Raw genomic sequence first — 72,089 nt, 5'->3', positions numbered from 1 at the left:
CACAACCAATATATATGAAAGCAAATAAAGAAAAAAACACGAGAATATACGTGGTTCGGCAAAGCCTACATCCACGATAGTAATCGGCACAAGAATTTCACTATAAAAATGAAAGTACACAATACACTTGATATAATGATCTCACTTCAATCAAAACATGCCCAGAAGGACCTATTTAACAACCCCTCGGAGGCTTCCCTCCAAATACCCAACTGTTCCAACATTCCAATTTAAAATTTGAATTCTTTCTTATAGCCCAGAGTGCACTCGTCGATGAGAGAGAGAAGTCCACTTGTCAACTAGAGTAGGGCACTCGTCGATGAGTCTTTGAATTTCTAATTTTCTTGCTCTCAGAATCTCAAAACTTCTACATGTTTAGGGCTCTCAATATCTACTCGTCGACGAGTGAGGCACACTCGTCGACGAGTCCCTACTACATAGTACCAATGAATTCATTCATATGCTTTTCTTCCTTTATTTATGAGCCCCACCAAGTATAAGAGCCACACACAAATACACCAAAAATCTTTAAGAATAGGTTGAAACACATAAAGGGTGTGTTACCATCCATTACTTCCCAACGGGAAGAGCCAATAAAGCTTAAGGCCTCCCTACGAGAGTTATTGACAATTTTTATTTGCTTGCAAAAAATGCCAAGGAGTCCATTAGTGCCTCGAAAGAAGATCTTAAGGAAATAGGCAACTTCCAAAATGCAATGAACCAATTTTAGAACAATTTACAAAAAATAAGTGCAAAATTGAATGTGGTGGCACAAATGTCTTGTAGGCCAATAATGATACCTTTGAGGGGACTCGAATCAAGTTATCAAAACCAAAAAGTTATGGGGGCACCAGAGACGCAAAGGAATTTGATAATTTCATCTTTGACTTGGAACACTACTTTAAGTGCTCATGGATTGAATCGGAAGAGGACTGAGTGAACATTGCAATAATATATCATCCTGAGGATGCTAAGTTATGGTGGAGAACCAAATATGAAAACATGCAGCACAATCAGTGTACTATTAATAACTGGGAGGGATTAAAACAGGTGTTGAAGGCACAATTTTATTCGGAGAACGCAAAGTACATGGCATGGTGCAAAGTGAATGATTTTCAACAAACATGATTAAAAAAGAGCTATGTACAAGAGTTCTAGGCCCTAATGCTTGACATTAAAGACATATCTGAATCTGATTGGCTATTCAATTTCCTCCGAAGTCTGAAGACCAGGCCAAGGAACGAGTTGCGAAGACAAGGGGTCTGTGACCTCCCCTCTACCCTCGTAATAGTCGAATGACTAGAGAATTTTTTAGATAGTTCTATAAATAGGAAGTACCCAATAACTGCTAATAATAAACAAAAGCCCCACAAGGTGTACAAACCTACAAATGGGGGAAGTGATAGAGGAACCAATGGTTCTTGAAGAGATAGAAGGTCTTCAACAAATAGGGATTTGAAAGGCGGACACATAAGGGGTAGAGAGTATCGACCACCAATTTCATGCTTTCTTTGTATGGGACCTCATCATGTAGGAAAGTTCCCTCAACGAAAGGCCTTCAATGCCCTAAAAGCCCTTTGAAAGGGTATAGAAACCTTGAGAATAGAAACAAGAGAGAAATAGGAGGTAGTGGGAACCCTTAGGTTTTTGGGAGCATTGGAAAGTTAAGCACTGACGAACAAGTCGCAGGAAAAGGGTCTAATGTATGTAGATCTACTATTGAAAGGGAAGATAGCCAAGACCATGATTGACACTGGTACCACGCATAACTTAATTGCTGATACAGAAGCCCAATAGTTAAAAATGTAGGTTAACAGCGACATCGAAAAATTGAAGGCAGTAAATTCAGAAGTAGTGAAGTCGCCCCTGGAGTTGCCTGCTAGATGGGGCCCTTGTGACGACCTGCTTAATTTCTATATATATATATATATATATATATTTCCTTTTATAATAAAACCAATATAATATATATCCAGCAGATCATAATCCATATGAACCCGTGGGTACCAAGGATACAACATAAATATAGTACGGAAGCTTAAGCAGCTGGAAACATAAAAATCATAATATTATAATCATAAGATCATTCATCGCATCACCAGAGTTATTACATCCACTATATTTAGGTATATACATCCCAAAAGAAAGACCTAGGGACATTTCCCACAAAATCCATCTGTCCCTACCAAAACTTACCCTTCAGAGAGGGTAGATCAACAGTACTAAATCAGCAGAACTTTACCCGCTCTCCTATCAGGGGCTCCTGAAATGTTTATAAAATTTTGGGGTGAGACACCTCTCAGTAAGGGAAATAAACTAATACAAGTGTGGCAACATGAGTGTTTTCGTGTTCTATATAGAATCATGCATAAACATATCACTACAACTGTCTATATCATATCTCGAAACATATATTATCATATCATGGAAAAACATACAAGATTTTCATACACATAATTCATCTTATATAATATAATACCAAAAACAACCATGGTAGGTTAGCTGACTGCTATCATGTATTACCCCCACATGACTGGGTTGTGTGGCCCAAAGGCGGGACCTGACAATGGTTGGCCGACCACTGCCAAGTCAAAAGTACAGTTTTTAAGTCTAATGGGTATGCTAGACCTAGTCCGTACACCAGGGGTGCTCACACTTCTTAAAACGACATTGACCATCCAACCTCACACCACTTCGTATAGCAGCATTAACACAAATATCATGATGAATCAAGAACACATAGCATCGGTATCGTGCAAGTGCTAGCCTAAGCCAATCCAACTAGGTTCTGATAACATATAACATATAATGAAATTGTGATACATGGATATTTCATACCATTAATTACCAAATCAATATCATCATATCATTTTGCATATATACGTATATCATGAAAATCATCAGCCCGTATGCCGGTATTTCATATTTTACCATAGCTCAGCCCGTAGGCCGGCAAACATATCCATAGCTCGGCCTGTAAGCCGAAAAACATATCCATAGCTCGGCCTATATGTCAAAAAATCATACACATAGCTCGGCCCATATGCTGGCAAATCATATCCATAGCTCAGCCCATACGCCAGCAAATCATATCCATAGCTCGGCCCGTACACTAGCCCGTACACTGCCTCTATCCTTTGGAACAATTGATGTGAATTTGCCCTTATCGCCAGTCATGTGTCGTGAGCACCCACTATCCAAGTACCATCTGTCCTTGGAGGAGGACGATCTTAGGCATACCTCATCCTTATGTGCCATCAAACACAAATTAGCGACCTCCGTGTCACTATGATCTGAATCTGAGTCGCTGCTACTAAATTTGTCCCATGAAGACCCAGCCTTCATGGCTTTCTTCTTTTTCTTAGCCTCCTTTTTCAGTAGTGGGCAGTCGGGTTTGATGTGCCCCACCTTGTTGCAGTTATAGCACGTAGGAGCATTTGATTTTTCTTTTCTTTTGCTTGACTCTCCCTTCTCATTAGTAGAGTCTCTATATTTTTTAAATGACTTCTTGTTCTTCCTGAAAAATCTGCTAAACTTTTTGGTTAACGTAGCCATTTCATCATTAGTGTCAGACTCACTGCACTCACTAGATGTGTTATTAGATGCTTTCAGTGCTGTCACTTTCTTAGCCCTATTATGCTCATTAAGTCTTTCATTTATGGACAATTCATAAGTAATCAAGGAACCTATCAATTCATCTAAGGTCATGGCCTTAAGGTCTCTACCCTCAGCAATGGTCGTAGCCTTGGCTTCCCAAACAGAAGGTAAGCCTCTAAAGATCTTCCTAATCATCTCATATGTGGGATAGGTCTTTCCTAATGCATGCAATGAGTTTATAATGTGTGTGAATCTAGTGTACATGCTCTGAATGGACTCACCTACATTCATTCTAAAGGCCTCATACTCACTGGTCAACATGTCTATCCTACTGTCATTCACATCTCTAGTACCCTCATATGTGACCTCTAACTTATCCTACATTTCTTTTGCAGTAGAACATACCATAATCCTGTTAAATTCATTTACATCAAGACTACAATATAAAATATTCATGGCAGTGGCATTAAGACTTACAGCTTTCATATCATCATCATCATACTCATCCTCAGTCTTAGGAATCCTAGTTGCACCCTCAGTTTTCATAGGGACATAGTTTCCCTTAGAGACAATCCTCCACACCTTCCAATCAGTATTTTGAAGGTAAATGCGCATCCACTATTTCCAGAAGGTGTAATTAACACCACTGAAAATAGGAGGTCGTGTAGAAGATGGTCCCTCAGGGAAAGGGGTCACGAAACTATGAGTCATATGTGATCTTTTTTTGCAAAATAGCAACTAGTCTATGCGACATGGCTCTGATACCAATTGTTAGCTTTACCGTGATCCCAAAAGGTGGGGGTGAATTGGTATTTTTAAAATTTGATCCCTAGGTCAATATCCTAACACCAGTATATCACAACCCTATGTCAATCTAGTGCAAGTAAAGTAAATGTATACCAGAAAGAAAATAAAGTAATTTAATCAATCACACAAGCACTAGAAAGCAGTAAAGAGAGGGTGACACTCAAATATGTTATCGAGGCTCGACCAATTGCCTACGTCCCTGCCTTGGCTAACAAGCACAAGGGTTACCATTATAACTTGCTCACTTAAATGAGTGAAGCGCACCAATACAAACCAGGTCAATTAGCACAAGGCTGACCTCAACCTATACACCAATTCTTACCGAACTGGATTACCGCCCCCTCAGGCCACGCCTGGAAACACTCATATTTTTACAATCAAATGGTACAATGAAATAGTGCTTTCTTGCAAAGCAGATTTGTACCCAAATAATAAGCTCAATCAAATATGCATCAATAGCATGATATAGTGTAAGCTCAATGATGCAAGATATATTCTTCCAATACTCAACACAGTATAGTCAATATGAAGCTCAAGAGTTTTTAATGCAATACAATCAGTATGATGCTCAAGTATAATCAATACAAGCAATGACTTGGAATCAAAACAGAATATTTTAATCAACACATAAATGTTCCAAGTATACTAGATAGATAATCAAACTAGTTTCAAAATGATTTTCTTCAATGAGATAAGAACAGAGCTAGTTTGAAAGGATTGTTTGCTTGTTTGAAAAATTCTTTACACACCAAAACAAAGCTCTTGGACACTTGCAATGAAATGCAAATATCCAAAGCTTTCTTGGTTTAATCCCACACAAGATTTATAATGAGCAAATCTGCGGGACAAACCTAAGTTATGCTCCCAAAAAATTAAATATCAAGTAAGCACAACAAAGGGAGGAATAGCTCTAAGCAACAAGCAAACAAACACGAATGAAACTCTCACAATCTCTGATTTTATCAAGAGGGTGCAAGTTTGAGAGTATTAGGGCAAAAAGTGAATTTTTGAGAGAGAGAGAGAGAGAGAGAGAGAGAGAATTTTTGCTAATCACTTTTCTAATTCTTATCTAATCATGCAAATGAAGGCCTATTTATAAGCCAGTAGAAAATTATAACCGTTCGAGACACAATGGGAATAATTAAGAAAGTCTCAAAAGATTAAAATTCACTTTGCCCGTATTAACCCAGTTTTACCGCGGTTAAATTGATTTTAACCGTTTGAGGTTTGGGTGGCTGAACCTTGGTTCGGTCGCCCGAACAGACACAGTCATAAAATATTTCAAATGAGATTCGATTGCCCGTATAAAGGTTCGGTAGCTCAAATCAAAGTCAGTAGCAAATCTACGTGACTTCGGGTGCCCAGTCCTAGGTTCGAGTGCCCAAACACATGTGTTCAGTCGCTCGGGGCTGATTTGAACTGAAATTCTCGGTCGCCCAAGTTAGTGAGTAGTTCCTTTCGAGGCAATCGGGTGCTTGAGGATAAGCATGTTTATAGTTCGATCACCCGAGGTCTGGTAAACTTTTTGAACTTCACGATTCAGGCACCCGAGAAGATTTGTACTCCAAGAGTTCAGTCGCACGACCCCTCTTGGCTTTCTTAGATATGTTCAGTTTTCAACGCAATTATTTCACACTCATATATTTTATGCTATGTGTGCGTGAGTGTTAGAGCCTAGGGTCTTGCTATGGTCTATTTGAGCTTATACTATATTCTATATGCATGATGTGCAGGTGATGAGCATACATCTACAGCCTTAGTTACTATTACAGACCCATCTAAATTATTACAGACCGATATGAATTACAATTACAATTACAAGTTACAAATCTTCGTGGTCTTCTTGTTTCCACAAGTGTCCTTCCTTGGGATATTAATTTGAACCTGCACAAGCACTTGTCAAACATCAAATATTAGTATTTGTCGTTATCAAAACCAGGCGCGACCTAAAAGGTCAACATTCCTTATAAAAATCCATATCTTTATCACATTCTCAGAAAACAATATTTCATTATAATTTCTACTCATGCCACATGAATTGGGTTTTTCGTATATTTAACATACCATCATTTTCAGCAGTTTTTCCCAAATATAAACCATATATAAATATTATTTATTTTCATGAAATCAGATGTTGTAATAACATATATACATGTTCATAAAATAACTAGCTTAGTTTATCCCTTTACCTGATTCTTGAGAAGCTCCTAAAATAAACAGTCCCACACACGCAGGGTTCCCCGTTCAACACCTTGAAAATGATATTTCCCAAAACTAAACTTCAGTATTTCTACGCCTACTACGCTTTCTACAACTATCAAGAAGTCAAATATTGAGTAGAAAGCCTTACCCTGAATTTGAGATGAATTCTGAACTCGACCCACCGACGATCCACTCCAACAGATATGCAAAGAACTTTTCCAGTAGTGTCGTGGTGGTTCCGGATCATTATCCAGCGAAGAACGGACCCAAAAATCTAGAGAGAAGTGAGGGGAATCAAAGAGAGTGAGAGAGAGATTCTGCGGCCAAATTAAGCTGAAAAACCGCGTTTAACACTATTTATACACTGGCCTTTGTTGACGAGCCACGTCACCTTGTCGACGAGGTCATGAAAACAACTAGTCGACTAACTCTCCCCTCGTCGACAAAATTTAGAATCACCCAAAATCCCTCTCGGTATTTTCTCGTCGACGAATAACACCTTTGTCGACGAGCCCAATTTCGCGTTCGTCAACGAAGACCTACTTTTGCCCCCTTTTAAATTTTCTTTTCTCCCTTCCTTTTATTATTTAAATATTATAATTCCTCTGGGTCACTACATTCTCCCTTCCTTATAAAATTTCGTCCTCAAAATTTACTATCCATATAATTTATCATTTCTTAAAGGCAAAACAGCCTACTTATTTTATTACTTACCCTCACTTATGGCGGAGGAATACCGTGGTTACATTCCGAGTCCTGGGAGATTACATATACAAAAGAAAATTCTCCCAAAATTAAAATACTACTTACTAACTAAACTTTACATGTACCTGCAAAAGGAATATTACCTATTTACTTACATTTTACTTGTCAAACCTCTTAGAATAAATGCGGATACTTTTGTTCCATCTGCTCCTCGGACTCCCAAGAAACCTCTTCTACTGCATGATTCCTCCACAAAACTTTTACTAAAGGAATCTTCTTGTTATGTAACTCCTACACTTTCCTATCCAGAATCTGTACTGGCACCTCCTCATACACTAGTGAATCACTAAGTTCTAATTCACCATAACTGATAATATGAGAAGGGTTTGGGACATATTTCCTCAACATAGATACGTGGAATACGTCGTGAATTCTGGACAACAAAGGTTCCAAAGTTAGCCTGTAGGCCACCGGCCCCACTTTCTCTAAAATATCAAATGGACCGATAAACGTAGGGCTAAGTTTACTCTTCTTTCCAAATCGCATAATCCCTTTCAACGAAACTATCTTCAAAAAGACATGATTACCAACATCAAATTCCAAATTCCTGCGATGATTATCAGCATAACTCTTATGTCGGCTCTGAACTGCACTGATTCTCTCTCTGATGAGTTGAACCTTATCACGCGCTTGTTGAATAAGCTCTGGTCCCACTACTCGCCACTCACCCACTTCATCCCAAAATAAAGGAGAACGGTATCTCCTATTGTATAAAGTTTCAAACGGTGTCATGCCAATGCAAACCTGATAACTGTTATTATACACAAATTCCACCAGCGGCATGAACTGAGTCCTACCCCCAAAATCTAATACGCATGCTCGGAGCATATCTTCCAATATCTGTATCATCCTCTCAATCTGTCCGTTGAGACCCTAGTGCTTCCTATAAATTCCTCCAGAAACGTGACGTAAAACGCAGGTCTCGATCTGACACAATGGATACTGGCAGCCCATGTGAACGAACTATCTCTTGAATGTAAATCTCTGCTAACCTATTAAGGGAGTAACTGATCTTGATAGGCAAAAAGTGGGCGGTCTTAGTCAAACAATCAACAATCACCCAGATGGCATTCTAGTCGTGCAACGCCATCAGCAGTCCTGACACAAAATCCATAGATATATGATCCCACCTCCACTATCGGATAAATAATGGTTGCAACTGTCATGTCAACCTCTGGTGCTCAACTTTTACCTACTGGCACATCAAACAATGGGCTATATATTCAATAATCTCTTTCTTCATATCACTCCACCAGTACAACTCTCGCAGATCCCTATACATTTTCGTACTTCCCGAATGAACGTTGTACAAAGATCTGTGAGCCTCCTTTAAAATAGTCTTCCTAATCTCAGTATCGGCAGGAATACATAATCTAGAACGGAACCACAAAGCTCCATCATCTGCAATACTGAATTCCTCCCCCTATCCTCTCTGCACTCTATCCATCACCTCTGCTAATTCGGGGTCTTCTTTTCTGAGCAATTTTAATACTTTCCTGCAGAGTAGACTACCCTACTAAACTAGCGATACATACCTGAGGATCACTCTCAACTAATTCAATGTCGAGTCTCTCCAAATCCATCATGATCGGATACTGGATCCCCAAAGTCATCAACACTGATTCCCTAGATTTCCTGCTCAATGCATCAGCTACCACGTTTGCTTTCCTTGGGTGATAACTGATGGTACAATCAAAATACTTAATTAGATCCAACCACCTTCTCTGCCTCATATTCAATTCCTTTGATGTGAAACAGTACTTCAAACTCTTGTAGTCAAAAAAGATCTCACACCGCTCGTCATACAGGTAATGCTTCCAAATTTTCAATGCATCTACTACTTCAGCCAATTTAAGATCATGGATAGGGTAGTTTTTTTTCATACTTTTTCAATTGCCTAGAAGCATATGCCACCACCCTACTATGCTGCATCAACACACAGCCAAGTCCTTTCAAGGGCGCATCACTGTAAATGGCATAACCCTCACCCCCCCCCCCCGATGGAATGATCAATACTGGTGCTGTTACTAACTTCTGCTTCAATTCCTGGAAACTTTACTCACAACTTTCATCCCACTCAAATCTGACATTCTTCCTCGTCAGTCATGTTAGAGGCCCTGATAGTGCTAAGAATCCTTCAATGAAACGACAGTAATACCCAGCTAACCCCAAGAAACTCCTAATCTCTTGGACATTCCTCAATCTAGCCCAATTCACTATCGCCTCGATCTTACTAGGATCCACGGAAATACCATCTCCAGATGTAACATGCCCCAAGAACACAACCTTCTCAAGCCAGAAGTCACATTTACTGAACTTAGCGTACAACTTTTTTTCCCGTAATGTCGCAAAACCTGCCTCAAGTGCGTCCCATGCTCCTCATAGCTCCTCAAATAGACCATTATATCATCAATAAAAACAACAACAAACTGATCTAAATATGGATCAAAAATCCTATTCATCAAATCCATAAATATAGAAGGAGCATTCGTCACACCAAATGGCATAACCAGGAACTTGTAATGTCTGTACCTGGTCCTGAAGGCCGTCTTCGAGACGTCTTCTGCTTCACTTTTACCCGATGATAGCCGGATCTGAGGTCAATCTTCAAATACACTCGTGTACCCTGGAATTAATCAAACAAATCATATATATGGGGTAGAGGATATTTGTTCTTGATTGTCACTTTATTAATCTCCCTATAATTTATACACATCCTCATCGACCCATCTTTCTTCTTTACATATAGAATTGGAGCTCCCTATGGCGATACACTAGGTCGTATGAAATCCTTATCAAGAAAATAGTGTAGCTGATTTTTCAATTCTGTCAATTCTGTTGGCATCATTCGGTAAGGTACTTTAGAAATCAGCGTTGTACCTTAAAGTAGATCAATAAGAAAATCTACCTCGCGATCAAGTGGCAAGCCTGGTAATTCTTCTGGAAAAACATCTAACAAGTTTTGATTCATTCTCTGAAACCTCCTTTACAACCGCCACAAACCCCTGGCAACCACTCATTGATAGTCTCCTTGCCTGAATAGCTGAAACTAGCTGAGGCGAGGATTGTACTCGTGACCCTACGAACCTGAATTCTGTTCTTCCTGGAGGTCTGAATATCACTTCTCATGAATGGCAATCTCTGCTGCCAAAATTAGTTGGTAGCCAATTCATGTCGAAGATCACATCGAATCCATGCATATCAAGCACTATCAATTTGGCAGACAGAATTTCCTCTTGAATATTAATTGAACAATCCCGGAGTACCCTACTACACCTCACTACTAACCCAATCGGTGTGGATACCAACAACTCAGTGTCTAACAACTGTGTATGCCCCACAAAGTCTAGTGCACTCCAAAGACACAAATGAGTGTGTGGTTCCTGAATCAAACAATGCAATAACTTTAAAAGAAAGCATACTAACCATACATGTCACCACGTCACCCGCCGTCTCAGCATCACCCGGCGTCAAAGCGAACACTCTGGTTGGAGCCATATTTCTCTACTAGCTCCCATGTGGTGCTTGATAACCTCCCCAGTATGGTCTGGAAGATGGAGCTGCATCTGGTGGTATAGGGCAATCTTGCACCATATGTCTCAGTCTACCGTAGCGAAAGCAAACCACACCACATGCTCGACACTCTCCCCAGTGCCTTCTCCCACAAGTTTGACAAACAGAGGACCCTCCACTGTCTGATCCTCGCGACCTCCAGTCTCCTGCCTCTGTCCTCTGCCATGGTTTCCTCTCCTCTAGTGATTTTGTCTAGGACCCTGTTGGTAGCCCGTAGATGCAGATCTCTTCCTCTATCCCTACTCCTCTGCATCCATACGCTCACCAACCTCTGCCAAGGTTGCTCTATCAACTAATTCAGCAAAATCCTGAATCCGAAACACCACCACCTGCTTGAAGATACCTCGCCTCAAACCTCTCTCAAACTGCCTCGCCTTCTTTGCCTCATCAGGAACAATATACGGATCAAAGCAAGAGAGCTCGATAAAACGCGTCGCATACTACTAGACTAATAATTGCCCTTGTTTCAGACTCAGGAACTCTTCCACTTTAGCTTCCCTGACAATAGCTGGGAAATATCTATCGAAGAACAACTCTTTAAACCGATCCCAAGTCATGGCTATCGACATAGTCCTCTGCTGCTCTAGAAGCCTCACAACAGCCCACCATCTCTCAACCTCTCCTATCAGTCTACAGGTGGCAAAGAGGACTCTTTGTTCCTCAGTACACTGCAACATATCCAAGACTTTCTCGGTCTCCTGCATCCAGTTCTCAATGACTGCAGGATCAACTCCTCCTGAAAAGGCTAGAGGATTCATCTTCGTAAAATTCTCGATAGTGCACCCATGGCCAACCGACGGACCACCCTGCTCCCTCGAGCTCCTAGAGATCTCAACCATAACTTGCTGAGTCATGCTACGTAATACTGTGTCAGAGTCAGTCCCGCCTGCACCTAATGGCCCTGCTCCATCATTGCCACTTGCATGAGCACTACCTCCTCCTGGATCCATCCTGAAAAACAACAAATGCAACTCAATAATCCTATCCTTATAATTCACCCGCTTAACCTAGCCTCTTATCTCAACATTCTCAACTCATTCCTAACCCCAGTCCTACATTCTAGGAACATAACCTAACAATAGTTTACTATGGTTTTCCTGAAATCGTCACCTCATGAAAAACATAGAAACCACTACGGAAGTTCGGCCTCTAGCCTGCAGAACAAAACCTTAAATCATTTTCCTATACTCTGGTATCGTTTCCGTTGCACTCTAAAGTCTAAAGAACCTAACAACCTAGGCTCTAATACCAAACTGTGACGACTTGCTTAATTTCCATATATATATATATATATATATATATATATATTTCCTTTTATGATAAAACCAATATAATATATATCCAGCAAATCATAATCCACTTGGACCCGTGGGTACCAAGGATACAACAGAAATATAGCACGGAAGCCTAAGCAGTAGGAAACATAAAAATCATAATATCATAATCACAAGATCATCCATCACATTGCCAGAGTTTTTACATCCACTATATTTAGGTATATAAATCCCAAAAGAAAGACCTAGGGACATTTCCCACAAAATCCATCTATCCATACCAAAACTTACCCTTCATAGAGGGCAGATCAACATTACTAAATCAGCGAAGCTTTATCCGCTCTCCTATCAGGGGCTCCTAAAATGTTTATAAAATTTTGGGGTGAGACACCTCTCAGTAAGGGAAATAAACTAATATTAGTGTGTGGCAACATGATTATTTTCGTGTTCTATATAAAATCATACATAAACATATTAGTACAACTGTCTGTATCATATCTGGGAACATATATTATCATATCATGGCAAAACATACAAGATTTTCATAAACATAATTCATCTCATATAATATAATACCAAAAACAACCCTGGTAGGTTAGCTGACTGTTATCATGTATTACTCCCACATGACTGGGTTGTGTGGCCCGAAGGCGGGACCTGATAATGGTTGGCAGACCACTGTCAAGTCAAAAGTACAGTCTGTAAGTCTGATGGGTCTACCATACCTGGTCCGTACACCAAGGGCGCTCACACTTCTTAAAACCACATCGACCATCCAACCTCATGCCACTCCGTATAGCAGCGTTAACACAAATATCATGATGAATCATGAACACATAGTATCGGTACCGTGCAAGTGCTAGCCTAAACCAAGCTAATCAGGTCCTGATAACATATAACATATAATGAAACTGTGATACATGGATATTTCATACCATTATTTACCAAATCAATATCATCATATCATTTTGCATATATAACTATATCATGAAAATTATCGGCCCGTACACCGACAAACATATCCATAGCTCGGCCCATACGCCGACAAATCATATCTATAGCTTGGCCCATATGTCTGCAAATCATATCCATAGCTCAACCCGTATGCCGGCAAATCATAATCATAGCTCGGCCTGTACGCCGGCAAACATACAAAAATCTCGGCCCTTATGCCGATTTTTCATTATAAAAATCCATATCTTTATCACATTCCCAAAAAATAGTATTTCGTTATAATTTCTACTTATGCTACACGAACTAGGTTTTTCATATATTTAACATATTATCATTTTCTGCAGTATTTTCTAAATATAAACCATATATATATATATATATATATATATATATATTTGTTTATTTATTTTCCTAAAATCATATGCTGTAATAACATACATACATTTTCATAAAATAACTAGTTTTGTTTATCCCCTTACCTGATTCCTGAGAAGCTCCTAAAATAAACAATCCCACACCCACAGGGTTCCCCGTTCAACACTCTGAAAACGACATTTCTCATAACTAAACTTCAGTATTTCTACGCGTACTACAATTTCTACAACTGTCAAGAAGTGAAATATTGAGTAGAAAGTCTTACCCTGAATTTGGGATGAATTCTAAACTCGACCCACTGACGATCCACTTCAGCAGATATGCAGAGAACTTCCCTAGGTGTGTCATGGTGGCTTTGAATTGTTGATCCGACGAAGAATGGACCCAGAAAGCTAGAGAGAAGTGAGGGGATTCGAAGAGAGAGAGAGAGAGAGAGAGAGAGAGAGAGAGAGAGAGAGAGAGAGAGAAAGAGATGCTGCAACCAAATTAAGCTGAAAAATCTCGTTTAACACTATTTATACACTGGCCTTCGTCGACGAGCTAAGTCACCTCGTCGACAAGGTCATGAAGACAACTCGTCGACGAACTCTCCCCTCGTCGATGAAATTCAGAATCACCCAAAACCTCTCTCGGTATTTTCTCGTCAACGAATAACACCCTTGTTGACAAACCCAATTTCGCGTTCGTCAACGAAAACCTGCTTTTGCCCCCTTTAAAATTTTTTTTTCTCCCTTCCTTTTATTATTTAAATATTATAATTCCTCTGGGTCACTACAGCCCTGGTCAGGGGCAATCGAATTTATAATAGCACCCCTCGACAACTTTGATGTGGTGTTGGGGATGGATTTCCTTAAGATCACACACTCAGTACTAATTCCTACTATTGATTGTCTGGTGATGATGGAAGATAACCTTTATGCGGTGCCAGTAGGCCGTAGCACCATGAAGGAAAGAAGTTACTTTCCACTTTCCAATTTAAGAAAGAAGTGAAGAGGAGAGAGCCTTCCTTTGTAGTGCTACCCATGGATTCAGGAGATAAAGAAATAGGGGCATGTCTGACTGAGATCAAAGAAGTTCTAAAGGAATTTAAAGATGTAATCCCAGAGAAGCTCCCTAGGGTTTTACCCCCTCGACAACAGATAGACCATGAAATAGAGCTTATGCCCGGAGTAAAACAGCCATTTCGCATCCTTTACTATATGGCACCGCCGGAATTGGCCGAACTTGGAATACAATTAAATGAACTAATATATGTTGGCTTTTCTAGGTTTCATCTCGTTTTGATAATGACAAGCTAAGGCATCTAATTATGCTACTAAGTGTGTGCATAGGTATTAAGATATTAAGCACAATAACATATCCAAATTGGAAAGTCATGAAGCGTACAAAACGATGATATTTGGATATGAACATGGAGCATATAAAGACCAATATTGAAGACTATAACTATGATTATGGAGCACATGACGTCCAAGCTTGAAGAAATTATAAGAATTTATTTCATATATTTTGCAAATAGGACCTATGTGAGTACACTATCATTGGTTGTGTGAAAAAGCTCATAGGTGACCTTAGTTGGACCCTAGACACTCTATAACTTCATTAAAATCATTTTTTAAATGTGCAAAAATATTTCAAAATGTTAAAATCATTTTTGGAATGAAAAACCCCAAAACAAGATTCTCCAAATCCCCTCTCTTTTTTCTTTCGTCGCATTGATGTACAATTTTCTCTATCAATAACTTCTCATCTTAAAAAATCTTCAACATGAAAGTTGTGGATTTTTTCTTAACTTTTTGTCGATACCATGATCGCCTTATTTGGAGTTCTCTAGCAAAAGTTATACCTCAAATACTGAAGGGTGTTTCATCAAAATTGCGGCTGAAATCTATAGGCCATTCGGGCGACCAAGTCCCCAATTTAGTCGACCAAACTGTGTGAAAAAAAGCCGCAATGGCTAGAAAATGGCTATTTTTCAAAATAATTAATTACTCTCAAAGCTCAACAGTCATAAAACGGCCAGTAGATCATCTTACCTATAAATACAAAGTTTCTAACTTGTTTTAAAAAGAAGAAAAGAGAGATATACATCCATCATACACATCCAAGTTTTTTTATCTTGATTGAAAATTATTTTCAAGCACTTTGCTTTTCTAGTTCATTTTTTAAGTGCACACTTACACTCTTGCTCGGAATCATTCTTTAAATCCATTGATTGAAGATAGACCTTTTAGTTACTCCTTGAGCTTCATTTATAATCTTTTGAAAGTGTACTAGTGTTGTATTTTCATTGTACTTATCCGCTCAAGTTTGGAGCATTCTTTGTGTAACAAATTCTTTTGATTCCGCTTTGTAGGGGCATCTCTGCCTATTGAAGGAGATAGCCAACTTTGTCGAGTAAAGGAGAAAGGCGACTCCGCCTATTGAAGAGAGAGGCAACTCCATCTAAGTAAAGGAGAGAGGTTTCTCCGCCTAGTGAAGGAGAGAGGTAACTCCACCTATTAAAGGAGAGATTGTAAATACTTCCCCACCTACTAAAAGAAAGAGGTTTGCTCCACCTATTGAAGGAGCACATAGTGGAATCCTCAAGTGGGTTACTTGAGGCAAGGACATAGGCAAGGGTTGTCAAACTTTGTAAAAATACGGGTTTTATTCTCTCTTTTCTAATATCTTTAAATTAAGCACATTTATGTTTGTTCACATTTTTTGTGATTGTTAATTGCATTTCCTCATTTAGATCACTTGCTTTAAATCGTAGCAAAAATTGTTTAAATGCTTGCATAAATTTTAAATACCCAATTCACCCCCCTTTTGGGACTACACCTTTTCTATCAATAGAACTAAGATTCATTCGACCATTAAAAGCACTATTTGGGGCACCGGTGTTATTCTAGAAGAAACAAAACGGGCGTCTGAGACTGTGCATGGATTATCGGGCCCTCAACAAGGTTATTGTTCGTAATAAGTACCCCATCCCATTAATTGCAGTTCTCTTCGACCAACTAAGTACGACTAAATACTTCACTAAGCTGAACTTAAGGTTAGGATACCTCCAAGTGCGCATTGCAAAGGGGAATGAACCAAAGATCACTTGTGTCACCTAGTATGGAGCATTCAAATTCCTTGTTATGTTTTTCGGACAAACAAATGCATCTACCACTTCTTGTACCTTAATGAATTAGGTTTTTCGGGACTACTTGGATAAATTCGTGGTCATTTACCTCAATGAAATTATGGTGTTTAGCTCGTCTTTAGCAAAACACAAGGAACACATTCGGCTAGTCCCTAAAAAATTCAAGGAAAATCAATTGTACTTAAAAGGGGAGAAATGTGCTTTTGCCTAGAAACGTATCAAAGTTTTGGGGCATATCATCAAAGAGGGGCAGATACGAATGGATCCGTTGAAGGTACAAATCATTCACGAATGGAGACCACCTAATCTCTCAATGAACTACGATCCTTCTTGGGACTTGCCAACTACTACAAGAAGTTCTTAGAAGTGAACTCTAGAAGAATTGTTTCATTAACAGACTTATTGAAAAAAGGAATAAAATGGGAGTGGTCAGATGACTATCAATCGACATATGATGAGCTAAAGAAGAAAATTGTAAGGAATCCTATGCTGATCCTTTCCGACATGACAAAGCCATTTGAAGTGCAGGCAGATGCATCCAACTTTGCATTAGGAAGAGTTCTTTTACAGGAAGGACATCTAGTTGCTTTTGAAAACCAGAAACTAATAGGTGATGAGCGAAACTATATAGCCCAAAAGAAGAAACTTCTAGTCGTGGTACATTGTCTCCGAGTTTGGAGGCACTATCTTTTAGGGTCCAAATTTGTGGTAAAGACAGATAATGTGGCTGTCACACACTTTTTGTCACAACCAGGACTAACCTCAAAGCAAGCCCGTTGGCAGGAGAAACTGGCAGAATTTGATTTTGACTTTGAATACAAAGTCACGAAGACTAATTAGGTAGTTGATGCCTTAAGTAGGAAAACAGAATTAACAGCATTAAAAGTCATAAGTCATTTATTGGCTAGCAAGATAACTTTATCCATGAAGGATCTCATAAGAAGACACTTGAGAACAGACCAGTAGGCACAGACATTGATAAAATTAGTAGAATAAGGGAAGACACAACAATTTTGGATAAAGGATGGGTTGTTAATGACGAAGGGAAGGCGATTGTATGTACCTAAAGCCGAGAATATTAGGAAGACATTGTTAAAAAAAATGCCACAACACGTTGTGGCCTAGACACTCATGATGGTGACGAACTTAAGCACTAGTCACATAGGGGTACTATTGGCCGAATATGGAAGATGATGTGACAAGTTATACAAAGACCTGTTTGATTTGTCAACAAGATAAAGAAGAAAGAAAGAAGACTCCAGAACTGCCGGAACCATTGTCAATTCCGTCAAGACCATGGGAAAGTGTCTCTCTAGATTGCATTTCCTCCTTGCCAAAAGTAGAGGACCATGACATGATCTTGATGGTAATTGATCGATTTTCAAAGTATGCAACTTTTGTACCTGTTTCAAAGTGATGCTCAGCAAAAAAATATAGTTCAGTTATTCTTTAAGCATGTAGTGAAGTACTGGGGAATTCTATAGAGCCTAATTAGTAATAGAGATGTTTGATTCATTAGTGGATTTTGGGGAGAACTCTTTCGCTTAATGGGACTATGCCTTAATCTTACCACAAGATACCACCCTCAGATAGATGGACAAACAAAGCGCTTTAATGGGATGTTGAAAGAATACTTATGACACTTTGTGAACTCCAATCGGGAAAATTGGGTTTCACTATTGGATACAACACAATTTTGCTTTAATTTTATGAAATTTTTTGCAACTAACAAAAGTCCTTTTGAGATTATGACATGTCAACAACTGACATTCCCGCACACTCTTGATGGTCCATACAGTGGAAACTCCCTGAAGGCATATCAATTCACAAAGAACTGGTTACAAAATATAGAAGTCACTCGAGTTCAGTTGGAAAAAGTTTCAAAGCGCATGAAAAAATGGGCAGACAAAGGGCGATGACCACAACAATTTGAAGCTGGGGACCAAGTCTTTGTAAAAGTGTCACCATAAACATTTCGATTTCTTTGTGGAAAGGATAAAAGAATTTTACGACGATATGAAGACCTAATCAAGGTAATGGAAAAAGTTGGACATGCATCGACTTGAGCAACTAGGGTGGATGAAGAGCCATGGATGACCAATCCATCTAGTGTTCCACGTCAGCAACTTAAAACTATTCCATATTGATGCAAAAGATCCGCACTGACTAAATTCAAGGAGATCAACTATTTCTAGAATGAAGACTGCAACCAGAGATGTCCAGGAGATCCTTGCAGACATAGTCATCAATGAAGAAGGTCGTCAACAACAACATTACCTAGTTAAGTGGATGGGGTTGGGGGAAGAAGAGAACAGTTGGGAAAAGGCAGAAAACCTCTAGCATGCCACGCAAGAGATTCAAGACTTCATGAGCTCCAAGGCAGTGGCACTAGAACCCAAAGACCAAAGACCTCTTACAACAAATCGACAAGGGCATCGATAAAACAAATGGGGGAGGATGTTAGGGAGTGACAATATAATGAGACAAGTTGGAAGGGGGAGAAATTGCTTTACATGTATTCTCCAGGAATTTATAATAAATATCTTATTACCTGCATCAATGATTGTATGATTGTTCTCTTGAATGTAATAAGACAAATAAATTTTTTTCATCATTGTGTTGATGTATAGGATAGTGTTGTATCTTATCGTTTTATGAATATCCTCTGCATATGAATGTCTTGCCTATGCATTCTATTATCATTTGTATTAACGCATTTCTAGTCTCTCGTGGTTATCGATACTTACCTAGTGCTCGTGCCTGCAAGTTTTGAACAAGTGATGATCGACCAACTTGGTTAGGGGAGGGTTCTCAACGAGTGCCGCACAGCCCTAAAGTTAGTCTTATTTGGGGGTTTGGGACACTAAGCAAAAACAGTTGCAAAGAATTCAACAAAAAGCAAGCATATGCTTGACATAGTTTATTTATTATTTTGCTCCAAGTTACACTGGAGGGAAAAATGAAACCTTGGTTCAAAAATCAACTATAGAAAGGAAATAACATTTATTCCTAACATACAACAAATAATCAACAATTAGTTTGAATCAAAAAAATAAAAAATAAAAATCTAAACACAACAATGTAGAACAGAAACTTATCAAATTACAAAAAGTATGAAAAATTTTCCCAGAATACACCCATAGGCAGTTCAGTTCACCCACTTCACACAGCTTCAAGCTCTGTTATTCGCCAAGTTGTCTTTGTCAGGTAACACCGCGAAATAAAGGCATATTATAGGGGCAAACCTTCTAATTCAATAATAAGAATTGTTATAAGGCTTCAAGCCAAAAAGAATGACTATAAGCTTCAAAATTCTTGTACGTTTCAATGGGATAACAATCGAATGCCCACTTCTAAATCCTCTAACGTGATTGTAAGTAGTTCATCAGTGTCTATACAGTCAAATTTGAGCCTGAGGTCCAAATTTTCTCTAGCATTAACTAGCATTGGATCAACTAAACCTCCATTCATCTCCTTGCGCTGTTTTTCAGTTGTTTCTCTCTCTATCAGTGCAGCAATGGCATCCACAGTGCAAGAAGTATGCAACCTAAATCCATACAGCAAACTATCCTCCACTTGATTCTTCATTTTGAGATGCATAATCTTGGCCAGTTCTTCAGAACTGAAGTCATTAAAATAGAAAAACTTAGTCACTCTTCTGCAAAAGCCCTCATTGGAAGAGATGACGCGCTTCATGGGTTCACTGTAACCAGCAAATATGACAACAATTTTCCCGCTGTCCATGACAGACATAATTTCCTCTAAGGCTTCCAGTCCGTAGTCCTTATCATCTGCCTTCTGCATGGGTATCAGCCTATAGGCTTCATCCACAAAAAGAATTCCTCCCTCAGCTTCTTTGATCTGCCAATAAATTCTCTCTCAGAAAAATGTACTTCCAACGTCACTGTCAAAAAAAGAAAAATGATATATACAGTTTCAAAAGTATAGTTGGATACCTTTCTCCTAGTCTTTGGTCCAGTATGACCAACAAATTCCCCAACCAAATCAGTTCTCTGCACTTCTGTCACCTTGTCAGTCGGTAGAATTCCAACCATGTTGAGTAATCTACCTAGAACTCTTGCAACCATAGTTTTACCTGTAAAACATAATAATCATCTCAGCCCAGTGAAAGACAGACAAATGGCACCTAAATTTTTTTTAAAAAATGTTTCATTAATTATAGTCTGGAACTAATTACCTGTTCCAGGGTTGCCAAGGAATGCCATATGAGGGGGTCTTCGAGCACCAACTGCTAGCCCAAGGGCCCGACGCCTCTCATCCAAAAGCATCCCCTTTGCCCATTTCCTCAGTTGTAACTTGAGCTCATGCAAACCTACGATATTTGATATTGCGGCTTCAAGATCATCCATCTTAGCTTTTGTCTCACTGCATGCTTCAATGGCTTTGCGTTTTCTCTGCTCTTCAAGATGCCAGTGAAGTAGTTCCCTCAACTTCTGACTTCCTGGACCTTGTGATAGATGATTTAAAGGGGTCATGCCTTCCTGTTCTTCAAAAGGTTTAAAAAATTATCACTGCTTCCTCGACAAATTAATGAACTTGACAAGAATTATGCAAAATAACACCAAGCAACATTACATTGTCTTTAGCACAGCAGTCAGCATTACACTCGAGCAATGTCTTGACAGTAGAGCAGTCTTCTGCTCGGAGTGAATACCAAACAGCAAGGTGCAAAGGTGTCATTCCATTCTGCAGGAAAAGACAAAAGAGAGAGAGTTTCAGAAGTAGCCCTTCCACATCCCGACCACAATTATTCCAATCAATAAGAAATAAATAACAGGATAACAATTAAACTCACATTTGCTTTGGCCTCAATAAAAGCACCATGAGCAAGAAGCAGTTGTGCGGCTTCATTGCACCCATTTTTAGCTGCCATGTGCAATGGAGTTTCTCCATACTGCAAAAGTCAACAAATTAAAGCCAGGACAAAACAAAACCGATTCATTCAAAATGAGCCTCAGTAGACTATTGATAAGGTAATTTTATAGCAATTCTGAAAATATAAAAATATTTACACACCATATTTTTGGCTTCCAATTCCACCCTTTCCAGTCCTTGCCAACCAAGCAAGAACTTAACTATCTCCACACTGTTGTAACCAGCAGAAACATGAAGCGGTGTCTGTGCCATCTGCATTTGAAAGGAAAATAGTGCATATGCATAAAATGGATAATAAACAACTCAGTGGGCATACACATTCTAAAATCATACACAAATGGATTCACATTCAATCCAGAAATCATTATTTTCCATAAAAATTACACTGCACAAACAACAATTTTCAAGTTTAAGAAAAATTTAAACCTTTTGAAAAAAAATAAATAAATAAGAATATTTGAAATACAATAGCTGAATAATACAAGGGTGGTACAAAAGAGGCATCTTAGACAGACTCAAAACCACACCATATACTGTCTAGCTTAGCATCTTCTAAACCATATACATACACACATTAGCCAAGGAAAAAAGAAAATTTATCTCAATTAATGTGAAACCCTTCAATCCAAAATGCTTAAAAGCCATGATTTTCCACTTCCTAGCATGTAATTTTGTTTTACTCAGTGAATACCTATATATGCTATATGGTCTTTCCCACTAGGTCTTGATTCTTGAGCTCCTTTTGTATTAAGCTCATAACCATCTCATACAAATTTTTTCCATGCTTCGTTAATCATGTATCCATCACAACATTGAAGTCACTTTTCATTGTCTTCAACTTTTTCATCATCCATCCTTTTTTAAACATATAAGAAATTTCTTTTCAACTCTCAATTGCTACCTTTGCATGCCTAATGCAGCCAAAATGATACCAGTTGCCAATATCTTGAATATCGCCACAACACTAATCTCCACAACACTAAACCTTAGAGGATTCTTCTAACTAGGGAACAGTTCCATCACAAAACCTCGATTGTGCTCTTCTCATATTGTACTTTAGAAGTTACAATGTAATGTTTGCAGCCTGTTAGGCATTTTTATGAAAACTATACTATCTTTATGTATTGCATTAGCTTAGACATTCAAATTAGACTTTTTGTTTTTTTTTTTTTGAAAAATATTATATGTTAGTTTGTGTGCTATATTCTATATGAATTTTTTTCTTTTTGCCAATAGTATATGTATTAAACAGGCACTTCCTACATTTTTCAAACCTTGCAACCATACCCAAACCTGCTGCTGTTTAATGTAACTACTTATATCAGTCCTACTCACCCTGAAACTACCAAGGCAAAATCATTTTTCATTGTTCCGTCATTTCTACCCCAAGTTTCAACAAAGCGGCAACTTGCAAGCCCACAAAATTTTTCCTTAACCCTACTAATCCTAAACCTTCCAAGTCTGTTAAAGTCTATTCAACGAAGTGACTATCTGTAAATTCATCTTAGTCCTACACCCCCTGCACCTTCTGAATCAAAATCATTCTTCCATTGTTCCATCATTTCTACCCAAAGTTTCAATGAAGTAGAAACTTGCAAGTCTGCACATTTTTCCTTAATCCTGTTCATCCTAAAAAAGACGGTCTGAACTTTTCAAGGAAGTTGAAGTTTATAAATTCATCTTAGTCCTAATCATCCTGAACCTTCCAAGCCAAAATCATTCTTCCAGTTGTGAACTCCATGTTTCAATGAAGTGGCAACCTGCAGGTCTGTAAAAATTTCCTTAATCGTACACATCGTATACCTTATACCTTCTGATTCAATGAAAGTCTACCTAAACTTTCTGAGTCTGCAAATCAGCCAATCCTTCAATGGTCAGCCTCATCCTAGACCTGCTAAGTTCAAATCAGCCCTCCATTGTCCAAATAAGCACTAAGCCATTTTACACTTTAGCTAAACGCCATTGACAAAATAATATGCACAATCAGATAGTAACCCCATCAGATCTTCTGTAATTCCCACACAATAAATAAATAAACAAATAATAAGGCTGAGGTTCAATGCACCAGTGCACCCTCATCATCGACTTGTCATCGCCAGTTTCAATTGCAACTATTTGATCTACTAAAAAAAATATACATTATTTTACTAAGAAGAAGAAAAATAAAATAAAATAAAACAAAATTAAAGCTTTCCAGATCTCGCCCAACGAAAACATAATTTCATAAAGAAGCGCTTAACCCCGGTGCAAGGGGGAACAAAGTAACAATGAGGATGACAAAAACACAAAACCCGTCTAAGAAACTTAACAAGAGCCTTGAAAGAACTACGCGCACACACAGAATCATAAGATAACATGGGCAAAACAGTATAACACAAATAACACATTTCGGGAACTGAAGAACCGAGAGAGAGAGAGAGAGAGAGAGAGAGAGAGAGAGAGAGAGAGAGAGAGAGAGATCTTACAACAGGGTTTCGCTCATTGAGAAGAGAAGGGTTGCCCCGGAGCAACTTCTGGAAGGAGAGAAGATCGGCGGACTGAGCGCAGCCATGGATGGTGGTGGGTTTGGAAGATCTTGACCGGTGATCCTGGGACCTCTGCATATCCCCTCTCCTCCTGTCTTCTTGATATCTTCTTCTCTCCAATCCAACAGAAGGAAGGCAGACCAAAATTACAGAGAGAGAGAGAGAGAGAGAGAGAGAGAGAGAGAGAGAGATGGAGATTGTGTGGTCACCCTTCTTCAAAATTTTTTTTGTTTCTGGTGGATTTCCGGAGAAGAGTCTTGGGCGGTCAGTGTGGGAAATGAAATGGAAAATGGAAATGGGAAGGAATGAACGCTCCCCCTCCGTCGCCGACTCCGCCTCTTGCGTCCGTATCTGACAATGCGCGTCCCACTGTCTGTTAATTATTTGATTTGATTTCTTTCCATATATATATATATATATATTGTGGTTGACGGCGGAAAAGGAAAAGGAAAAGGAAAAGGAAAAGCATATAGAAATCAATGTGCTAAAACCAAAATTAAATACCCACGGGAGTAGAGAAAGTTTTTCTTTTTTTGTTCTTTTTAATTATCGGAGAGTAAATTAAATTGTTTGCCGCTTAGAAATGAAATGAAATTAAAAAAAAAAATTTGAATTGATTAATTTAATTTTATCACCGACTCAATTTATATTTTACCTTTTCTCTATCATATTATGCATATTTGATATGTGGAATGAGGTGGATAAAAATGAAATAAGTTAAATTGATTTTACTCTATTTTAATATATTCTATTTTTATGTACTGAACTTATAATTATAACTTTTCAAATCACATATAAGATTAAATTTTTCAATAAATAAGAATGAAAATGAGGTATATATAACTCAAGTTTAATATTACTCTTGAAGAAATAAATTTTTTTTTTTTGGATTACGCACTGGATATCCACGTGTTCGTTTACAGTCCACGTGACTAATCCTGCGCTCCTTGAAGTTGACTCCACAATTTCAAAGAGAGGGTAAATTCAGGAGTTCAGGGGCAGAAACGACTCTGAGAGGGTTTGAACACTTGACCTCGTCAGAGGCACTCCCGCAACCCGCACTACCATCTGAACCACACCCTAAGGGTAGAAGAAATAAATTCTTATTTGATAGGTTTGTGGTCGATTCACTAAAGGATGGAATAGTAATTATGTGTCTAATACACATGTACTTAGTACACTCAAAAAATATTCTCTTAATAGGAAGTATCATCTTAAATAACTTAATTATCAATATATTAATTACCATAGAGAAGGTTTTGTACTATTTCAATGTCCTTTCTGACTACAAGCTGTTTACCTTTGGTAGCTCTTCCATTCATGATTAGAAGTTTCGATTATTTTTTGAATCTGGGGAACTAAATTATCACGGGCCCCATGTGTGGTTCACTCCTCTGGATGGTGATTTTCTTCCCTTTATGTTTTTATTTATTCTACAGATGACTAAGTTATATTATTGTATAATCGTACCCTTCATTTCAGCCCGATTGCGACACTTAGCTCTCACTTTGTCTCGATTAGAGGAAGCTATCCTTCGAGAGTTGCAGGCCAGTGTTCAGCATGGGCTTATTCCCCATGAGCAGCTATTCAGAGAGCGAGTCCTTGTGCAGTTGAGGCTAAGTCGTGTCTCTCCTGGTCTCTGCTTTTCTTGAGGTTTATGCCTATTATATGTGTACAATATTTTATTTAACTTTCGCTTACCTTTCCCTCTTTTCTTTTCGTAGCTATGGACTTCAATTAGTATGAGCCTGTAATGGCCGAGGCCAAAAAACAAAGAACAAGTAGGAAGAATAAGAAGAAGAGGCTAGACTTACAAGGTAAGTTTTCTCAGATGGAGGATGCCCCCGTTGCCTAGAACGAGCCTCCACCTATTCCGTTGGCTTCTCCCGTGGCCACTTCTTCTGGAGGACCTATCTTCGATGATCCTACTACGTCTGGTCCTGCCCTTCATCGTACAATGCACGTTGTAGACCTTGTGGAGGCGAAGCTAAGCCTTCCCGAAAACCCGCTCTCCAGTATTCAGCACATCACCTATCAGGTAGCTTGGTTCACGATATTTGATTTTACTGCTTATTGTTGTATGTTAATTTCAATTTTGTTTGCAGCTAACTACTATGTCCGTGGCTGCTAAGGATAAGGTGGTTGAGATGTACCGTGTAATACCCCAACCCCGAAGGGTCTCGGATATTTATTTTTTACCATTGATTTACAACGGAAGTAAATAAACTTAATTATTATTAAACCAGAATGCTAATTATCCGTATTACAATTATTTATTCCAAAAGAAAGCATAAATATCTAACATCATACTACTATTTCTAATCAAACTTTATTTTTCTATTCTATTCCCACCTGCATGCTTGCTATGCCCGATTTCCGATATGTTTTTCAGAGTTGTCTGAAATGTAAAAATATGATTAAGGTGAGACGACACTCAGTAAGTAAATAAGATTATTATTAGTATGTGGTCAAAATGAGCTTTTTAAAAATTTCATAAAATAATATTTAATACTATAACTTCAAAACTACTTCTAAAATAAATGTAAATTTTAAAATTTCTGCATAAAACTTTTACCATCAACTATAATAGTAAAATTTAATAACCATATACTGTGACTGTTAAATTAAACTTTTAACTTTAAAACTATAAAAATATTTAATGATATACATATATATACTTTTCCTTATACGTTTTTTTTATATCATCATTTAAGCACAAGAATGACCATTTTTTCATGTAAACTTATACTTTTCCTTCAAATAATCAATAACTTTGTACACGTAATTAAATATATATATATATATATATATATAAACATATATTGTAAAAACCACTTTTAAGTCTGTTAGCTGTAAGTCATGTTTACCCCCATGACTGGGTTGTGCGGTTCAAAAACTGGACTTAATTGGCTGGCCGACCAAACTAAATCAACGTACGTAAATATTAAATGAGATTTTCCTTACTAAGTCGTGGTTCGGAACCAGATGTGCACTCAAGAGAAATTCACTAACATAAATAACCACTCTGTAAACAGTGTGGGTGCACTTTGATCCGTTTAAACTTTAAGCTGCGGTACCGAGCATCTGTAACTTTGAACTTTCGTTGCCATAAGGGGTTTTAAAATCATCTTATTATAATTTATGCAATTTAAAATAATATCATGAAAATCTCATTTTTACTCATATTTTCATGAAACATGCAACGTAAAAATAAACTCATGCCACACAATTTTGTGTTATAAATATTTATTTATTTATTTTTGAATAGAAAGAAATGCTGAAAATTACCCGAGTAGAATTAGAACATTTCTTAACCCAAAAATAAATGCAAGTATATTAAAAATAAAATTGGTATAATTAAATATACGTAAAAATAAACTCAGAGGAATTTTATGAAACTAACTAACATAATCGAAATTTACTTTACAAAAAAAAAAAACTCAGGTATAAATTTTAAATAAAAATCTAACATAATCAAATTTACTTCTTCTTTTACCTTGTGCTACGAACACAATGACTATCTCTAAGAAATGAGATCGGAAAGAGTGAGTGAGTGAGAAATTACTCAAAAATTCTCTCTCCTCCACTAATTCTTTCACTCACTAATCCTTCACTTCCTTTGAAATTTTTTGTGAAAAATGAAGGTTGAAAGCTTCCTATTTATAGGAAAATTTTGGGGAAGAAATGGAATTTGTAAAAGTTTGGGGAGAGGGGTGAAATTATAATTTTTTTAAAATTAAAGAATGGGCATGAGATGGACTAAGTATGAATTGAGTATGGGATGAGGATGGGGATCATGTGGAGGAAATGGGAATGCTTGTCGACACTCCCATTTAATTAACTTTTAATTAATTAATTAATTAATGAGAGAAATTTTTTTAAAATCATTGTTTTTACTTTTAAGCTATATATATATATATATATATATTAAATAATTAAATTCGAATTTCTGAAACTTTTGTGGGCCGCACGTGGTCTTGTGGGCCCCGCGCAACTTTGAGACCCAAGTGGGTCCTATATAACACTAATAGTTCTCATACGATTTTATGAGCCTTATACAGTTTCAAGGCTCATGTGAACCTCCACACTGCTTCGGGACTCATGTGGGCCCCACATAGTCTTGTGGGTCTCTCATAGGATACCAATATTATTATTAATTTATCATATATTTTCACAAATTATGTCAGTCAAAACATTATTTTATGTACTTATTTACATATACAAACATTGTCTACCCTGTTTTATCTTATGAAATTCCATTTTAACCAGGCCAACCTCTAGGAAGCGACTGAGCCGCAATGGTCTCTGAGCACTCGCTTAGACAAGGTCTTTCTTAGGCATCAAACATGATATCAAGGATCCTAACAGAGAAACACTTTCGTTTTGATACTAACTAAATGACCATTATTATTATTCTACTTTTTTTTGCGGGGGTTATTACATACCGCCTCTCCACAAAGTCACGTGAAAAATACGTTGCTGCCCAGAATGAGCTGTTTGAGGCTAAAGCTGATGTCGATCATCATGAGAAGGATCTGCAAGAGGAGATAGCGAGGATTCAGAATAAGGAGATCCCTACTACTGTCGCTGCGGCTGCCAGCGCTGCAGTATCCGACTACCAAAGCTCCAAGAAATTCATCTTAGAAACTTCCAAGTCTTACCGCACAGGCTTTTGAAGATGTCAAGAATAAGTGAAGACAATGCACCCTGACGTTTCTCTAGTCGAGGTATGCTCATACGGCTACAACAATGAGAGCCCAAAACTAAGGGATGAAATGAATGAGAATGAAGAGTACGTGGAGGAAGGTGGAGAAGGAAGCAATGCTAGTCATTAAAGATTCTGGATTCGATATTTTATTGCTTATGAAATTGTACTATGGCTTTTAAAGCCTTTTTAAACTGATTGTACAACTTATGCAACGAAATTTTATGAATAGTACTTTTTCATCATATTAGAGTTCCATGTGTTTTTTTTATCTCCCCTCCCCCTAAGTCCTCCAAGGTGTATGTTCCCAGCTTGATTTCTGACGCCACTCGATATGGTCCCTCCCAATTCGATTTCAACTTGTTGGGTCCAGGCTCTGCTGGGTTGGTTCGCATCTTCCTGAGGACCAATTATCCTATGTGGAATGTCCATGCTCTAACATGAGTGTTGTAGTACCTGGCCACTCTTTGTTGGTACACGATGATTCTCATATGTGCTTGCTCTTATCTCTTCTCAAGGAGGTCTAATTTCGCACTTAGTTCTTCACTATTGTTCTTTCCATCAAAATGTTGCCTTCACCAGGAAGGGATCCCAACCTTGGTAGGAATGACTGCCTCTGCTCCAAAAGCGAGCATGAATGGGGTTTCACCTATTGTAGCTCGTCGGGTCGTGTGGTAAGCTCAAATTATGGATGAGAGCTCTTCCACCTATCTGCCCTGTGAAGTTTCGAGCCGAGTCCTCAAATTGTGCAGTATTGTACAGTTCATGTTCTCCACCTAGCCATTGCCCTGGGGATGTGCAACTAATGCGAAATGAAGTTTTATGGACAAGTTGGTGCAAAATTTCTTGAAGCGCTCATTGTCAAATTGTCTCCCATGGTAAGTGACTATGGCCTATGGGATTCCGAACCGACAAACAACCGAAGCCCACACGAATCGGGTGATGTTTCTCTTTGCTATGTGAGCTAGGGCTTCTACTGCTACCCACTTGGTGAAATGTCGATCGCCACCCAAAAAAACTTCCTTTGTCTAGTCGCTTGAGGCAGTGGTCCCAAGATATCCAGTCCCCATTGGGTGAAGGGACAAGGATTGGTCAGAGGGGAAAGAAGGTTGGACAACATTTGTGGTGTTCTCATGCACCGCATTGTGGGCCAGTAGAATCCTTATCGTAGGGCCTTGTGGGCTAAGGTTCTGCTAACAAGGTGATTTCCACATATTTCCTCGTGAATTTCCCTTAGCACAGTAGGTATGGCAGTGTTAGGGATCACCTGTACAACTCTTTGTCTATGAGCGTGTACTTTGCCACCCTCCTCCTTACCTTTATAGACTGTTTCTTGTCTTCTGGTAAGGATATGTTGCTAAGGTACTGCATCAAAGGGGTCCTCCAATCCTCTTTATTAACTTCAACTACCATCAAGTTGACACCAACTTCCTCGTAAGAGGGTTTTTTGACCCACTCCAAGTAGACTACACTCTTCCAATCTAGCTTTGTAGCTAAGGCTAGTCTAGCCAGCGCATCAGCCTTTGCGTTCTCCTTTCGTGGCACGTGCTCTATCTCAAACTGAGCGAATGCTTTGATGTGTTCTTGGGCTTTGGCTAAGTATTTCTTCATTTTTTGATCCTTAGCCTCGAACTCTCCCTTCACTTGTTCCACCACTAGTTAGGAATCACTCACTACATGAATTCGTGCTACCCCTAGTGCCTCCGCCATGTGCAGCACTGCTAATAGAGCTTTATACTCGGCATCATTGTTGGTCGTCGCGAACTTTAACTTCAGTGCGTATAATGTCTTCAAATCGTCTGATATCGTAAGGATTAGTTCTGCTCCTCCTCTGGCTGCATAAGACGACCCGTCTATATGTAATGTCCACACCTCTGAGTTCTCTTTTATTTCGTAGGATTGTTCTGCCATGAAGTCAGCTAGTACCTAAGCTTTGATGGCAGGCTTTGGCTAGTATTGTATGTCAAATTCCCTTAGCTCAATCGATCACCTCATTATCCTCCCAAAGCTCTCTGGCCACTGAAGGGTTTGTCTTAGCGGTAAGTTTGTCAGCACGATTATCTTGTGCGCCTGAAAGTATGGTCTTAGCTTCCGAGCTGCACAGATAATAGAGAAGGCTGCCTTTTTCGTCGTGCTATAATTCACCTCAGCTCCGCTTATGTAATAACCCAAAAAAATAATAATTAATAAATTAAAATTATGAATCAATTAATTAGTTAAACAGTATTAAATTAATGTATTAATTAAAAAAATAAAAAGAAATAGTATGAAAAAAAAGAGTAATTATTAATTAATTAATGAATTAATTAAATATTATTAAAATAAATAAATAAATAAATAAAAGAATAGTAAAAAAAATTGAAATAAAGATATATATATATATATAGTTAAAGTATAATATATATATATATTTATATATAATATGTTAGTTTAATGTATATATATATATATATATATATATATATATATATATATATATATATGATATAATATTATTATGTTAAAGTAAGTCAAAGAAAAAAAAAGATAAAGAAAATTAAAGAAGTTACCTGAATCCATCATTTTCTTCAAGCCGTCTCTCTACGCCTCTCCACATCTCTGTTCTCTCAGTATCTCAGTCCCTCACTCCTTCGTCTCCATCTCTCTCTCCCCTCATTTCTCAATGGATATTCGACTGATCAGAAAATGGAAGGTGTCATTGGGTTCCTAACTCTGCCATCGACATTTCTATTGGAGTGAATTTATCGTGGGAGCGACATAGGCACCACTCCTCGGGAAAGGTATATTTTCCCTAATTTCTCAATTAATTGTTAGATCTTCAGTCAAATCAACGATCAGGTACCACCACGGGGTCCTAGTCGTGATCGTCGTCATTTTAACATAAGTAAAGTTCAAATTGGGGTTTTCTAGACCCTATTCCAAAGCGAGAGTGGGATTTGAGAAATTTGGTAATTTGACTATATTTAATGGTATATTTATTTATTTAGAATTTAAGGGGTGAGGAAATATTAAAATAATATTTTATTTAGGATTAATTTAATGAAATTAGGATTTTTGATTTAGGGTTCGAGTGAGCGCCGCAGGCATTTTTCGAGGTCCTTGTTGGCGTAGTTAAAGAAACCAGGTAAGGAAAAAAATATATCTTAAATCAGAAATTTTTATGAATTTAATGAAAAATGAATTGTGTTATATATACGTGTATATGTTTCGGTATGAGTTTAAAATGTCAACCATTTAAATTATGTTTTTTTCGAGTTTAGGGTTGTTTATTAGATACGTATATACGAAAATGAACTATTGAAAGTGGAAAATATTTTAAGGATAATTATGTAAGAAATGAAAGGTATTTTCAGTATATGAACATTAAATGTTGGTTGGCTTATTTCACAGGCAGTGTATGAATTTTATTGCCAAATTATGTGACATGAGTAAATGTATGTTCTATGCAAATATATGTTAAATGTATGAGATGTAGGCTAAGTAAGTAAAACATTAAAAATGAAATATGATATGAACTATGTTGTTTGTGTGTATCAACCATTTAAACAGCTGAAAGATATTGGGTAAAACAACTGAGAGATGCTGGGTAAATGTATGATAGCTAAAAGATGTTAGGTAAAATAGCTGAAAGATGCTGGGTAAATGTATGATAGTTGAAAAATTCTGGGTAAAATAGCTGAAAGATGCTGGGTAAATATATGACAGTTGAAAAATGTTAGGTAAAACAGCTGAAAGATGTTGAGTAAAACAGTTGAAAGATACTGGGTATGAAATGAAAAGAAATGGAAACGGAAATGAATGAAATGAAAATGAAACGTGAAATGTGAACAATGTAAAATAAGAAAGAGTCACTTAAAGTGAAATGAAATAAAATGTTAAAGTTATGAACATGAACATATGTGAATGGTTGAATAATGACAGAAAGAATAATGTATTATGTTATTAGAAGTATTTATGTATGTAGAACATGTTATGTTTGGGCGGGGCGCACTCTTCGATTAAGGGCTTGCTGAGTAAGGCGAGTGCACTAGTAGCTTCAAATGTGGCAGTAGTTGCATAACGTACTAGGGCAGAGGGAACCTACTTGTATGGGCGGATAGATTTCCCTATCCTTGGGGCCTTCACTTGTAAACCTTTGTTTGAAATGTGTGAGTACGAGATTAATTTAATATTTGAGGGCTTACTAAGTAAGGTGAGTGCCCTAGTATGCTTTAATGATGACCTTCGGGTTGCCTAAGTATCAGAGCAGAGAGGTGCTACTTGTATGGGCGGGTAATCACACCTATTCTCGGGTAATCTCGTGGGTTGAATCTTTTGCATGTGTTTGGTTAAGATCAGAGAATGATTTTAGAAATTATGTTAACAATTTTCAAATGTTAAATATTATGTTGTTATATAAACTCATGTTAGCCACACGCTATTTTAATATACTGTTTCTTCCCTTACTGAGATGTGTCTCACCCGAATATAAATGTATCTTTTTCAAGATTTCCTCGAGATTGAGCTTAGAGAGCTCGAGATTTTGTAGCATTTTTGAAAAAATAGAGAGATAGAAAGGTATATATTTTTTTTGTTAATTTTTAGATGTATAAATTTATGTTTTTTGTTCTATGTTTTGAGTTTTCTGAGATAAGAATAATTGTGAAAATACTGAAATGTTTTGGGAGTTATGTAGATTTATGAAAATGCACATGATGGATGATTTATTATGGATTATAGTTAGAATTAGTAAACTCTGGTATTATGTTATATGGAGATTATGTTTATGTTTTCCGCTACGTATATGTTGATTATGGATTTTCAGGGATTTTATCAGATGTAACGCTCCGAAGCTAGGTTTATTGTGGTATTAGAGTCATGTCCAGTCAAAAGTGTTATTAGATTCATATCGCCTGGATATGGAAATATTAGAGTATTAGGTTAGAGATGATTTATACCAGAGTATAGGATTGAGTTGCGATAAGGATAGGAATGGGTAGATTAAGATACTGTTAGGAATTCTAAGTTGTGTTTCGTAAACTTGGAGGCAGAAATCTCTTGATGGTCTTCTGTTTTTTTTTTTTTGAAGTAGTTAGCTTAAGAAAATCATGGTAAATTCATCGATGGTGATGTTTCCGAGCAGAGAAATAAGAACTTGGAATTTGAACTCGAAGGTTAGGTTTATTGATTTGTAGAGGAGAATCTTTGAAGGAGAATAATTTAGGTATTGTGGTTTAAATTGTTTGTGGTCAATTAGGTGCTTAATATTTAAATTGGAGTATATGGAAATGTGTGGTATGCGATTGGTTAGTTGATTTCAGAGATTAAGGAAATGATTGATTAATTAGCAAAATTTCGAGAACAAAATTTCTTAAAGGAGGGAAGAATGTAATAACCTGAAAAAAAAATAATTAATAAATTAAAATTATTAATCAATTAATTAGTTAAACATTATTAAATTAATGTATTAAATAAACAAATAAAAAGAAATAGTATGAAAAAAAGTAATTATTAATTAATTAAATATTATTAAAATAAATAAATAACAGAATAGTAAAAAATTAAAATAAGGATATATATATATATATATATATATATATATATATATGATATAATATTATTATGTTAAAGTAAGTAAAAGAAAAAAAGAAGAAGAAGAAAGATAAAGAAAATTAAAGAAGTTACCTGAATCCATCAAGTCATCTCTCTGCGCCTCTCCGCATCTCTGTTCTCTCAGTATCTCAGTCCCTCACTCCTTTGTCTCCATCTCTCTCTCCCCTCATTTCTCGACGGATATTCGACCGATTGGAAAACGGAAGGTGCCATTGGATTCTTAACTCCGCCACTGACATTTCCACTTGAGCGGATTAGTCGTGGGAGCGATGTAGGTACCACTCCTGGGGAAAGGTATATTTTTCCTATTTTCTCAATTTCTTATTAGATCTTCAATCAAATCGATGATCAGGTACCACCACGGGGTCCTAATCATTATCATATTCATTTTGACATAAGTAAAGTTTCAATTGAAGTTTTCTAGGCCCCATTCCAAAGCGAGAGTGAGATTTGAGAAATTTGGTAATTTGACTATATTTAAGGGTATATTTTTTTATTTAGAATTTAAGGCCCTAGAAAATATTAAAATAATATTTTATTTATGATTAATTTAATGAAATTATGATTTTTTATTTAGGGTCCGGGTGAGCGCTGCAGGTATTTTTCGGGGTCCCTATTAGCGTAGTTCAAGAAACCAGGTAAGGAAAAAAATATATACTAAATCAGAAATTTTTATGAATTTAATGAAAAATAAATTGTGTTATATATACATGTGTATGTTTCGGTATGAGTTTAAAATGCCAACCATTTAAATTATATTTTTTTCCAAATTTAGGGCTGTTTATTAGATACGTATATGCGAAAATGAACTAATGAAAGTGAAAAATATTTTCAGGATAATTATGTAAGAAATGAAAGGTATTTTCAGTATATGAACATTAAATATTGGTTGGCTAATTTTACAGGCAATGTATGAATTTTATTGCTAAATTGTGTGGCATGAGTAAATGTACGTTCTGTGCAAATATATGTTAAATATATGAGATGTAGGCTAAGCAAGTAAAGCATTAAAAATGAAATATGATATGAACTATATTATTTGTGTGTATCGACCATGTAAACAGCTGAAAGATGCTGGGTAAAACAACTGAAAAATGCTGGGTAAATGTATGACAGCTGAAAGATGTTGGGTAAAACAACTAAAAGATGCTGGGTAAATGTATGACAACTGAAAAATGTTGGGAAAACAGCTGAAAGATGTTGGGTAAATGTATAACAGCTGAAAAATGTTGGGTAAAATAGCTAAAAGATGTTGGGTAAAACTGTTGAAAGATGTTGGGTATGAAATGAAAAGAAATGAAAATGGAAATGAATGAAATGTGAAATGTGAACAATGTAAAATAGGAAAGAGTCACTTAAAGTGAAATGAAATGAAATGTTAAAGTTATGAACATGAACATATGTTAATGGTTGAATAATGACAGAACAAATAATGTATTACGTTATTAGAAGTATTTATGTATATAGAACATATTACGTTTGGGCGGGGCGTACTCTTCGCTTAAGAGCTTGTTGAGTAAGACGATTACACTAGTAGCTTCAGATGTGGTAGTAGCTGCATAACGTACTAGGGCAGAGGGAACCTACTTGTATGGGTGGGTAGATTTCCCTATCCTTGGGGCCTTCACTGGTAAATCTTTGTTTGAACTGTGTGAGTACGAGATCAATTTAATACTTGAAGGCTTTGTTAGCTTTGGTACAATCCCAAGAGGGGGGGTGAATTGGTATTTAAAAATTTATTACCTTAAGTCAATCCTCTAACAACAGTATTACACAAGCCTAAGGTCAATCTAGTGCATGTAAAATGAATCAATGTAAATATACAATGGAATTTAAACTACAATAAACGATTAACCAAGCATACAAAATAAAACAATAAAGGAGACGACACCCAGAAATGTTATTGAGGTTCGACAAACTGCCTACGTCCCCTAGTGGATGCCTCTAGTTTTGATCAAGAAAGAAATGTCTTTTAAGAAGCACTGGGAATATTTGAAAATTTATAATCAATAGTGGTTTAAGCTTAGAATGATGACTAAGCATTTTATTAGGCATTTTAGGCTTTCAAGATGAGTTTAGGACAGGATTTTTAACTTCATTTCCTAAATCTCAAACTTGTGTAGTGGACAAAGTATGCTTAACTTTAGAAATTCATATTTATGTCATGTCCATTTGGAAGTGGATTTTTATTCAAGCAACCAATAATTTCATATTTTAAACAATGAATATATGCAATAAGTTCAGATTGGTTATTTGCTTAAATTTTCGAATTGGCTTGATTTTTCAAAATACTTAGCATGTAAGATTTTAAATAGTGGACATATACTAAGATTTTACATTTTCAACCCGAACCACTTCCTAAGCCTTTAGTCAACACTACCCCCTATGGCTAATCCTAGATGCTAACGAAGAATTATGTGATCATTTAATTCCGGTTTGAGTAAATACTTCCTTGAGTTTCAAAGGGTTTGCTTTCTTGACAACCGATATCATTTTTCTACCTTTTATTCTCGATGGGTTAGGAGTTGGTGATTCTTTAATTTTCCGTACTTGTTTGGGTTTCACACTTTTTCTTCTAAATGGGCAATCAAATTTAGTGTGCCCCTTCTTTTTACATAAGATGCATGTGGTGTGAGTGTATGAACCAGAGGAGGTACTAGCATAATGTTTTGATTCTTTTACAAAGTACCCCATGTATAGGTTCTTTCTTTTCTTATTTTTAATCCCATTATAACCTATACCTTCCTTATCTAAGGTCACCTTTTGTGCACGTAGCAGTTTATCAAAGTTTTCCTTGCCTCTAGTAAACGTGAAGATGATCTTAGATTGTTCTTCTATTTTCTTCTCTAGATCTTGAATTTTTGAGTTTTCCAAATCTTTGGAAGCATTCTGAAGTTTCAAAAGTTCTTTAGACATATTGCTTGCTTTATTTTCAAGATCTGCAATCAAGTGGTTCTTTTCATCATCATTAGAAACTTTAGATTTCAAAACAGACAATTCAATTTCTAATGATTCATTCTTGCTTTCTAATCTTTTAATCTTCAAATTATTTTCTCTTTCAGCAAGAATTTTTGAGTCACATTCTTTAATGCATGCATCATACTTTTTTTTCAGCATAAAATATTTCTTATTTGATTTAACAAGTAACTTATGAGTCCTAACATATTCACGTTGCAATTCATCATAAGTTGGCATGCTCTCACTTCACTAATATCATACGATTCACAATCAGACATATCATTCAAATAAGCACATGAATCATTTTCATCTTTATCTACTAAAGCAGAAGGAATCATGATAACCTTATCATTATTTAAACCAACAAAACATTGGTTACCTCCCTCAAGATCAGTGGAGCTTGAGTCACATGGAAAGATGACTCCCTTTTGCATGATTGCGTCATATCTCCTCTTAAGTTCATCCCAAATCTTCTTAGCACTACTACAAGCCATAACCTCACATAAAACATTAGTATCTAAAGCATGCAGTAAGGTATTCATGGCATCAAAATTTACTTGTACTAAGTCTCTATCATGATCATTCAGTTCACACTCAGATTTAGGAACATCAGCACACCCAATAGATTTCATAGGCACACAATCACCTTGATAAATGACTTTCCAAAATTTCCAATTTAAGGTTTTCACATACACAGTCATTATGAATTTCCATACAGCATAATTATCACCACAGAATAGTGGGTGTGTGACTAACCTACCCTCACATGAATGGGATGCACTAACATGAGCCATCATGATCTTTTACTAAATGACGTTTAAGTCTAAGTTACGAAGCTCTGATACCAATTGTTAGCTTTGGTGCAATCCCAAGAGGAGGGGGGTGAATTGGTATTTAAAAATTTATTGCCTTAGGTCAATCCTCTAACAACAGTATTACACAAGCCTAAGGTCAATCTAGTGCATGTAAAATGAATCAATGTAAATATACGATGGAATTTAAACTGCAATAAATGATTAACCAAGTATGCACAATAAAGCAGTAAAGGAGACGACACCCAAAAATGTTATCGAGGTTCGGCAAACTGCCTACGTCCCCGTCTTGGTTAACAAGCACAAGGATTCCACTAATGCTCACTTAAAGGGTGGAGCGGCACCGATTACAACCAAGTCAATTACTACAGGGCTGACATCAACCTTAACCAGGTCAATTAGCGAGGCTGGCCTCAACCTACACGCCTTACCAGGATGGCGCACCTAACTTTCCTAACCGGGTCTAAGCCAATCCAGGACTATTCCAGAGCTAGTCTCCTTCTTCAGGCCCGTGCCTGGAAATACAACAGATGTATTTATAATTTTGTGTACAGGGAAATGCTTCATACACTAAGCTGATTATGTACCACTGAGCACAATGTAATTAATACACTACTAAGAAATAGGATTTGATAAGCTTGGTTGAATCTAAGTGTCTACTCTCAAATAATTATGCAAATATTTCAATTAGTGCGTAAGAGTGCAAATAATGCTATCTTTGTATCACACTATATTTTCAATCACAATGCCCAAGCAAAGATGATTGCAATACTTCAAATATCTCAAATGATATTTCTCAATATATAAGGCTCAAGCGATATTCAGATTTAATTTATAAAATAATTTGATCTTTGTGTTTAAGAAGATAAAATCAATCAAAGGATATTTCAACAAAGATCTTTTTGCGTTTGCACAAATATCTCAACAAAATATTTCTCAAAGTAAATCACACGAGATATTTGATCGATTTGCAAAAATTTATTTCACAAACAAAAAGCAATACGAACTCTTGAGTATTCCAATGATGATGCAAAACTCACAAGCTCTACGAAGTTTTCTTATGGAAGACTTATTAATGAAGTCTCCTAAAAAAACTTCAAGCTTACTCTCGAATAAAAATATATATATCAATCAACTAGAACAAATGAGAGAGTAAGCTAAACTAGATACTCACAATAGCACTTATACTTAGCAAGATTTGCAATGAGAATTAGTAATAATGGAAAAATGAAGCTTGGATGTGAGAAATAGAGCTTTTGAAAATCAAAGGATATTTGCTAATTGTTTTTGCTAATCTCTATCTAATTATTCCAAATGAGGGGGTATATATAGACTTCCCCCAAAATATAACTGTTTAGGACACACTTGGAATTATTAGGAAAGTATTAATACAATTTAATTTTTTTAACCCCATTTAAAAAAGTTAACCACGGTAAAAAATTAGGGGCAACCCGAGAGGTCTGTGCCTGGAAATACAACAAATGTGTATATAATTTTGTATACAGGGAAATGCTTCATACACTAAGCTGATTATGTACCACTGAGCACAATGTAATTAATACACTACCAAGAAATAGGATTTGATAAGCTCAATTGAGTCTAAGTATCTACTTTCAAATAATTATGCAAATATTTCAATTAGTACGTGAGAGTGCAAATAATGCTATCTTTGTATCACACTATATTTTCAATCATAATGCTCAAGCAAAGATGATCGCAATACTTCAGATATCTCAAATGATATTTCTCAATATATAAGGCTCAAGCAATATTTAGATTTAATTTATAAAATAATTTGATCTTTGTGTTTAAGAAGATAAAATCAATCAAAGGATATTTCAACAAAGATCTTTTTGCGTATGCACAAATATTTCAACAAAATATTTCTCAAAATAAATCACACGAGATATTTGAAATCGATTTGCAAAAATTTATTTCACAAACAAAAAGCAATACAAACTCTTGAGTATTGCAATGATGATGCAAAACTCACAAGCTTTACAAAGTTTTTCTATGGAAGACTTATTAATGAAGTCTCCTAAAAAAACTTCAAACTTACTCTTGAATAAAAATATATATATCAATCAACTAGAACAAACAAGAGAGTAAGCTAAACTAGATACTCACAATAGCACTCTTACTTAGCAAGATTTGCAATGAGAATTAGTAATAATGGAAAAATTAAACTTGGATGTGAGAAATAGAGCTTTTGAGAATCAGAGGATATTTGCTAATTGTTTTTGCTAATCTCTATCTAATTATTCCAAATGATAAGGTATATATAGACTTCCTCCAAAGTATAACCATTTAGGACACACTTGGAATTATTAGGAAAGTATTGATACAATTTAATTATTTTAACCCCATTAAAAAAAGTTAATCACGGTAAAAAATTAGGGGCAACCCGAGAGGTCCGATCAACCAGAAATATTTTCGGTCAACCGAAGTTCATATGGTTCAGTCAACCGGGCCAAATTTGAACTACAAGGTCGGTCGACCAGGAAGGGCGATTTTTCCAAACAACGAGGTTCGATCGACCGGGAAGAAATGAACAAGATGGTTTGGTCGACCAGACCATTGGGGCATCTCCCGAGGACCCTCGGCGACCAAAGCGTTAGTGTTCATTTTGGGCTCGGTCAACTAGGAGGTCAAAGTGTTGACTCAAGGGGAGTTCAGTCTACCGGGTGTAAATGAACTCTATGAGTTCGGTCGACCGAATGTGCCTATTTCAAGCATTTTGGTCATGTTAAGCATGCAAACACCCTATTCAAATAACCATTCATATATATGCATGTGTGAGTGTACTAGGGTCATTTTTAGGTCTTTTTTAGTTCAAAGACACTGAAAAAAATCTGGTGTCGATCGACCGTGTTCCTTAAGGTCCATCTATGGTCATGAGCTTATCGATCCTACCATGCAGATAAGGCTTTAATTATTACAGACCATTTCCTATTTACTATTACAGACTCAATATGATAAATATAAATTACAATGAATACACATTTTGAGTCTTCGTTTTCTACAAATCCACATGCGTGCACCATATGATATGTTCGATTGATCCTGCAGACAAACTCATCAAACCATTAAATACTAGAGTATTTGTATAATCAAAATAGGGTATGACCCATAGGGTCAACAGGCGTACTGAGTAAGGTAAGTGCCCTAGTATGCTTTAATTGTGACCTTCGGGTTGCCTAAGTAACAGAGCATAGGGGTGCTACTTGTATGGGCGGGTGATCACCCCTATTCTCGGGTAATCTCGTGGGTTGAATCTTTTGCATGTGTTTGGTTAGGATTAGAGAATGATTTTAGAAATTATGTTAATGATTTTCAAATGTTAAATATTATGTTGTTATATAAACTCATGTTAGTCATACGCTATTTTTATATATTGTTTCTTCCCTTACTAAGATGTGCCTCACCCGAATATATATGTATCTTTTTCAGGATTTCCTCGAGATCGAGCTTAGAGAGCTCGAGATTTTGTAGCATTTTTGGAAAAATAGAAAGAGAGAAGGGTATATATTTTTATGTTAATTTTTAGATGTATAAATTTATGTTTTTTGTTCTATGTTTTGAGTTTTCTAAGATAGGAATGATTGTGAAAACACTGAAATGTTTTGGGAGTTATGTAGATTTATGAAAATGCAGGTAATGGATGATTTATTATGGATTATAGTTAGAATTAGTAAACTCTGGTATTATGTTATATGGAGATTATGTTTATGTTTTCCGCTACGTATATGTTGATTATGGATTTTCAGGGATTTTATCAGGTATAAAGCGTCAGACCCGGGTGGGGCATTACCGCTTAACACCTTATTGGTGTAGTAGATGGGTTTGTGCTGCCTTTCTTCTTCTCTAACCAAGACCGAGTTGATCGCATGTGGAGTCGTGGCCACGTATACGTAGAGATCTTCTCCTACTTTGGCCTTTTTTTAACAGTTGGTGGGGGGGGGGGGAAGCAAGGTAATGTTTGAGTTTATCGAAGGCTTTACTTTGCTCCTCTCCCCCATTCAAATCCTTCTTTCTTTTGTAGTGCCTTAAAGAAAGGTAGACCTTTATCTCCCGAACTGAAGACAAACATGCTGAGGGTGGCGATCCTTCCTATCAAGATATGTATCTCCTTCTTTGTTTGAGGGGCTTTCATCTCCAGCAACACCCTTATCTTGTTAGGGTTGGCTTCTATCCCCCCCCCCCCCATGTTTCACCATGAAGCCTAAAGACTTCCCTGCGAAACACCAAACACGTATTTGGAAGATTTAATTTCATTTAATACCTGCGCAGCAGCTCGAATGCTTCCTTCAAATCCTTGCAATGCTCTCCTACTTTCAGGCTTTTCACCAGCATGTCATCTACATACGCCATTATCATTTTTCTGAACTAGTTTTTGAATATCTTGTTCACCAGCTTTTGATAGGTTACCCCCGCATTCTTCAGTCCGAAGGGTATCACTCAGTAGCAATAGAGTCCTCTTTCTGTGATGAACAATGTTTTCTCCTCGTCCCCTTGGTACATTGGGATTTGGTTATATCCCAAATACACATCCATAAAGCTCAAGAGCTCATGTCCATACGTCAAGTCTACCATCTGATCGATTCGAGGAAGGGGGAAGTTATCTTTTGGACACGCCTTGTTTAAGTCTGTGAAATTGATACACATTCGCCACTTTCCATTCGATTTCTTTACCAAAACCAAGTTGTTTGGTCATTCTAGATAGTTGACCTCCTTAACGAATTTGGCAAGCCCCAGTTTCATTACTTCCTCATCTATCACTTTGATCCACTCCAACGCGAAGTTCCTCTTCTTCTACTTTTACTGGCTTATAGTTGGGGTTTACCTGCAACTTGCGTTCTATGATTGTAGAGTCAATTCCTGATATATCATTGACTAACCAGGAAAACACATCCGCGAACTCGTTCAATAGTTTACTCAGTTCTGTTTTCAAAGGGTGGGACAAGCGACTTCCGATCTGCATACACTTCTCCTGATTACTATTTATTGGTATGTGTGTAAGGTCATCATCCAACATGCTAATTTATAGGTATTCTCCCCTCACCTCCAGGTCTTCAACGGTCAAGGTTTCCCTTGCTTTAGTCTTGCCTTTTAAGGCCATCACATAGCAATTTTGAGTTACTGCTTGATCTCCCTTGATCGTTCCCGTCCCGTGTGGGGTAGGGAATTTCATCTTTAGGTGGTAGGTTGATGTTATGGCTTGAGCTGCATTGAACGATGGGTGGCCCAATATGATGTTGTGTATTGATGGTTGATCAACCACCAGGAAATCCGTCAACGAGGTGAGTTACTATGGGGTCGTCCCTATGGTCACTGGTAGCGTAATTGTTCCCACGAGATGTACACGTCTCCTCCAAACCTGACCAATGGGGTGGAGATCGATTTGAGGCGTTCTCTAACAATCTTCATTCCTTTGAGCACCAACTAGAATATTATGTTGGCCAAACTCCGGTTGTCTATCAGCACGTGCCTCACTTTGTTGTTGGCCACCATAAGGGATACTACCAGAGCGTTATCATGGGGCTATTGTACTCCTTCTTCAGCTTCACTACTGAAGGTGATAGCTTCTTCAGATTTTGGTCTTTTTCTGTTTGGTTCATTTTTCTCCATTAAAAGCACCTGCTTGGCATACCTCTTTCGAGCGCCTCCATTGTCGTCGCCACTAGCGGAGCCGCCAAAAGATCACAACAATTTTTCCAATGATCTGTTCCTCTTTCTCATTTCCATTTGGCCTTTTCTGCTCACGAGCTTCCCCTTGACGATTCCCTTTCTTAACAAACCTCGACAAATGACCTTTTTTTATTTTATTTTATCAAGGTCTCAATTTCATTTTTCAGTTGCATGCATTCCTTGGTGTTGTGCCCGTGATCCCTATGGAATTGACAGAACTTTAATATGTTCCATTTATATAAGGGTGATCGCATAGGTTCGGGCCATGAAACATATTTTTTCTTTCTTATATGTATCAACACATTGGTTCGTGGTGCGTTTAAGAGAGTATAAGTCTGAAACTTACTGGTGTGCCCTTTCGCCTTAGAGTTGACCTGCAGTGTGATGTTCTCCTGTCTTTTCCCAGGTCTGGAGGGCTCGCTAATCTCTCTTTTACCCTTCCTTTTCAACTCGATCTGATTTCCTTTTGTATCCATCATCTCTTCCAGGTTGACATATTTATGTGCTCTAGCCATCAACTCTCCCATATCAGTTGGCGGCTTCTTCCCCAGTGAGTATAGGAAATTCCCCAGCTGAAGAGCTGTGGTTAGGGCTGCCAATGCCACTTCCATGTCCTAGTTGCGGATCTACAGGGTTACGGTGAGGAAGCGGTGTATGAAATTTTTTATGTCTTCCGTTCTCCTTGCACCAAGCTTATTAGATGAGCCAAAGTTTTGACAATTCTCTAGCTACTGATGAAATGACCAATAAACTGCTACTCCATCTCAGAGAAGGAGCCGATCGATCCAGGACGTAGGGTTCGGTACCAATCCCTGACACTACCTTCAAGGGTAGCTGCAAATGCCCGACACATAATGGCATCAGGTGCGCCCTACAATTGCATCAACACCTTGAAGGTGTATAGATGATTAATCAGGTCAGTCAAACCCTCGTACCATTTGAAAGTTGGCATTTTGAACTTGCTGGACAGCAGGACCTCCATCACTTCTTTGGTGAACGGCGGCTCTGAGGATTTTAAAAAGGTTTCCCCGTAAAAGGGGTTGGTTTGACTGTGACGACCTGCTTAATTTCCACATTTTTTTTCATAATATAATAAATTCAATATCACAAATCTCAGCAGATCATAATCCACTTGGACCCGTAGGTACCAGGAATACATCAGAACACATAACGGAAGCCTAAGCAGTAGGAAACATACAATCACAGTATCATAAATATGAAAACATCCATAGCAATACCATAAATACCAGAGTTACTATATTTACTGTATCTCAGTATATAACACCCAAAAACAAGATCTAGGGACATTTCTCACAAAATCCAACTGTCCATATTAAAACTTACCCTTCAAAGAGGGTAGACAAATAACACTAGATCAGTGGGGCTTTTCCCGCTCTCCTATCTAGGGGGCTCCTAAAAAGTTTATAAAATTTAGGGATGAGACACCTCTCAGTAAAGGAAATAAACTAATACCAGTGTGTGGCAACATGAGTATTTCGTATTATACATATACCATAAAGAACATATTCAATAACTGTTTTTTCAAATCTGGGAAAACATATATATCATCAAAACATGGCAAAACATACTACATTTTCATAAACATATTTTATCTCATATAATAATAATAATACAAAAACATTCCTGGTAGGTTAGCTGGCTGTTGTCATGTATTACCTCCACATGACTGGGTTGTGTGGCCCGAAGGCGGGACTTGACAATAGTTGGCCGACCACTACTAAGTCAAAAGTACAGTTTGTAAGTCTGATGGGTCTGTCAGACCTGGTCTGTACACTAGGGGCACTCACACACTTGTTAAAAACTACATGGACCATCCAATCTCACACCACTCCGTACATCGGCGTTAACACAGATATCATGATCATAATGACCATGGACACATAGCAACGGTACCGTGCAAGTGCTAGCCTAGACCAAGCCAACCAGGTTCTGATATCATATGACATATACTGAAACTGTGATACATGGATATCTCATATCATTAATTATCAAATCAATCATATCATTTTGCATATTTACGTATATCATGAAAAATCATCGGCCCATACGCCGGTATTTCACATTTTACCATAGCTCAGCCCGTACGCCGGCAAATTATAGTACAACCTGTACGCTGGCAAATCATTTCCATAGCTCGGCCCGTATGCCGGAAAATCATATCATAGCTCAACCTGTACGCTGGCAAATCACATCCATAGCACGACCCGTATGCCGACAAAATATATTCATAGCTTAGCCCGTATGCTGGCAAATCATACACATAGCACGGCCCGTACGCCGGCAAAACATATAAAAATCTCGGCCCGTACACTGGTTTTCCATTATAAAAATCGACATCATAATCACATTTTCAAAAAAACAGTATTTCATAACAATTTCTACTCATGCCACACTGAACAGGTTTTTCACATATTCAACATACTATCATTTTCAACAGTGTTTTCTTAAATATAAATCATATATATAAACATATTTACTTTCCTGAAATCAAATGCTATATATACATACATTTTCTTAACAGAATAGCTTAGTTTATCCCCTTACCTTTGTCCTGAAAAGCCCTTAAATCAAACACTCCTGCACTCGTAGGGTTCCCCGTTCAACGCCCTAAAAACAACATTCTCCAGAACTAAAGTTCAGTATTTCTATGCGTATAACACTTTCTACAACTACCAAATAACCAAATACTGAGTAGAAAACCTTACACTGGATTTGGGATGGTTTTCAACTCAGCCCCATCGACGATCCGCTCCGACAGACTTGTAGAGAACTTTTCCAAGAGCATCGTGATGGCTTCAGATAGTTGAACGGGTAAAAATCCGACTCGAAATCGAAGAGAGAGGGAGAAGGAACTGAAGGGTAAGAAAGAGAGAAGTTTGACGCAGGAAATTTTGGCCAAAAATAAATTTTAGGCCTATTTGAACTGTGGCCTTCATCGACAAGCCACATCACCTCATCGACGAGGTCAAGAGAAAATTCATCGACAAATTCTCCCCTTCATCGACGAAATTCAGAAACCCCAAAATCATCCCCTCGGTATTTCCTCGTCGACGAGCCACGTCACCTCGTCGATGAGCCCAATTATATTTTCATTTCGCGTTCGTCGACGTGGCCACTACCACCTTCACTTCTTGTTTCCATTTTCCACTCTCCTAATTATTATTTAAATACTATTATTCTTCAGGTCATTACATTGACCCTCTTTCATTATCTTCTCTATTTGATCTTTTTTTTTTATCCTCTCCTCTAACTCATTCAATCTTTGGTAGTTTACTCCTACGCTGTTCGCGTCTTCCACCTTCTTAGTGAGGTTAGTTTTTTCCTCACTCTCCTTCGGGTTCTCTGCTTTCTTAGGTGAATCGGGGCTGACATGTTGTTGGCGGGGGACATGTTCTTCCTTACTCTTTTGCTCAAGAGTAGGTTGAACATATCCTCCATCTTCTTTTAGGAGGCCTCCATTATCCTTTGGAAGGCAAGAAATTCCTCCCTGGTGACCCCCGAACGATCTCCCGACGTGGAATGAACGGACTGGGGTGATTCTTTACCAGCAGTAGGTCCAGAGCTTAAGCCATGGGTCATTGTCATTATTCAGGAATCGAAGGTCAAAAGCAAGATGAGAGCACCTCTCAGAAGCGGTTCCCACAGACAGCGCCAACTGTTGCGGGATACAAATTGTGATGATCTCCGACATTGCTCTTTGACTTCCAATGACTTGAAAAGGGTGAAAACAAAGCAGGCTCAGAGGACCGGGGGCATACTCTGGGGGATCACTTTGATGCCTAAGTAAAGGAACGCTTCAAAGAGGTTGAATGCAACAGTAAGATTGGGTTAAGAATGGCATACCTTGGCCTCTCGCCCGAGCCCATACTTATAGTGGCCGAAGTTGACCCGAGGGTGTATGGATATTTACTGGTGAGCTATGGCAAGGGCGTGAATTGCTTTGGCTTTTAAGGAGCCAATTATAGCTATCTGTGAAGTGGGTGTGGATCGCTCTGGTTTGCATAGGGTGGACCTCTTCAGAGCAGCTGTCCTTGAGCGATAATGGCCCTGAGTGCTGCTGCACCTTAATGCTTCTTTATGGCAGATGGATATATATTTAGGGTTTATCATATTTGAAGACAAAAATGAGCATCTTCTTAATTGAGTTTTAATTTTTTTTTTTTTTTACTTTACAAAACTATTAGCCAAACATATTACTAACTTTTTATTTTTAGTTTTTGTTTCTTGTTTTTAGTTTTTGTTTTTTATTTTCATTTTTATAATTTTTTATATGATACCAAATGACTCCTAAATTTATGACTTGAATTTTTTTCACACTTTCAATTTAAAGTTCCATTATATTCCCTTCTTACCTTATTTTATTTCGCAAATGAAAAATGATTTTAGAATCCATTTAATAGGGGGGAATTGGAGAGGGAGAAAAAAAAACACACTATTTCTATTGTTTGGTTAGCATAAAGAAAAGAAGATAGAGCTTGGGGGAAGGAAAAAAAAATCTAAAATGGATCACTTGTTCTTGCCACCAAATAGGAGAGAAATGGACATAAATTGGCAAAAAGAACCAAACACCCTTAGGCAACTTTAAAAAGTAGCCATATGCAAACCAAGAAGCAAAGTAGCTTAGGGCTGCATAAAACTAGGTAGGAGTTAGCGAAGGTGTTTCCTACCCAACCGGATCCATAAACCTCCATCCCATTAGTCCATTAAGCATTAAAATCATATCCAGATGATATCTTCAATATTAGACTAGATGTGGAGAATATCCATTGCTTAGAGAAGAAGATAACAAAATGGGCAACATGTTAATTTGGGTTGTCTTTTCTATCAAACCAATTCAAATTTGGAGGTTGATATTCATTTGACATTCTCATGTTATCGATACATTTTGTATAAGGCTTTGAATACATAAGGGAACTTTGAAATGGATCACCATACTGTGCCAAAATTGTGTTCGTTATCATGTCTTGTAGTTGTTGGACATACAGTGAAGCAACCGAAATGGAATGAGTCTCTTGAGAATCCTCTCAGACTTCCTTCTCCTTGCCTTTGTTTTCATTAACAACATTTCTGGGAGTGAAACCAGGAAGAAATTCTGGCTCTTGGCTGCCATTTTGTGCCTCTAGCTTGTTTATGAGCAAGGTAATTTTAAGGTCTTTGTCTTCTATCGTTTTTGTAAGAAGTGAGATTTTTTCTCCATCTCGGCGATCTTTTTTTCTATGGTAGATGTACCTATCATCATGATAGGCATGACATTAGCAAACCCCTAGATGAAGGGGGTGTTGGCATAAGGGACCTTAATGATGTTCAAAGATCTTTACATGTGAAGTTTGCTTGGAGACTAATGACGTTAGATAATCTTTGGACCTATTTCTTTAAGGCTAAATACGTTAAATTAGGTCACATGACTTCAATCAATTATACTCCTACGGGCTCTCGATTTTGGAAGACAATCTTAATGATCTTTGTAGAGGTCTATGAGAATGTTTTTGTGAAAGTTAGAGAAGGAAAAACTTCTTTTTGGTTTGATAAGTGGTTAAGTAGTGGTTCTCTTGCAGAGTGTTCTCACACGGTCCAACATCCTGAGTTTAAGATTCAAGATTGTTGGGAGTCTGAGAATTGGGATACTGATATGCTGAAAGATTTGGTAGGGGTCCCTAAAACGGATGAAATTTTGTTGTCATCTATAAAGCACAAATCGGGACTTGATATGTTTATTTGGAAGCTGACTCACTCTAAAATGAGCAGCGTGAAGGCTATCCCAAGTAAAGGAGTTTTGTCACATAATAATTAGCCCCAAAAGGCCAGATCGTCTCCTTAGGGAATGTAGATTAATTTCAAATTCGTGTAAACAACAAGGAGAAAACAAAAAACATTCACTTAACACAGTTAAGATTCATATTGTTGGGTTTTTTGAGATTAAAACAACGCGAAACCTAAACTACGAACATAACACACACAAAGTAAATGACAAGAAAAGGATAACGCTAAATAAACAACAAAAATAACTTCTTGAGTAATCTCAATCAAAGCTCGAATGAGAGAGTTATGCCCTAATTACGAAGTGATGTTAAAATCGTCCATAACCGCCCAATGAGCTTCGTTTTGTACTTAATGCCTCCATTTATATCATTTTGCATGACCCACTCCACTTTTCGCATGTGCATCTTTATTTCTTCTTTAATTTCCAAAAATACCTTACAAAAATTAAACACAATTACTTGTAAATTTACGAATAAAAATAGAATAAAAATTCAAATATTATAAATTGAGCTCAATATTGAAATATTAGACGTAATTAGGCATTTAAGTAAAATTATAATCCTTAATTAATGCTTTTAAACATCTAATTACACAAATTTGACGCATAATCAGAGCCTTCCATAAATGGAAAATTTTCAACTGCCTCGGCTTGGGAGGTGATAAGAATTAAAGGGGAGCAGTACATGTGGATGGAGTGGGTCTAGCATAAACTTCTTCCTAAGAAAGTATTGATGTGTATGTGGAAAGCCATGTTCCAATTTCTTCCTGTAGATGAGAGAGTGCAAAAACTAAGAGTTGATATAGTCTCATGTTGTAACTGTTGCATGGATAAAAAAAAAAAAAAAAAGGAATCTCTCAATCATGTTCTGAGTACAGTTTCCATTGCAAGTATAGTTTGGAAGAGAGCAATGTCTATCTTAGGAATTCTAAACTTTGATGACGAACCTTGGAGGGTGGAAATTAGCAGATGGTTCAGATGTGCCAAAAAATCAACCCAAAAAGGTATGATCATCGGTTTGTTACCTACTATAATTTCATGTAGACTTTGACTCAAACGTTGGAAAGCCCGCGTGGAAGATAAGTATGAGTCAGGAAATGCAGTTTGGTTATAGGTGAGGTTTTGCCTAACTAAAATTACAAAAGGCGTGAAGGGTTCTCTGATTCTATTGATAAAAATTTATTAGAAGAGTTCCAAGTGAAAACTATAACACCAAAGGTTAAATCTCCTCGAAAAGTAGTTTGGGAAAAGCCTCATGTAGGTTGCTTGAAGCTAAATATTGATGGATTTTTAGAGGAAATTCGGGTTCTTGTGGTGGTGGTGGTATCATCCGCGTCTCATCAGGTAATATTAAGGCCGCTTTCTCTAACAAAATTGAGTCAGGTACTAATAATGGAGCGGAGTTGCAGGCTCCTACTAGTCGTGTTCGACTCTGTAAAGAGTTGGGATATTAGAATATTTGCTGTGATATGGATCGAATAATAAAGATGCACAGCGGAATAAATAACAACAAGTAAATAACACACAACCAGAATAAGAACAACACAAAGATTTACGTGGTTCGGCAAAACTTACATCCACAGAAGTAATGATACACAAATTTCACTATGAAAATGACAATGTACACAATACACTTCTCAAATGATCACTCTTCCTCTCAATACATGCCTAAAATGACATATAAAAGAGTCTCTTGGAGGTTTCCCCCCGTTTACCCAACCACCCAACATTCAAATTCAAAAATTTCAAAAACTGCTCGCAGCTCAAAATCTCTCATTGACGAGAACAGGACTTCGTCGATGATCCACAAAAGACAATTCATTGATGAGAACAAACTTTCGTTGACGAGTCCAAAACTCTAAAATTTTCCTACTCTCGATATCTTCTCATCAATGATCTTAGAAAGTTCATCGACAAACCCTAGTTGTTTTCTCGTCGACGAACATAAGACATTCATCAACGAGCTTCTATTGTGTAGCCCCTCCATGTTTTTCTTTCCTCTTTCTTTGCTTAAGAAAACTGAAGTATAAAAGCCACAAACAACAATCTCCACCTTAGCGATTATACGCCCCTTAGGAAAATCCCGAAAAACATGAATTGCTCCACCTTGAACTTGAAAACGCTTAGTTGGGTATGTCTCCCTTCTATCACTTGGAGACATAGACTAAGTCCAAGCAATGCTTGAACTTCTTTGAAGTAACTGATTTAGTCAGAATATCTGCTGCATTTTTAAAAGTGTGAACCTTCTCCAACACAAGTTCACTCAAAGCAATCAATTCCTGAACCCTATGAAACCTCACACCAATGTGCTTGGTTCTAGCATGGTAAATCTGATTCTTCGCCAAGTAAATGACACTCTGACTATCACAATGCAGCAACACTCCATTGTCGTAACCCCAGCTCTCTGACTAAACTAGTAAGCCATAAGGCTTCCTTTGTAGCTTCGACAACTGCCATATATTCCACCTCAGTTTTGGACAATGCTACCAAAGACAGTACCATGGATCTCCAATATATCGGTCCTCCTACAAAGGTAAAGACATAACTCTTTGTACACCTTCTGTCATCCATATCTCTAACATAATCTGCAGTGACCCGAAGAATAATATTATTTTAATAATAAAGAGGGAGGAAAATGGAAACAGGAACAGAAGGAGGCAGTAGACTTCGTCGACGACGCTTCACGTTCGTCAACGACATTGCATTTTGGAGAATATAATAATTTCAAGGAATTGCTAGGACTCGTCGATGAAGGTCTTCAGGACCTCGTCAACAAAGGCAAGATTTCGTCGATGAGAAAATACCGAGTGCAGGATTTGGGCTACTCTGAATTTTGTCGACGAAGGGTAAGGTTCGTCGACGAATTTACTGAAGGACTCGTCAACGAGGTGACATGGCTCATCGACAAATTCTGCAGTATAAATAGTGGTAAAACCCATTTTTCACATAATTTTAGTGCCGTTTTTCTTCTTCTCTCTCTCTCTCTCTCTCCTACAGCCCCTCCCTCTTCTCTTTTCGATTTTGGCCCCGCCAATTACTGGATCGATGATCCGAAGTCATCACGACGCTCCTGGTAAAGTTATCTACAAGTCTACTAGAGCGGATCGTTGGTGAAACGAAGTTGGATTTCATCCCAAATTCAGGGTAAGGCCTTTTAGCCCATTTTTGGCATTCTGACAATTATAGGAAATGATGTAGGTAAAGAAATGCTGATATTTTGTTCTGGCGAATGTTGTTTTCAGGGTGTTAGGTAGGAGGCCCTGCGGGTGTTAGGCCAATAAATCATAAGGGCTTTCCAGTAGTCAGGTAAGGGAAATATGCTATGCTAGGTATTTTTAAAATATTATACAGTTTATTAAATTATGAAAATTATTCTTAAAGTATAGTGTGGCTTGAGAATATGAATATAGTATAGAGATATGTTTACAAATTTTAGTACCATGATTTTATGAATTTCAGTACCATGATTATACGAATTTTAGTACCATGATTATACGAATCTCAGCACCATGATTATATAAATTTCAGTATTATGATTATGCAGTTTCAGTGTTATGATTATAAAATTCTCAATATTATAACATATGAATTACAGTTACAGTTTATTCAGTATCATGGTTATTACGGTTTTTTCTGAATCATGGTAAATTAAATAGTTGTATATAGAGATATATTATATAGTATCAGACCTTGTTGGACTATGCAGTTACAGAGCACGGCACTATTGCTACAGATATTATGTTATATTATGAGTGCAACCACCTATTTAGATAATACGTGGTAGTAGGTCGATCACCTAGGCCCTTGACGTGGATAGGTTCCCCATCAGATATGGGTTGAGGTGAGCAGATCAGATCGATGGAGTATAGTGATTTACCCTGGTCGGCCAGCCAGTGTAGATCCCGCCTACGGGCCGCACAACCCTGTCATGAGGGGTTAAATAATGATACACAGTTATCCATGGGGAAAGTTTTCAGTTACTATTATGTATGTACAGATTTACAGAAACAGGGAACATACTTATGTACACTAGAAGTACTTTGAATAATAACCTACAATATTGTTATGATAAGCAACATGGAAAGGGTGGTGTATTTTGTTACTTGTATTGTACTTACGTAGCCTGCAACGACCCAAATAATAATGGGATTTAAATAATAAAGAGGAAGGAAAATGGAGAGAGTAACAGAAGGAGGAAGTCGACTACGCATTCGTCGACGACATTGCACTTTAGAAGGAATAATTGAGGGGAATCATTAAGGCTTCGTTGACGAATACAGGGGATTCGTCAACGAGGGTTTAACAGAATTCGTCGACGAATACAGGGGATTCGTCAACAAAGAAATACCGAGAGAGGTTTTGAGCCGACTGAATTTCGTCGACGTGGACTGAATTTTGTCGACGAAATTATTAAAGGATTCATCGACGAATGACATGACTCGTCGACAAATCTAGTTCTATAAAGATCAAAAAATCTGGATTTTTCTTTCCAATTAAGAAATCTTTCTTCTTTCTCTCTCCCCTTTGGTTCTCTTTCTCTTTCTTTCATTGATTTTGGGCTAAATTTACCCTAGATCGACAATCCAAAGCCACCACGACGCTCCTGGGGAAGTTCTCTCCAAATCTGCCAGACCGGATCGTTGGTGAAAGTAAGGTGGAAACCATCCCAAATCCAGGGTGAAGCTTTCTACTCAATATTTGGATTTTTTACAGTTGAGGAAAGTGTTATACGCGTAGAAATACTAAACTTTAATACTGAGAGTTTTCATTTCCAGGGTGTTAAGTTGGGAACCCTGCGGGTTCGTGACAGATTTTCTTAGGAGCTTTTCAAGAATCAGGTAAGGGGATAAACTAAGCTAGTTTTTTTTAAGAAAATGTATATGTATATATAGCATTCGATTTCAGCAAATAATATATTTATGTATGATTTATATTTGGGAAAATACTGTTGAAAATGATCGTATGTTGAATATGTGAAAAATCTGTTAGTGTGGCATGAGTAGAAAATGATATGAAATACTGTTTTCTGGAAATATGATTATGATACGGACTTTTATAATAGAAAACCGGTGTACGGGCTGAGATTTTTTTTATATATATTTTGCCGGTGTACGGGCGGTGCTATGTGTGTGATTGGCCAGCGTACGGGCTGTACTATGATATAATTTGCCGACGTACGGGCTGTGCTATAGATGTGATTTGCCAACGCACGGGTTATGCTATGATATGATTTGCCGACATATGGGCTCAACTATGGATGTGATCTGTTAGCATACGGACTGTGCTATGATTTGCCGGCATACGAGCCGAGCTATAGTAAAATGTGAAATACTAGCGTACGGGCCGATGATTTTCATGATATATGTATATATGAAAAATGATATGATTGATTTGACAATTAATGATATGAAATATTCATGTATCACAGTTTTAGTATATGTTATACGGTATCAGAACCTGGTTGGCTTGGTCTAGGCTAGCATTTGCACGGTACCGTTGCTATGTGTCCATGGTCATCATGATCATGATATCTGTGTTAACGCCGCTGTACGTAGTGGTGTGAGATTGGATCGTCGATGTGGTTTTTAAGAAGTGTGTGATCGCCCCCGGTGTACGAACCAAGTCAGGCAGACCCATCAGACTTACAGACTGTACTTTTGACTTGGCAGTGGTCGGCCAACTATTGTAAGGTCCCACCTTCAGGCCACACAACCTAGTCATGTGGGGGTAATACATGATAACAGCCAGCCAACCTATCAGGGATGTTTTTGTATTATCATTATATGAGATGAAATATGTTCATGAAAATGTAGTATGGTCTACCATGATTTGATGATATATATGTTTTTCTAGATACATAACAGTTACTGAATATGTTCTATATGATTTATGTATGACACAGAATATTCATGTTACCACACACTGGTATTAGTTTATTTCCCTTACTGAGAGGTTTCTCACCCCTAAATTTTTTAAACTTTTTAAGAGCCCCAGATAGGAAAGCGGGAAAAGCCCCGCTGATCTAGTGTTGTTTATCTGCCCTTTTTGAAGGGTAAGTTTTTGTACTGACAGTTAGATTTTGTGGGAAATGCCCCTAGATCTTATTTTTGGGATGTATATACTGAGATACAATGGACATAGTGACTCTGGTATTTGTGGTAACGAGATGGATGTTTTTGTATTTATAATTTTGTGATTATATGTTTCCTGTTGCTTAAGCTTCCATTTTGTGTTCTAATGTATCCCTGGTACCCACGGGTCCAGGTGGATTATGATTTGCTGAGCTGGAATGTGTGATATTGACTTATATTATGAAAAAAAAAATGTGGAAAATAAGCAGGTCATCACATAGCCAATTATACATGATTATATGAAAACAAATTTTCATAATACTGTAACTCATTTGCCACACACTAGTAATAGCATATTTCGTCTTACTAAGCGTTGACTCATCCCAGTGTTGAATCATTTTTCAGGAGATCCAGGCAGGCGAACAGACCAGGCTTGCAGATAAAAGGGCCACTGTACTGCCCTGTCAGTAGATAGTGAGTATATTTGTGGAGGATTTTCATATATCCCAGCATAGTTGAGGGTACTTTTGGGAAATAGATATATGTGTATATTTTGGGAAACATGTTAGTACTTTGGTATTGTATATATATTTACATATGGTTATGTCTATGTGATTTCTGCTTCTCGCTGCTTAGGTTAATGTTATGGTATCAGAGCATGTTAATTGTTACAGTGTAACAAAAAAAAAAAAAAACCCATGGAAATTAAGCAGGTTGTTACATAATCTACATCTACAAACCCCATAACTGAAAGACAACCTTATTGCTTGCCAAACATGATGTCATAATCTGATGTACCCCACAAGTATCTGAGTATCCATTTTACAGTTTCCCAATGTTGTCTTCCTAGATTAGAGAGAAACTTACTCACCACGCACACTACATGAGCTAAATCTGGTCTCGTACATTAAACTCCCCACAACACTAGCATAGGGGACCTTTGACATGTCCCAGATTTCCTCATCCGAACTTGAGCAATCTACAGTTGACAACTTAAAATGATTCGCTAAAGGTATACTCACTGGTTTTGCATCAGCCATGCTAAACCTCTACAACACCTTATGCACATAATTGCCCTGAGATAGCCATAATTTTCCTGTAGTCCTGTCTAGGCGAATCTCCATCCTAAGTATATTATTGGTTGAACCAAGATCCTTCATGTCAAATTCCTTATATAACAGGTTCTTTAACTGATTCACCCTAGTTAAATCTCTTGCAGCTATCAACATATCATCAACATACAATAACAAGAAAATAAGTGAGCCATCATTAAGTTTATTCACATACACATAGCAGTCATACTCACATCGTTTGTAGCCAATTTTTATCATATAGAAATCAAACTATTTATACCATTGCCTTGGAGATTATTTTAGCCCATAAAGAGATTTCTTCAACCTGCAAACAAAATTTTCTTTTCCCAGTTTCATGAATCCCTCCGACCGTACCATGTAGATTTGTTCCTCCAAGTCACCGTGAAGAAACGTCGTCTTCATATCCATTTGTTCCAAATGAAAATCATAATGGGCTACTAACCCCAACACAAATCTGATAGAAGTATGTCAGACCACTAGAGAAAAGATCTCATCATAATCTATCCCCTTCTTCAGTGAGTATCTTTTTGCCACCAACCGTGCCTTGAATTTCTCACATTCCTTTTCTGATATTGCCTCATTCTTCTTATAAACCCATTTGCAACCTATCAATATTTCTCCATCTGAAAGCTCCACCGACTCCCAAGTTTGATTTTTACGTAGTGACTCCATCACCTCAATTATTGCTTCCATCCCTCAATCTTTCTCCTGGCTGTGCACTACCTCTTGAAATGTGGTTGGATCGTTGCAACTAGAAAGAAAAGCATAAGACACTAACTCTTCAAACTCATACCTTGGCGGAGGCCGAATAGTGCGTATGGATTTTCTAAACGAAATATCATCGACTTGCTGGTTTTCCAAGCTAGAGCTCCCTGCAACCACGGAACCATGATCATTTCCTTTGCCCTGAGCTTCCAACTCCACCTGCACGATATGTTCGTCACTGCCCCAGCTTTCTGGGTTCTATTTTTGTTCATCACATTCTTTAGTATGCTTCACCATACCCTTCTCATCAAAGACTACATCCCTACTGATTACCACCTTGTTTGCCACTGGGTTCCATAGTTTGTACCCCTTTACACCTATTGGATACCCCAAAAAGATGCAACTATGAGACTTCAGGTCAAGTTCGGACCTCTCCTTACTAGACACGTGGATATAGGCTGGACACCCAAATACTTTCAATTTAGAATAGTCTACTTCATTTCTTGTCCATACCAAAAAACAAGCTGTTGACTCTATGGGTCATACCCTATTTTGATTATGACAAATACTCTGATATTTAATGATTGCCGAGTTGATGTGCAAGTTTATCTTGGTAGTATCATATGATAGCACTCGGAGACCCTAGGAGGAAAATGAAGACCTTGAAGACCCTAGTTATAATTTAATTGTCGTATTTCTTTGATGTAAAGGGTTTGTAATAGTAATTAGGGCTTATGACTTGTAATAATTGCATGCATCAACTGCATGATTTAATAAGTAAGCTCAAAATGAAAATGACCTTAGAAAGGCCTTAGGGATTCGGTTGACCGACACCGGACTTTTTCAATGTCTTCAAATTGGACCTCAAGTGCCGTAGGACACACACATTTTCACACATATTTGTTAGACACTTCATTAGGGTTTGTATGCTTCAAGATTGGACCGAAATGCACACATGGTGTACTTTCGATCGACCAGCACAGTCAGTTCATTTTGGCTTGGTCGATCGAAACCGACCTGGGTCAATAGTTGACCAAGGGCTCGGTCGACCGAACCATATAGTTCATTTAAGCTCGGTCGACCGAACCCCAAGACCAAGTCAAAGTTTGACCACGTCCCGATCGACCGAACCAGGTAGTTCAAAAAGGTCTGGTGACCGAAACCCTCCCTGGTCAAAAGTTTGACCATCTGGTCGATCGACCACTTTTGTACTCCAACTACCTGGTCGATCGGAGGGTCCTCGAGAAAATTCCCAGCGGTCTGATCGACTGAACCAGGCAGTTCAAAATGGCCCGATCGACCGAACTTCGAAAAATTGAGGAATCGCCCTCTCCTGGTCAACCGAGCCTTCAATTCAAAAGTCCCCTAGTCGACCGAACCATTTGAGACTTGGTCGACCGAACTTGTTCTGGTCGACCAGACCTCTCAGGTTGCCCTGATTTTTTACCGCAGTTAACATTTTTTAAACAGGGTTAAAATATTTGAAAGGTCATTAAACTTTCCTAATAATGCCCAATAGGTCCCCAACGACTATAATTCTTCCAATGTCTATATATAGCCCATCATTTTTTAATATTAGCAAGAGATTAGGAGATCTGATTAGGGAAAATTCTCTGAAAATTCCAAAGTTTATAATACTCATTTATTGAGCCTCCAACACTTATTCTTACCAGATCTTCCACTCAAACATATTTTGTAAGTGTGATTTAAGTGTTGTTGTTTTCTAGGGTTGCTCTCCCAAGTGTGTTAATTGTTTGTGACGATTTTAATTGAGAGTCAACCCGAGTATTCTTAGGGGACTTTGTTAATAAGTCTCTCCTAAGAAGACTTATATTAAACTTCCAAGTATTGCTCATTCATTGCAATATCTTGTGAAGTTTGTATTTGTTTTTGGATTGCAAAATCTCTTGAAACATTTCCAAATATCTTGTGGGATTTATCTTGAAATAACTTTGAAAAGATATTTGTTTATGTGATATTGATCTTTGTTGCAATATTCATTGACCTACATATTATTTGCTGAATACAAAGATTGAATATCTTTTTGCAAACCAAACATATACATTACTAGAGCATCATACAATTGAGAAAACCCGCTCATTGAAATATACATATATATATATATATATATATATATATATATATATATATTGTTTGGCTAGCATCTTTGTGTGAACATCTTGCCTGAATATCTTGTGAAACAAAGATTGCTTGATTGTTACTCTCACGCACTCATTACACTAATAGTAAATATATATATATATATATCTGAGAGTAGAAATATTGGACCACACTGAGCTTACATATTATATCATTTGTGGTGTATGTAATTGCGCGTATTTGGGTACATATCTGCTTTACACGAAAGCACAATCACTGTACCATCTGTTTATATACACATTTGTTGTATATCCAGGCACGGGCCTGAAGCGGGAGACTAGCCCTGGAATAGTCATAAATTGGCTTAGATCCGGTTAGGAAATCTAGGTGCGTCGTCCTGTTAAGGCGTGTAGGTTGAGGTCGGCCCCGCTAATTGACCTGGTTAAGGTTAAGGTCAGTCCTGTGTTAATTTGACCTAGTTGTAAACGGTGTCGCTCCACCCTTAAGTGAGCCTTTAGTGGAATCCTTTGGCTTGCGAGTTAGAGGCGGGGACGTAGGCACAGTTGGCCAAACCCCGATAACATGTCGTGTGTTTATTTACATTTCTACGCTTTATATTTATCGCACGCATATGTTATTATGTGAATCATGTGCTTGATTTAAATTTCCACATATCTTATATATCTGCGCATTTGGAATTATATAGACCGACTCTAGGTTGTTTTATACGAGTATTTTATTTAACCTAGGTGATAAATTTGAAAATTCCAATTCACCCCCCCCCTCTTGGGAATACACCAATTTTAACACAAGTCATACTAACTGCCTCGGCCCAGAAGTTCTTCGGTAGCCTTACATTCAATTTGAGACACTGAGCCCTATCAGCAAGAGTCTGGTTCATCCGTTCTGCCACACCATTTTGTTAAGGTGTCCGACAAACTATAAAATGTCTCTTGATGCCCTGCTCCACACAAAACTCCATAAATCTAGAATCAGCGTACTCGGTCCCATTATTCGACCTCAAACGTTTGATTCTCCTCCTCGTCTGGTTCTCTACTTCAGCCTTCCAAATCTTAAACTTGGCAAACGTATCTGATTTGTGATGCATGAAGTAAAGCTAGACCTTCCGTGAGTAATAATCAATGAAACTCACACAATACACATGTCCACACTTTGATGCAACTTTAATTGGGCCCCAAAAATCTGAATGTACATAGTTAAGAACACCCTTTGTATTGTGAATAGCTGGTCTAAACTTTGCCCTGTTTTGTTTTCCAAGAACACATATCTTGCAAAATTCTAGCTGACATGATTTCAAACGCTTCAAGAGTTTCCTCTTGTGCAGTTCCTTCATGTCATGTTCCCCCATATGCCCAAGATGCATATGCCACAAGATAGTCTCATCTGATTCAGCATCCATGGTTGCAACTCCACCTACGACGGTAGTTCCCTGCAACGTGTAAATATTCCTATCCAGTTTCTGCCCTTTCATTACAATCAAGTTACCTTTCCATACCGTTAAGACTCCACCTTTGGACTTGTATTTGAAGCCCTTACAATCCAAAGTTCCAAGAGATATCAAACTCTTTCTCAACTCAAGTATATGTCTTATATTACACAATGTTCTTACAGCACCATCAAACATTTGTATCTTTACATTTCCTATGCCAACAATCTTACAAGAAGCAACATTACCCATAAGAATTGATCCATAATTCACTAACCTATAAGTGTTGAACCACTCCTTATTCGGAGTCATGTGATAAGAACATGCCGAGTCAAGTATCCAAGAGTCCGTTAGATTATCCGACCCCACTGAAACTGATAGAACATCACCATCCACTGAATCTTCTTCTTAAATAACATTCACAAATTTTGAAATCCCCTAATGCTTTTCAGCATGTCCCTTCTTCCAATCCGAACACTCCGGTTTCACATGCCTTTTTTTACCGCATTTATAACACCGATTTTCCTTCTTTTTCTTAGATTGATTTCAGGATTTCTGACTAGACTCATTCTTAAAATTTCCTTTGCCTCGCTCATTACTACCCTTTACCATAAGTCCTTCTCCTTCATCACATATCTTCAACCTTTGATGAAAATTTAACAAGGCACTTGTCTCCTCTTCCAAATCAAGAGTCTTTTTTCCCCACATAAGAGTGGTTACAAGATTTTCATAGGTATGAGTCGAAAGCAGAGAATTTAACACCATAAAAACCTTATCATCCTCATCAAACTTCACATCAACCCTCATCAAATCACTAATAATTTGATTAAAAGCATTGATGTGTTGATCCAAACTTGATCCTTCAACCATCTTAAGCCAATATAAATGCTGCTTAAGAAAAAAATTGTTATTGAGGGATTTAGACATGTACCATCTTTCTAAATTTTGCTAGATAGCGGCTGGAGAATCCTCCTCCATCATCCGATAGAGAACTTCATCGGCCAAACACAAGCGTATTGTAGACGCAACCTTTGCTTTCAAATCTACTTATGCTGCCTCATCCATTCCTTCCAATTGAGTATCAAGTAGAGCCGTAGCCATCCCTTGTTGCTCAAGAATGTCCTTCACTCTCCTATGCCATAAACCAAAATTCCCAGTCCCCTCAAATTTGACAACGTCAAATCTTGCAGAAGATGATCCCGATGCTATAACAACAACTTCGCTTCGATACCAATGTTTTTTTTTATATGAATCGAATAATGAAGAGCACAGTAGAATAAATAACAAGAAGTAAATAACACACAACCAGAACAAGAACAACACAAAGATTTACGTGGTTCGGCAAAGTCTACATCCACAGAAGTAATGACACACCCATTTCACTATAGAAATCACAATGTACACAATACACTTATCAAATGATCACTTTTCCTCTCAATGCATGCCCAAAATGACATAAAAGAGTCTCTCAGAGGTTTCCCTCTATTTACCCAACAACCCAATGTTCAAATTTAAAAATTTCAAAAACTACTCGCAGCCCAGAATCTCTCATCGAGGAGAATAGGACTTTGTTGATGATCTACAGAAGACAATTCATCAACAAGAACAAACTTTCATTAACGAGTCTAGAACTCTGAAATTTTCCTGCTCTCGGTATCTTCTTGTTGACGATCTTAAAACATTTGTTGACGAACCCTAGCTGTCTTCTTGTCGACAAATATAAGACATTCGTCGACGAGCTTCTGCTGTGCTGTCCTTTCATGTTTTTCTTTCATTTTTTTTTTGGTTAAGAAAACTAAAGTATAAGAGCCACAAACAACAATATTTGTATTGAAAGTGACTTAGATTTGGTGGTGGTTTGAATCACATCTGGAATTTGCTCTTCCCGATACTTATAAGACTTTTGGGAATTGTTAGAGGAGGAACTAAAAGGCCTTTAGTTCCCTATAAAGCACCAATTTAGAGAAGATAATCAGGTTGCGGATTACTTGGCTCATCAAGGTGAGGGAGGCAACATGAGGAGATATTTTGTAGACGATGTGCTACCGAGTAAAATAAGAGGTCTAATTCATATGGATAAGATGAGTATTCCAAGCTTTCGTTTTTAAATGTCATCATTTGGTTCTTCTATGTTTTCCTCGGGTTTTTGTTTTGCAAGTAATTGACATCAGTTTGCAGGTATTTTGTAACGACCTGCTAAATAATTTTTTTTATACTAATAAATACTATGAAAATTCCACTACTCCGTTATTTTCTACTTAATAAAAACCATCAACCTAAGCTGCGAGAAGCTGAAGTCGAGTATCCCCAACCATATACATATACAAAACAATACTAGAGTGCTAATTATTCCCAAAATATACATACATAATTGAACTAGGGCTGCACAAAAATACCTTCTTTCCCAAAAATGCTCATCCTCCTGGCAGGGTAGCACAATAGCCCCTCTACCTACGAGCTTGATATGCTCGCTTAGCTGAATCACTTGAAAAATATCAATTAAATGGGATGAGGCCACGCTCAGTAAGAAGAAACATGCTATTACTAGGGGGTAGCAAGTGAGTCATATACTTGGAATATTTGATCTAAACAAAATAATACCATGTATAACAAAACTGAGAAAACTTGTATACCTGTTATCATATAAAACATGCTTACGTAGCTTAACATAAACTGATTATTCAAAATGTTCTATTCATAATACTGATAATACTTATAAGTATAACTATCATCTGTAAATCTGATCATAATATATATAAATAATAACTGTGAAAATTCCTTGGATGGATTACTAAAGTCATGAATTAACCCCTTATGACAGGGTTGTGCGGCCCGAAGGCTGGACCTAACTTGGCTAGCCGACCAGAGTAAGTCAACTGAACTCCAACAGTCAGATTGGCCCCCTTAACCCATATCTGATGGAGAGCCTGTCCACAACATAGGCACGATCGACTTCTGAATACCACCTATTATTTGAATAGGGGTTGCGCTCTGAACTGAAGATAGCTACGGTATTGTGCTCTGCTGCTGAATATGGTCCATCAGGGTCTAATACTATATACGTAACTGATATTTCTAAAATACTGTTTTTACCATGAGTTTGTAACAGCTAAAATAACCATATCATTACATATACTGAGTTAAATAAACTATAATAATTGGATATCTGAAATGTCTACTTAACTGAATAACTGAAGTATTTGATTAACTATATAAACTGAACGTTATGGTTTTGAAATGGGTATAACATAATATTCCGAAAAATACTGTAAAATACAAGTTTCTGTGCGTATACTGAAAATCATGGTATTCTAAAAATTATGGAAATTTTGTACAGAACTAATAATAAACTCATGCCACACAATTAAATATTGATATTATCAGGCTCTGAAACCGCATAAATAATATGAATAATAACTTGCTGAAAACATATAATTTATGCTAAATCATAATAGATTTGCCTAACATAGCATATTTCTCTTACCTGATTCAGACTAAAACCCCCTTCTGTATTGGGTCCTACACCCGTAGGGCTTCCCACTCAACACCCTGAAAATCATATATCCCAGAACAAAATATTACTATTTTTATGTCTACTGCATTTCCTATAACTGCGGAAAGCCAAATTTCAACAAAAGGGCCTTACCCTAAATCTGGGATGAAATTCAACTTCGTCCCACCGACAATCTGCTCCGACAGACTTAGGGAGAACTTCCTTAGGAGCGTCGTGGTGGCTTCGGATCATCGATCTAGCGGTTGATGGGGCAGAGAGGGAGGAGGAGCCGTAGGGAGGAGAGAGAGAGAGAGAGAGAGAGAGAGAGAGAGAGAGAGAGAGAGAGTGAATTTCTGCCATTTTTGCGTCATAAAAAATTGAGTTTCGCACTATTTATACTGCGACCTTCATCGATGAGCCACGTCATCTCGTCGACGAGGTCACGAAAAAGGTTCGTCGACGAACACCATCTCATCGTCGATGAATTTCAGAATTTAGAAAACAACCTCTCGGTATCTTCTCGTCAATGAAACATATCGTCGTTGACGAGTCCTTGATTAAATTCCTGGGTTATTACACCCAAAGTGCAACATCATTGACGAACGCGAAGCGTTCTTCGATGAAGTCTGCTGCCTCATTCTGTTTCTGTTTCCATTTCGCTCATTTTTTATTATTTAAATACCATTATTCTTCGGGTCATTACATATTTTATTTTTGTTTGTGTTTATTTTGTTTTGATTACATATAGGCTTGTTTAGTTTGTTTTAGTTGGATAATGGTACGAGTTTTGTTAGGCTTGTATTGGTTTTGTTGCCTGGAATGGTTTTGCTAGTTTATTTGTAAATCCCTTATGAAATGTTTCTAACCACGGTTTTCCTCTGCTATAAGTGAGAGCTATCAATAAATTTGGGGTTTTCGTAAAAAAAAATAAAAATGGGATAAACTTCTTTTATAGAACTTTTAAAAAATGATCTAGTCGTATGCTATCTATTGGTCTAATAAGGCTTACAATTCTTATTTTGATGATAACAAATCAAATAATATGTTTAATATGTTTCAAGTAAAAGTTTTTCAGGAAAATAACAAAGCTCAAGTGCATAAGGAAGTTTATGGATTACAAAGAATCCTTGAAGAGCACAAAGTAAAGTTTATGGATTATAAATAGCATGAAGAACAAAGTTATACTGTGAAAAGCTCAAAGGAAAGATTGCAACCACAAAGATAATGGAAGAACAAGATTGAAGACTAAAAGAATTATATTTTTTGGGATATTCTAAATGTAAGTACTTCAAAGTTAATCTCAAATATAAAGTGGTTTGAAGCTCATAAAAATTCAAAAATATGTTTTTATATATATACTTTAAAAAACTATTTCTTAAATCAATAAAAAGAAAGGGTTTAAGAAAATGAAACTTTTTGAAATAATGAAGGGCCAAGCGACTGCCATGATGAGGCAGGCGACTGTCACATTAAGAAAATGGTTTTTCATAAAGTCAATAGTTAGACAGGCGACTGCCTAAACTGCCAGGCGCAGTTGCCTGCGTAAATAAGCCAGACGACTGCCTTGGTTGTGGCAGGCGATTGCCAACATTCTGTGTTGAGAGAGTGCTCTGTGACAGGCGACTGTTACTCTAACGTTGGCATTAATTCTCTCAACGGGAAGATTTTTTAAACCACATTTTTTAACATATTTATTTCAAAATATTTGGAAATGACTTTTAGGAATCTTTGGGAGTAATGGATGGCTTCTAAAAACATCTATAAATAGTCAAAAGCTTCAAAGGTTTAATTTAATTATTATAGAGACAATATTGAAAGGTTTTTGAAATTAAGCAATTCTCAAAAGTTTTCAGATCGAGCAATCTTCAAAGTTTTCAGATCTAGTAATCTTCAAAGTTTTTCGATTAAGCAACTTTTCAAAGGTTTTTAGATCAAGTGATCTTCAAGTATTCAAATTTCTCAAAGGATCTAAAACTCTCTTGTGCTTAAAATTCTGATCTACTATTGATTTATACTTTGGAGCAAAGTTTTTAAAAATCAGAATCTTTCATTTTCTTTGAAAAATTATTTGGTAATTCATACTACGTATTGAGCTTCAAATTTGTTATATTTGAATTACCTTAGAGTATAAGTGAGTTGGTCATTGTACTAATTTACTCTATTGTGAGAGTTTTTCTTCTGTACACAAAATTTCTTTATCATCATTCTTAGACGATTCAGAGTTGTTGAGTCGTTGGACCATACAAGGGATTGTTGTTTGAAGAGGCGGGCTCTAGCCTAACAGAAGGAGTGGTTGTAAGTAGGTGTTGTTCCACCAGGTAAAGGAACTAATATAGTGTAATCCTTTGGTATTTTGCCAAAAGCAAGGACGTAGGCTGTGTTGAAGTCGAACCTCGTAAAAATCTTGTGTTTTTTCTCTCTACTTCACTTACTATTGTTGTATGATTTAAAAGTGCAGGTTGCAGGTTCTTAAGTGAGAAAGGAACAAAAGTACTTGATATTTAGAAAGTACATTTTGATTAATCGTTTTGCGGAAACCCAAAAAGGGAGTACGTTGATTAATCTACGAAAATCTTGATCAAGTAAAGTGCATACTAAGAGTCTATAAGGAAATCAACAAAAGCTCTAATATTCTTGGTTGAGTGATTGAATTATCTTGAATTCATTATTTGACTGGTGAATTTAAATTTCAGTGTTTTTAAGTGTGACTATTGTTTATATATCTTGTTTCTGGGTAATTTAAAACAAGAGCTTAAAAATCATTAAAATATAAAAAGAATCTAATTCACCCCCCCCTCTTGGGAAGCTATTCCTCATTTCACTATCAAAGGAGTATTTTTTTGACATATGAATCGGCATTCTATTCCCTCTCTTCGATTGTTCGAAGACTGAAGAAACCTTCAAATTTGACATTTTTTCGGCAAGGAAATCAAGTGTTATCGTATGTCTTGGCTCAGTCTCCTCGACTTGTTGAGGACCTTGAAGACCGAGGGTCCTTGCTTTGCTACGAGTGAATGGATCCACAAAAGTTAAGTTGTTAAGAGGTGTTAATATCATCACGTATAGATCCGGAAGCTATAGAGATAGTAGCCATGTTCCTATTGCTCTTATTCTTTATCGGAGCCATTGGAACTAAGGAAGCAAAATTGAAAATTTATTGCAGAGGAAAAGGAGCTAAGAGGCCGAGTAGTACCCCTAGGCATGCCAAAAGCTTGTAACGACAAAATTTGTGCCTTAAAATTAAGAAAAAAAAATTATGTACAAGTATTTCATTTTAAAATAATGGGTACAATCTCTATGGATTTTACAATGAAGGGTAAGAAATTCTTCTGATTCGATCTCCTTGGAAGAGGATTTGTCGGTTTGATAATTCGAGGAGCTTGTATTTAAATCAAACGAAGAGAATCTTCTAGACGACTTACGTTGTAATATGGGTTTGTATCCAATATTTGTGGGCGCAAACTTGATCACGAATTATGTATGTTGAGTTAGGAGCGGACTGCCCAAATACAATTCAAAATCTGTTGATATTTCTCGATTGCAGAAATTGCCGAGAGCGAAGACTAGATCGAGATATGTCTTCTCTCTCGATATATATATTTCCTTTTTCTGGAGTTCCTTGAGAAATGTTGCTGAAGATATTTATAAGACAAAACTAAAATTGAATGAGTCCATTAAAAATAATTAGTCTTAAATTTATTTACTTTTGACCAATCAGATCAATTATAGACTTTTATGTATTTTTTTTTAAATATCTACAAGTGATTACAATGATCGGCCAAAATTAAATTTATTTTGACTAATTAAATTAAATATAAACGTTTACATATACATATACATTTTTTACTGCCTATAATAATATTTTGAATTGATTATTGTGAAATCACATCCTAAGGTTATGCACACATACGATAAATATGAAAAATAGAAAGAATTAAAAGAGAGAAGAAGTATAATAAATTTACATGGTTGGCAATGTACCTACATCCATGTAGTCCTTGCGTAATTTTCACAATCATCAAATAAAAATTGTCTTAAAATTTCGAATGGAAATCCCAAAATACTCTCATATAATAATACAATTATATTGTGTCGTGACTTAAATGTATCATTCAAAACTACAAGGAAGTTTCGCCATTCCGCACCCTGCTAGATTTGATTTAAGTAAATAGATAGATTTCATACAAGAAGGGCGGGGAGGTCACAAGCAAAATCTTCCACTTATATAAACTTCAACTGAATGATAATTATAACTCAACATTTATATAAATTTAAATGAGAGGTGCAAATTTCATGCTTAATTATGTAGAATTATTTCTAAGGTTTGAGTTGTTCACTGAAGGAGGAGGAAAGAAGAAAAAAAAAAAAATTAGTGAAACCTGTGTTCCATATGCTTGTAGGAAAAATAGGTTATTTTTTAACCTATCACTTTTTTTTTTTTTTTTAAAGAAAAACAATGGGTGGAACTGCAACATGCATGTGAGGCAGACTCATGTTCCCTTTTTTTAAAAAAATAATAATAATAATAATAGATTGTTGTGTTTTCTGAACTTAATATTAAAGTTGAGTTTGAAAAAATAAAGAGATTTAGATTTTTCAAATTTTAACTTTGAGTTAAAAAAAAATAAAATAAAGACTGGCCATGTTCATTAAAAAATTTTAAAAAGGTTTTAACAAAAACGCGTCCTAAAAATTGTATTTGCATTTAAAAAATTTTTGAAGTAAAAAAGGGAGGATTGAATTTTGAAATTTTAAATATTTCTTTTAAATTTTTTTAAAGAATGAGACTATGGCATGCAAGATTCAGATTTCAACATTTGAATTTCTTTCTAAAAAAATAAAAGTTGATTTGATGGGTCTAGGAGTTTTGAAAATTGCCAAAAATCAATTTTCATTTTAAAAAATGATATGAATTTGAATATTATGTTTATGTATCAAGATATTTATTTTGGGGATTGATTTAAAAAAAATACCTACTCTCCTAATCTGTTTATGTTAGATGCCGAATTTGTTCAAAAACCCATTTCTATTATATTGCATAATTATAATTATAGAAATGGGCATATTTAAAATTACAAAAGCTCCTAAAAAAAAATGGAGAAGATGAAAATTTTTTAACCATTCACCAAACATGGCCAAAGAAATGTGTTTGAAAAAAATCCTCTGAATGGTATTAGGGACAAGGAAAAAAAAAAAAAAAAACGTCCCTCTTAATAACCTTGTCATCACATACCGTTTTGATAATAGTTAGTTCGCCGATCATTTTATTTCTTTTTTGATTAATGTGATAACATTTACGGCATATTTAGTTTATAAAATGAAATATGGTAGAAAATAAATAAAATGAAATTTTGAATAGAGGGTGTGACCAAATCAAGTGATATATTTGATTTCATTTCATTTCATTTTTATGAATCAAACATAGAGTTAATGTATGCAACTTTTCAGAAGTGAGAAGTTATATTTTTTTTTGAAAATCCTCTAAAAGGTAAGTGCTCTTGCATATATTGTATGATATTGATTTCTTGCAATGAATCATTTCTTCTTCTTCTTCTTCTTCTTCTTCTTCTTCTTCTATTTTTCTTTTCTCTTTGTACGCAAAAATGAATCACTCTTGAAAATAGCATGAAATAACTCAAATGTAATCATGTAAGCTAGAACTACAAATGATCTATTTGGAACTTTATTCAAACTTGTTAAATTTTTAGTTAAACCGAACTTGAACTAAACTTAAATTCGACTTGAATATATTTGTTCAAATTGTTTGTCCTAAAGATAACTAGGAGGAGTAGGAGGGTAAATTGGGCATAATCGAAAATATAATGTTTGATTGTGAATTTAAAATAATACAAATAAATACAAGAAAAATTCACACAAATGAAAATAATTAAAAGAGTGAAGGAAAAGAATTGCAAATTTTTTTAATACTAGTTTGACTTCTCCAATCTTACCTTCACTCTCTTTTAAAGTTCTACTATCATCAAGGTTACTGTCACTTATTTTTGCAAAGATAAAAAAGAAACCAATTACAACTTTTTACTTTGATGAAAGTAATTACATCAATTGTATGAATACTAAAAAACCAATCAACTATCCATTTTTAGTTATTAGACACAATTTGCTTAAGATACGGCTGATCATCCTTTAAACTTAAAACACCGCCCATGGTAGATGACCTAAATCAATTTATTTTTTCTTTTTTAGATTATTGTATCATAAAGTGATAACCCTATAAAATTCTAGTACAATTTTAAAACAATATCTTTAGATCAATAAAATTTTTTATAATCAAAATTGCCTTAACGAACTTTGTCGTAAGCATCATCAAAGTAAACAAAAAAATATATTTAATAACTAAATAAATTTTTTATTTTTCAATTTTTTTAACATGAATCTTGAATAACAAAATAAAATTTTATATATTTTTGTTGCTGCTTGAAAATCGAATGGTCTTTGGAAACGTTCCTTGATCACGATCACCTAAAAGAGAGAAAGTGAGGATGCCTTGGAGGACGCAGGGCTCTGGATGATCACTTCGATGCCTAAGTCAGGGACTATTGAGAGGCTATGAATTGTAACAGTAGAAAGAATGAGCATGAATGAGATGTCTTACCTCTTCTCCAAATCCTTTTTTACAGTGGTGGAGGTTGACACTTCATTGATCCGGTATTAATGAGCATATTATTGTGCTTGTGGGAGTTACATAAGTTTTATGGACATTTATGTGGGGGTTTTGAATATGATTTCGTAACTGTTCCTGCTAGCCTTGGTGGTTACATGATCCTAATTGTCATATTTTGATGATAACAACCTATTAGTAGTTATGAGTAAACTAATCTTTGCATATCAAGTTATGACAGGTAAAAACTCAAGTGCAAAGATTAAGTCAATACTCAACAGGTTAGATATCATCAAAAAGGGGGAGATTGTTAGCCTTAGTGGCTACATAATCATATTTAATGTATTTTGACGATATTAACCTAATTGTAGTTTCAAGTTTAACCTATCTTTGCAGATCAACTTAGTACAGGTATAAGTGACAAATACATGAAGATATTGAATCAAAAGTAAAGATTGGATCGAGTGGACATTCAAGTAAGAAAGATCAAAGTGGACAATCACTCGAAAGGACTCAAGCACATCCAACAAAGTCTTAGTGTAATAGGGAGTGTTTGAGGTAGGAACTACTGTAACTCTTGCGGTATTGTTTCACGCAAGATCATTGAGTACGAGTTGAGCAAATGCATTTCATATTAGGATATAAGTATATAAGATATCACCAAACTCGTAGAACAAAACTTAATAAGTTTTCAACGAACAAAAACAAGAGTTTCATATATATATATATATATATATATATATATATATCCTATACTTACTACATTTTTATAAGGGACAAGTTTTAAATCATCCTAGTATTGTAAATCTTTTATATACTTGGTCCTAGTTGGGTTAAAACCAAAACCATGTACCTAAGTAAATAAGAAAATCAAGTTTGTAAAGAAATAGGGTAAACCATCGACGGTTTAGTCCAAATGCATCAA

General features: G+C 36.8%; 1 protein-coding gene across 1 annotated transcript; it reads right to left on the bottom strand.

Annotated features, from left to right (window-relative positions):
• Nucleotides 1-19,567: 19,567 nt before the first annotated feature.
• LOC131158051 (ribulose bisphosphate carboxylase/oxygenase activase, chloroplastic) lies at nucleotides 19,568-24,485 on the bottom strand. The gene is made up of 7 exons (XM_058112608.1): nucleotides 24,042-24,485; nucleotides 21,718-21,828; nucleotides 21,497-21,595; nucleotides 21,277-21,387; nucleotides 20,879-21,182; nucleotides 20,637-20,776; nucleotides 19,568-20,541 (listed from the first exon to the last, which is right to left on the bottom strand). The coding sequence occupies exons 1-7, from the start codon at nucleotides 24,177-24,179 to the stop codon at nucleotides 20,005-20,007; spliced, it is 1,440 nt and encodes a 479-aa protein (XP_057968591.1). The 5' UTR covers nucleotides 24,180-24,485; the 3' UTR covers nucleotides 19,568-20,004.
• Nucleotides 24,486-72,089: the final 47,604 nt, after the last annotated feature.

The sequence above is a fragment of the Malania oleifera genome, chromosome 6 (genome assembly GCF_029873635.1).
Source record: "Malania oleifera isolate guangnan ecotype guangnan chromosome 6, ASM2987363v1, whole genome shotgun sequence".
Classification (NCBI taxonomy): Eukaryota; Viridiplantae; Streptophyta; class Magnoliopsida; order Santalales; family Ximeniaceae; genus Malania; species Malania oleifera.
Note: the sequence above shows the minus strand (reverse complement) of the source record. Positions and strands in the feature narration are given on the sequence as shown.

What these genes read in the sequence shown, in the direction of transcription:
- LOC131158051 (XM_058112608.1), bottom strand. Translation starts at nt 24,179, where the DNA reads ATGCAGAGGTCCCAGGATCACCGGTCAAGATCTTCCAAACCCACCACC. An exon ending in AATTGGAAGCCAAAAATATG is followed by an intron (nt 21,596 to 21,717) that starts GTGTGTAAATAT and finishes TGACTTTTGCAG; the next exon opens with TATGGAGAAACTCCATTGCA. An exon ending in TTATTGAGGCCAAAGCAAAT is followed by an intron (nt 21,388 to 21,496) that starts GTGAGTTTAATT and finishes CTTTTCCTGCAG; the next exon opens with AATGGAATGACACCTTTGCA.